Genomic DNA, 67,926 nt, shown 5'->3' on the forward strand with positions numbered 1-67,926 from the left:
CAGAAGGATTCAGTGCCAGAGATGGTATGGTCAGGCAAAATGCCCTCATACAAGCATCTCAGAGTCTTTGGCTGTGAGGCATATACTCACGTTCCAAAGGAATTTAGGAACAAACTTGAGCCAAATAGTAGAAAGTGCATCTTTCTAGGCTATGGTAATTCTGGTGAGATGGGGTACAGACTTTGGGATCCCGAATATAGAAAGGTTGTCCGCAGCAATGATGTTCACTTTAATGAATCCAAATATCATTCTAAACCAGAGAGGGTTGAGGAGATTAGAAGAGTTGTCTTCCAAGAAGATGGACCTGCACCTGCAAGACAAAATGTCAGGGCTCAAGAGGAGCAAGGACAGGATAGAGTGGAACCACAGGTTGTGGCTGTGCCTGAGACACCTATTGTGCGTAGATCTGGACGTGTCACGCGACCTCCGGATAGGTTTGTTCCATCTATGAATTATGTCATGTTGACTGATTGCAATGAGCCTTCATGTTACAAGGAAGCAGTGCAAATTAAGGACTCCGGGAATTGGCAATTGGCCATGCTGCTAGAGATGACAGCTCTGCATAAAAACCAGACATGGAAGCTAGTTAAATTACCACGGGGCAAAAAGGCTCTACCCTGTAAATGGGTTTATAGGTATAAGATCACCGCTCATGATAGTCAGCCAAAGTACAAAGCAAGGTTTGTTGCCAAGGGCTTTAATCAAGAACAAGGCATTGACTTTGATGAAGTCTTCTCTCCGGTGGTCAAGATGACTACATTGAGATGCTTTCTTGCATTGGTTGCCATATTAGATTTGGTGTTGCACCAAATGGATGTCAAGACAGCGTTCTTGCATGGTGATTTAGATGTGGAAATTTACATGCAGCAGCCAGAAGGGTTTGTTGAGAAAGGCAAGGAAGATTGGGTATGCCAGTTGTTAAAGAGTCTTTATGGCTTAAAACAATCACCGAGGGCATGGTACCATAAATTCCACAAGTTTATGCTTTCTCAAGGCTACAAACGTAGTGAGTTCGATCACTGTCTATATACAAAGAAGGCTAAGGATGGCAGTTGGCTGATCCTTATTTTGTATGTGGATGACATGTTGATTGCTGGCAAGCACTTGGAAGAAATTTCAGCTTTGAAGACAAAGATGGCAAAATCGTTTGACATGAAAGACATGGGTGAGGCAAGTCATATACTTGGTATGCTCATTGAGAGAGACAGATCAAAGAAGTTGATTTGGTTATCTCAAACAGAGTATATTAACAAGGTTTGGCAATGTTTCAATATGGAGAAGAGAAAGGCATTGAGTGTTCCATTGCCACCATATGTGAAACTTAGCAAACAAGATTGTCCTGTGTCTGAGGAAGAACAAGCTGAAATGGATAAGATTCCATATGTGTCTGCAGTGGGTAGTTTGATGTATGCAATGATTGCTACTCGCCCAGACATTGCATTTGTAGTGGGAGTAGTAAGTCGATACATGTCAAACCCAGGCAAGAAATATTGGGAGGCAGTGAAAGGAATATTGAGATACCTGAAAGCTACAAAGAGTATGCGTATATGCTATGGGAGTCAAGAGCTAAGTGTAAAGGGTTTTACAGACTCAGATTATGCAGGTGACTTAGACAACCGAAGGTCTACGTCAGGGTATGTCTTTACATTGGCTGGTGGAGCAGTATTATGGCGTTCTAGATTACAAGATTGTGTTACTCAGTCTACTACAGAGGCTGAATATGTTGCAGCATCAGAGGCATGCAAAGAATCAATTTGTCTTAATCGACTAGTAACAGATTTGGGAATCAAAGAAGAGATGCCTGTGTTATATTGTGATAGTCAAAGTGCTATACAATTGGCTCGCAATCCAGTTTATCACTCAAAGACAAAGCATGTGGATGTGAAGTATCATTTCATCAGGGAAATGCTCGAAGATAAGAAACTTTAGCTTGTCAAAGTTCACACCACAGAAAATCCTGCTGATCTACTTACAAAAGGACTTCCCTCAGAGAGCTTTGCGCATTTTCGCAAGCAGTTAGGTGTAGGGTAGTACATCACTTCTCTACATCTCTTGTATATTAGGTTGTATAGTAGCTTCTCTCACACTTAAAGTACCACATTGGACTTTAAGTGGGAGGTTGTTGGGGTATAAAGCCCAATGTGGTCGCCCAGGTAAGTGGGCGGGCCGCCAGGTATGTACACATATTCTTTTGTAAAAACCTAATAAGAACTCACTATGCTCTACACATTACAGTAGAGCGAGTTCACCATATCGTCGTGCTCTTCTTCTCGCACTCTCTCTCGTGTCGCACTTTCGCTCGTACTCCTTCATAAAGCTGTTCCACAAGATGTATGCGCTCAGCTATGTTTGGTAAGGAAGTAATTGCAGGATTTTTCAGTTCTTGAAAGGTTTTCATGATCTGTCCAATGGTTTGTTTGACCATGTTTACTAAAGCACCTGATGTCAGGAGGGCTATGTCAAAAATAGCTGGTGCAAACTCTGCCTGGAGCTGCTCAAACACAGACTTGGTTAGAGTCTCTGTAAGCTGATAAAAATGCTCCGGAGCGACAGGGTTTAAACAACGCCTAATCTCTGCCTCTGACGAGTAATGGAAGTGTCTCACAATCTCTTTGGAGACGAACTTTTGTTGATGTTTCGCTAGCTTCGTGTCTGCCATATCTGTATGACAAAATTATAAATTAAGAATCTTACGAAATGATTGTACACCATAGTAACATAATTATTATATAATGAGTGTTAACCCTATATATATATTAAATGATGATTCAAATTTATTAAACAATACTAAATTATTGCAAATTAAAGAGAAAATCTTATGATTACAAACCACATTGTGCGAATCGACCATGAAAATTAATTTAGAGAGAGAGAGAGAGAGAGAGAGAGAGAGAGAGAGAGAGAGAGAGAGAGAGAGAGAGAGAGAGAGAGAGAGAGAGAAACAGGCCAGGAGTGTGAGATGCTCTCAGCACAAGAACTGGACCCTGCTATGTGCAGAAGTGTGAGATGATGAAAGAAATTACATCTAAAGGGTTGGAAAATCGTATATGTGAACAACTCAGCTAGTGTGAGATATTCTCAGCACAAGTCCTGGATGCTGTTGTAAAATAGATTGATAGTTTTTATCAATCTAATCCGTGATAAAGTGTGTGGAACTCACAACACAACTATCAGCGGATAAATTAACAATTGCAGATGTAAGTTACCTATCGTATGTGTTTACGTCCAAAACAACACCAAGTCATTAAATGATGAAAAATGATGTTCTTTTGGAATATGAAACACACGAGTAACCAGTATGTCACATTAAGATGAAGAGGGCATGAAAATATGCATCTCTTCACTCTTAATATAACGAGTGGTAACGCTTGTGTTTCTATGTAACACATATGACAGAAAAACTTAATCTAAAATTGTAAATTTTATAAGCTATTTCTAATGGAGTGTGTGGCACGCACAACACAACCATTAGCAAACAGCTCAACAATCTCAAATGTAAATCAATTGTTGTATATATCTATGTTTAGAGTAACACCAAGTCATCTGCTGATGAACAATGATGTTACTACAGAAATAGAAGCACAAAAATAACGAAAGTCGTATTAAGATGAAGAGGGCATAAAGTATGCATCTCTACACTCTTAAAATGACGAACGTTAATTTTTGTGCTTCTATGTAGAATAATCAATAATGATTTACTTTAAGATTGTAAATTTTATAGGCCACTCTGAAGTGAGAGGTGTAGCATCATGCCTACTACACTCCACGAGTCAACCTCTAATCCTAACTCATCTCTATGGTGAGAGATATACTACTACACCATACGAGTGAGAATCTAAATTTACCCTAAGCCTTCCCTGGAGTGAGTTATATAACTATACACCACGGGAAAGAAAACTATATTCTATACACCTCTGGAGTGAGCCATATGGGCCTATGGCTACACACCACGAAGTGGTCTACGACCTGCAAGCCAACTTTGTGGTGAGAGCCGAAACTACTGCACCACACAAGTCTGGCACAACACAAAAAAAAAGTTAATATTTATTGAAAATTTAAAAAATGTACCTGAAAACCGCTGTAAATCAGAGTCGCTGTCTCTATCTGGCAAACTCTCAGAAGCTCCAAGCTCTCCAAACCCCAAGAAAGTCCACAATGCTTTTCGATCGAATACGGCGACGATTGTATATATATACTTTTTTTCGATCGATATATTTTTCTATCGAAATACTTTTCGATCGAAAAATATATCGATCGAAAAATGTTTCATACGGCTATTCGGTAATTATTCCGAGATACGGCATATATTGACGTTTTATACGTATAATTTTTGTTATACGGGCGTATAAATGCAACGCAGCTAACTGCCACTAACCCTAAGTGTACAACTATACACTTGTGTGAGCCACTAACACTAAGTACAATGTGTATTGTGCCTTAGTGCATAAGATAAGAGAAGAAAGAAAGGGGGCACATAGTACGTTGGCTCCCCCCCTTCAACCTGTGTGTGGCTATGGTTGTGTGTGTGTGAGTATGTGCGTACGTATTCTTCTTCCGTTGTGCTCCCAGCTCCTCCCCATCACATGGTAGCCATCCAATTTTTTGAATTTTGTGCTTCATCGAAAGATAGGGGTTCCTCTATAACAAAGCATAAGAGGCATGGTGAGAACCTAAAGGAGTACGACTAGACAAAGGTGAATCCAATTTACTGTCACACAAAGTGTGCACCAGCCATTTTGGCATACCTCTAGCCTGCTCATTTTCAGCCCTTTCCCCATCAAGCACACCATGTACATCTGCATCAGTAATAGGCTGATTTATAACATTTTTAAAAACCCTTAAAGGCTATACATTTGCCTCATTTGAGTTTACATTCAAACTTCCACCACCAAAAAGAGGCAATAAACTATCATAAATGTCCTGTGAGCTTACATTACTATCTCTAGTACATGACAACAAAGGCTGAATGGGATCTTCCACAAATACAACATCACATGAGACCTAAATACGCTTTGCTTGTGGATGGTACAACCTGTAACTTTTGCTTTCAGCACTATAACCAACAAAAATACATTGACAGCCATATCATCCATTTTTTTGTGTTGCACTTGTGGCACTAAACCATAGTCCAAACAACCAAAAACATGCATGTGCTCTCAATAGATGGATTTCTATCATGCCATGCTTCATATGGAGTCATAGACTGCAATGCTTTTGTAGGACACTTATTGAGTACATAAGTGGCACACATGATAGCCTCGAGCCAAAATGAATGTGGTAAAGATTGACTCTTGACCATACATCATGCCATTTCCGTAAGAGACATATTTTTCCTCTCTGCAACACCATTTGGCTAAGGCGTATATGGCGCTGTACATTGGTGTTTTATCCCAAGACTAGTCAGAAATGCATTGAATTCATGAGACATATACTTCCCCCTCAATTGGAACAGAGGGTGCCCATAGTAGATTTTGAGACATTTTCAGCCAAAGCAAGAAATTTATTGAAGCACATAAACACTTCGTACTTAGCTTAAAGTTTCAAAGGGTATACCCATGCATGCCTAGAGTAGTCATCAATGAAAGTCATGAAGTACAAGTAATTTCCCAAGGATGGAGTTTGCATAGGCCCACAAACATCACTATGCTCAAGATGCAATCTGCATGTAGCACGACCTGACCCATCCTTTGAAAACTTAGCACTCTACATTTTACCCAAAATACAGCCTTCACAAACATGTTTGACAGGTGCTTTAAGAGGCGGCAAAGAAGCAACCATATCAGATTTCTGCAAATGCAGCAAACTGGAAAAATTCAGATGTCCAAAATGTGCATGCCAAAGTTTTGCATCTAAAATAGTCCTTGAATCTGCAACTGTATTTGCAAAATTTTGTCTACACTTGTCATACAAAGTGATCTTATGTAGCACACGACACAAAAGGCAAGATGTAACAATTCTATCACCAAAACTGAGATCATGAATTGTACATTTGTCATCCACAGATTTGACTATGAGACCAAGTCTAACAAGTGCAGATACAGACAAAAGGTTCTTTTTGATCCTAGGGATATACAATGCATTAACAAGTGTGAAATAACTTCCATTTGCAGCACTAAACACAATCTTTCCAGCTCCTTGAGGGACAAACTCAATAGAGGTAAAAAAATCACGATGTGAGGTAATGTGCTTCATAGACCACTGTCAAAATACCACACATGTGAATCTGTAGCAACTGACATACATGCATCATGGACAATAGGATCATAAGTAAACTTTGCACCAAATGTCCATTCCACATCAACATCAGCATCACAATCTCCTTTGACAGAAGACTCTACAATTGTTGCACTTGTATTGGACCCTGTAGTGGATCCAACCTCTTTCTTCTTAGCCTCTTTTACCTTCAATTTCAGACACTTCTTGATCAAGTGATCATTAGCTTTACAATAATGGCACCGCATCTTCTTTTTGCCCTTATCACTAGAATTACCAGACAAAGTGCTACCAACAGAAGCATTAGGAACAAAAGTTTTGCCACTCGTCACAACAGAACCATAAGAAGCGGTTACATTGCTGCTCCCACCTTTTCTTTGAGCTGCAATAAAAGTCTATTCAACTGCACGTTGCCAAGTCCTATTTTTTTTGAAAAGTGACTCTTGCAACAACAATGTGCATAATGCATCAAACTTGACAGCTTTAGGATTTCCTTGGGTCATAAGTCTCCAGGTACTAGCAAAAGTTTGGTAAGAATCTAGCAAAGCATCAAGAACAGTCTACACAAGTGAACTATCAAAAATGACTTCTCGTGCAAAAATTAGTTGCTGATTAACATCCTTGACACCAGCAAGGAAAGTGTCCATTTCATCTTCCTCATGCATAATCTTCAATTCACAACTCTTTACGCAACAAAGAAATTTTAGCCTCATTGCGGCTTGCATAAAGACATGCTAGAGTATCCCAAGCCCGTTTTACAGATTTTGCTAAACGGATGTGAGGAGTGATAGTGCGCAGACAATGCAATAAATGCATGAGCTTGCGCATCTCTTACATCCCAATGAGCCTACTCAGCCGTATGCAAAATAGCTCTAGCAGTAGCAACCCTGGTAGAAAAACTTGGAGTATCCTCAACATCGCCTGCATCCACAATACTAGGATGTACATTAATGCCCTGCACAATGTTCCAAACTCCCTTTTATACAAGTACATATTGCATCATGTAAGCCCACATAGGGTTATTGTCCCCATTCAATTTGTCCTCAACAACAAACATCTTGAACACATCTGTGTTGTTGTCAGTCATGGAAAATGCTCGCAACTAATGTGAAGACTTTCCAAAATGAGGAGAAACTGAGCGAGACTAGCACATTCTATATATAGCACAACTTGCAGTAGCCTGTATGGGACTTGATATGCAGTAATTGACACTGAGAGAAATTCCACACAAATGACAAAATTGCGTATGCAAACCTAGCTGTAGTGGAAATGGAGGTCAAAATGAGCCTGAAATAAAATTTTTAGCAGACCAAGCTCTACGCGCTTGCCCAAATTTTTTGTCGACCTGCTGACGCTTGCCAAAGCTGATTGAAATCTGAGAAAATGAGCAAGGGTGTTTTGGTGACACTGGCGACTAAGCCCAGGAGGACGTGACTTGCTCTGATACCAATTGTTAGAATTAGGGTTGCAGGGAAACACACATAGCTTGGAGAAGATGAAGGAAGCTCAAGGCACACAACAGAGATTTTATTATTTAATATGGAATGAAAAGATAGAGAACCGGAGAAAAAAAATCCTAAAGAGGGAAAAATTGTCCCGACGGTCCTAGTGTGTTCACGCATATCACTACCACATGTATATGGTAACAAAAAGTTGGTCAAAATAGAAAAAACTATAGAGACTAGTCAAAAACTGGAAAGCAAATACAAAATTTCAATTTTGATTGGCAAAAAGTGATCCAAATTCAAAAAGATTTTGGTAATAGATCAGAAGTGATAGGCCAAATGCCAAGTCCAGAAGTGACCAAACATGGATTGTGATCCATGTACCTCATTTGAGTTTTGGGACAAAAACTATAGTAGCCTATAGCAGAGAGGGCCATTGTGAAAACAAATTCCCAAAGAAGGGTTTCCAAAAAAGTGAAAAAATCCATAAAAAGAGCTAAAAACACTTCAAGGTGAAACACGACTAAAACAAACCTAGGGTTTCACTTTTGGATGACCAAAACTTGTCCAAATCCAAAAAGATTTTAAGGATAGTCTAAAATAACCTTCATCTACAAGTGATTCAAATTTGGGGTCAAAAGCTCTCCAAAACATGGATCGTGATCCATGTACCTTTTGCAAATTTTATAGCCATAACATAGCCACTATGTTGTACATGCTATTTCTAGCCTAATCCCAAAACTTTATCTCATTTGGACATCAAAAGACAAGTCAAAATTCCAAAACTGCCAAGTACCCGGAGCAACTACAAGAATTGACCTAATTTCTAATCTAGAGCTCCAAATCCAAAAAGTCCAAAAAGTTTTCCACTGATCAACAAACCCAATGTAAGATTCATCAAAACAAAAAAATCCATAAGATTTCTAAGGGATTATTATCATAAGGGCTTGATAGATTCCAAACGGGGATAAACATACCTTCTATATGTATGTAGAACCCAATTTTGGAGAGTTGAGAGACCATAAGAACCTCTATGAGTTCACATATGCACATGCCCAATGAGTGCAAGTTTTGATGGTAGATAAGTATGGATGAGAGTATAAGCGTAGTGATCCAATTGACCTAGAAAGGTATACATACATGGATACTCTGATCTCTACTTACTATCTTCCAAGAACGAGACTAGTGCAACACTTTTTGATGGTAGATAAGTATGGATGAGAGTACAAACTTGCTAATTCAATTGAACTAGAAAGGTATACATACTAGGGTACTCTGATCTCTACTTACTTTCAACAAAAATTGAGACTAGAGCATATATCAGAGAGGATTTCATCGAGATTTTCTCCAAGGCAAGAAGAGCAAGTAAGAGATTTCTTTGCAAGAGATTCCAAATTGGTCAGATTAGTAATTGAACCACAACAAATGAGACCATGTCAAGTGGCCAAATGTGTCAAGACAAAGTATAATGGGTCGGAGAATCCATATGCTCATGTCTCACTCTTCAAACAATTTTTGAGAGCTGAACAGATTGCGGATTTTTACACTCAGTATATGGAGGATTTGGGATGACATTGGAAGGAATGGCCTTGCTATGGTTTCAATATCGCCGAACAAATATGATTCTCGACACATAGAACAACTCTTGTACGAATTCATAGAATAGTTTTCCAAAAGGGGGATCAAGCACAACACGTGTCACAAATCTATGCTTTCAAATAGAAAAAGAACAAAAGGTGAAGGAAGCATTGCTTCACTTCAAAAAATACATAGAGAAGTTTCTTGTGAGAGAGTTACCACAAGATGAGAGATTATCAATTCTCTTCATAGAGGGCTTGAGAAATGAGACTCTAAAAAATGACCTACATTTGAAAGCATGCATATCGTTTGAGCAAGTCAATAGAGAAGAGTCTATATCTAGTTGACAATTGTAAGGCCTATGTAGAGGTGACTGATGATGTAGAAAACGTGACTAGTAGTGCCTTTTCCACAATGAGAAAATCCACAACCAAGGATACTGTCCAAGCTACTACTCTGCTATGCATTGATCAAGTGGTTGAAGAAGTGGTGAGGAGATGTGACAAATGTGGAGGGGATCATCCCACCCCATGTTGTAACACTCAACCGAGACCGCAACTTATGCTAGGAAAACAACCACCTCTTCTAAATGATGGTAGAGTAGCAATGAACTACACTCAACCAGCTAAGTATGTGCCACAACCCATGAGAAATCATTACTCCATGGACGAGAACACCTTAGTGTTTATAGTCAATCAAGAGTATGGTTCAAAGGCCATTCTTACCATGCAAGAACAACCATTGGCTGTACCACTAGCTGTGTAGTAGATAGGACCATGTTACGGGTGTGGAGGAAATCATTGGACCATGTTAGGGTGTGGAGGAAATCATTGGGAAAGAAATTATCTTAATCAGACAAAGAACATAGAAAAATGAGGATATTGTCTTGAATGTGCTCTTACGCACTTGATTCTTGATTGTCCAAAACACCCAAATAACAAGGGGAAAGCTATAGTGAATTTTGTAGGAGTGATAACTTCTTCAAGCGGATCTGAGGTAAAACCCATAGTTCACGTAAATACGATGACATGGGCTCAATCTCAAGAAGCTGTCAAAATTACATATGTTGAGGATGAGCACAAATTACCTAGTCAAACAAAAATTGTGAACATATCCGTGAGGACTGGAAGAAAATTGTGGAAAGCTAAATAGACAAAATAAAAGAAAAAATGTTCAAAGAGAAAATCACCTTAGAAATCGACCTACAACAAACCAAAGAGCAGCTGAAACAAGAAAAGGAAAATGAGAAACAAGGGGAGAAAGAAATATCATCCAAATTTCATCAGGTGGTTTAGTCTTGGTGGAAAACATATTGAAGCCATTAGATGCTATGTTATAAGCATATGAGGCAAGATTGAAGAATAATGGGACATTGGAATAGAGAGGGTTGACATATCCGCCTCCTGAATGTGAAACATGAAGGTTGGAAATGTGCAAACGGCTGATAGAGATTGCTCAGGCTCTAATGGAGCCAAAGAACCAAAACATCCCTAAACAAGGAATGTTGATCGACAAACGGGACGAGGGAGTTGAGGAAAAAAATACAAAACAAATGATCAAATGAATCCCAACACAGAAACACCTTTGGAAAAAAGGGTAGTGACCAACACCACTGATGATGCAAGATCACAATTTGTGGCACCTATCCTAGAGGTAGAGGATCCATGGCCACAAATCTTATGGAAAACAATAAGGAATGAAAAGGATGGTAGTGCAACTTTCAATTCTGCACCTATCACTGAAATCAATATGGATCACGAGGTCTAGCCTGGAGATATACAATCTCTGTATGGAGATGCAAGGTCTATAACATCTAAAGAGAGAAAACTACACTCTCTACAAACTTTGCCATCTTTCTTAGGAGAGTACAAAGTGAAATTGGAGGTCAGAATGATACCATCTTAGTGTAAAGCCACACCAAAGATGATGGATATTAACAGCCTCAATGAAGTAATGTCTACTCCTGTACAATGCAAGATTATACCCTCCAAGTTTTTGACAATCAAACCACATCTATGGGGAGAAGTGAGAAAATATCAAGAGAAGATGGGATTGGAAATTTATTATCAAGACATCCCCTTAGACGAGAACATGGGTAGAATGACAAAAGAGAAATCACAGGAAAAACCAATACTTGTAAACAAGGTGTGAGATCATTGTGAAGGAGAAGAAGGGAACACCACCTTGCCACTAGAGCAAAAAAGAGTAAAAACAATTGCTATACTTGATAGTGGCCGGAGTAGCCATAGCTACAAAATAAATCTAGGAGAAGTGCGGAAGCCTCTAGCTCTTAGGAAGACACGATTGAAATTGCAACTAATATACGGATTTGTAAGAGACCTTTGGGTATGCTTGAGCAGATAACTGTATCCTCTTGTGGAATTGAGTATGAGAATAATTTTTCCATAATAGACTTTGGCAAAAGCAACAACTCTGATGTTATTTTGGGGCAACCATTTATGCATCAACTCAAAATGGTGCAAGATTGGGGCTATGACCACTTCTATCTAAGGCATAAGGGTGTAGCAACAAGGGTCCGCACCAAGGACCATAGTTACAAAGATGTTAATCGAACCCAGAGAAAGACTTTGACCTAGCTACGATTCTCGACAAACAATTGCTTGCCTGGTTGAGAAATCAAATATATATTTGGATGTGTGGGGCGTCCGAATGTGGAAGCCAAAGGAAAGAAGCACTACAACAAAAGAAGGTGTTATCGACGCTGCCCGTCGCTATGAGCGTCGCTATACGCGTCGCGTATAGCGACGCATATAGTGACGACCATAGCAGAAATTTTTTTTCTTGGGCAGAGGGCAGGTAGCCTGGCCTGTGCCCAGTTAAAAGATGGACACAGCCACAGTCAGACTTCCTGTCCTCTGCCCAAGAAAGCGAGCAGCACCAAAATATCAACCATGCTCCCGCGCGCAAAAATTTCGGCAGAGTTCCCTTTGTTTTTACATAAACTTTTCAAAAAAAACCATATCATGTATACGCCTCCTACATGCTATCCATGTAGGATCTCACATGAGATTTAAGGCTAATGAAAGACAACCGTACCAACTGAAAAGCATAGCCATAACTTAAAAGCATAACCATAACTTAAAAGCATAACCATAACGAACCATAACCATAACGAACCATAACCATAACTTAAAAGCATAACCATAACTTAAAACCATAACCGGCTATAATCACTTTGATCAAAACCATAATGCAGATAACCATAACCATAACTTAAAACCATAACCGGCTATAATCACTTTGATCAAAACCATAATGCAGATAACCATAACCATAAACAAAATTAACAATAACCATAAGCATAACCAGAAAGAGAAACAATAACTGTCTATACAATAAAAATGAAAATAATCATAACCATAAGGGAAACAATAACTGTCTGAACACTAACTGTTTGTACAAAAAAGAGACACAGAAGCGTGTCTGTGTCTCACAAAGCACATAGATGAAATCTGGTCCACTAATGACTAGGCGTCGCAACCTGCACATAGGACAACTCACAAAATTAGTATTGATATTACTTCACATATACTGACTTAATTAAATCAACTCACACATATTAACATCTCACCTCAAGCGATCAGCGAGACTGTAGGGCCTCCCAGTCTACAGGCTCTCCTGAAGATTCAAGATCATTCAGTACTTCATAGATACCTCTGCGATATCCATCTGACTCCTCGCGTGATGGAGCTCGATGCATCGCAAGATTCTGCGTTTATACAAAAATCAAAGTAATAAGAATACATGATTCATCGCGTTTTAAAAAACGCCATAGTTAAGATTGGATTAGAAACTCACAAACTCATAACGAAAGGTGTCGAAGCCTCCGCTGCCAAGATGAGATGTCCCCCTAGTCATCTGTCGTACCTGCGCGGCCTCACGCTGCTGTCTGAACCGCGTGGCCGCTGTCCGCTCATCCTCCCTGATCTGCAGCCAGGTCTCGTGTGGGATGCCGAAGGCTTCGGCGAGCCGGTCCTGAAAGCCTTCCGAGCTACATCTCGTCGATGTTTGATGGTGTCCCGTGCAACACCCTTGATCCACCGCGCCGAAACAACGGAAGAACCCAGAGCAGGCTGGTACTCTCTCAGGATGGTCTCCACTATGTAAGTGACTTTTTTCTTTTCTTGCTGATCCCAAAACGTCAGAATGCTGGTCAAAAACTGCAGCTCCACGAGCTGGCGAATCCGCTGTCGCATCTCAATCCCGACTCTATCCATGTCAACAGAACCATCTCCCGGTACAGTATAGAGCTTGGAGGCACTAGGATCGTGTGTCCCCCAAGGTGTCCGAGGTGTGCCAAGAGGTGTGTCGAGAGGTGTGCATGGGTAAGACGGGGGTCGTGAGCGAGGAGGTGTCGAAGCATCTGTGGACCCTCCTCCACAACAACCACCACCTCCACCTGACGATCGCCGAGATCGGCGAGTGCGCCTGTGCTGCGGAGATGAGGACGTACTCGCCTCTGCCCCACCCCTAGGTGTTGAAGTGACCGTGATGGGAGAAGAAGGCGTCGTACCCATAGGCGTCCTGAACCCCGTAGGCGTCCCCCCCCTAGGCGTCGGTCCCTCAGGTGTGAAGCTCGGAGGCGTAGTACCCGTGCCTCTGGCTACCCAGTACTGAGAAGCCTCTGCCATCTGAGCAGGCATCATCCGTGTAATGAAGCCCATGAATGCATCTGCACTCATGGAAGCGGGATCTTGTTTGTAGCGCATTGCTCCGCACTTAGGACACGATAGACAATCTACGAATTCATTGCGAAAAAGAATGCAATCATTTGGACATGCATGAATCTTGTTGTAGTCCAAGCCAACTGAGGTCAGAAGTTGCTTTGCGTCTGGCCTGGAGGGGGGCATTTCATTGCCAGCCGGGAGAAGTTGCTCCCGCAATAACCTGTTTAAGCCACATTAAATTAAAAAGCTCTCCGAGCACATCACCGTTGCAATCGGAAAATCTCTTTTGTAAATTACGTACCTAAACAAAGCAGTGACGCTTGCATTTGACCACCCGTACATTGATTGAAGATTCAAAAATGCCAGACAAGTACGAAGCACAGATATTTTGGCGCCTTCATAGATTGGTTGATGTGCCAACTTCCTCAACATGTCTTCAGGAGATAGGCACACGGCTTCTGGTGCTTCTTCGTTCGCGTTCTCCTCGCTTGTCTGGAAGAAGGCATCCAGCATCTCCTCCATGCCGTCGTCTTCTGTCTGTAAGCCCTTTTCTGCTTCCATCCGTGGCTCTATATTGGTCGGACCTTCACGCATAATCTTTTTTTTCTCTCTCTCAGATGTAGGTGCTATGTCACAGAAATCAATGCCCGTTCCGTAGGAATCGTATCGCAGATTCTGTACGGTTTCTCTAGCAAACTCTCCGTACTTGTGCACATGCTCATTACATATCCTACGCTTGCGCAGGATTTGATACTTGCAGAGCGTGCACGAGCATGCAATCTTTTCCTCCATGTTAGTTGATGACGTTGCCATCTACAATGATTATGAATGTTGTTTTAATATATATACATATATATATATATATATATATATATATATATATATATATATATATATATATATATATATATATATATATATATATATATATATATACTCCTCACAATGTAAACTACCTCGCATTCTCTAGTCTTGCCCAATCTCCGTACACTTCGGTCCAGAGGTGTACGGAGATCAGGACCACAGGGTCAAAATCTCGTCTTTATTGGTCAAATCCTATATGGGTAAACACATACGTGCACTCCCAGGTGTACATGGCAATGCATGTAGTAGGCAAAACCCCTTTGCCTCTTTTAGTTCCATAGTTTCTTCTTTGTCTACGAACCCACCTGCCTCCATTCCGAGGTAGCCTGTCAGAGAAAGCTTTCCAATGCCGCACTTGACGAATCATATATTAAAGCATGACCATTTTTGTAATGTTCTGTCTGTTTGCAATTTTTTGCACAGGTTTTTCCAAGGATATTATGCCCATCCTGGTGTTTCTTTCACCACATGCACAAGCCATGGAAGTTCTCAGCCCAATGAAAGTTTTCTACCTGATTGTAAACCGGACGGGGCCTCCATGTCCAAGCCAGAAGATAATGTGGAGATGGATGAGCAACTTGAGAAAGATTCAGAAGCCTTGCATGGTTCTTGCTCAAAAAAGCGATCTCGATCTCTCTTTCTCTCTCGATCTCACTCTCGCTATCTCTCTTTCTCTCTCTCTCTCTCTCTCTCTCTCTCTCTCTCTCGATCTCGCTCTCGCTATCTCTCTTTCTCTCTCTATTTCCTTATTTTCCTATCTCTCTCTCTCTGTCTCGCTCTTCACTTCCCTACCTCTCTCTCTCTCTCTCTCTCTCTCTCTCTCTCTCTCTAGATATATATATCTAGATAGAGAGAGAGAGAGAGATAGAAAATAGAGAGATAGAGAAAAGAGAGTTATATATATATATATATATATATATATATATATATATATATATATAGAGAGAGAGATAGAGAAAAGAGAGTTATATATATATATATATATATATAACTCTCTTTTCTCTATCTCTCTCTCTCTATATATATATATATATATATATATATATATATATAACTCTCTTTTCTCTATCTCTCTATTTTCTATCTCTCTCTCTCTCTCTCTCTCTCTCTCTATCTAGATATATATATCTAGATAGAGAGAGAGAGAGAGAGAGAGAGAGATAGAAAATAGAGAGATAGAGAAAAGAGAGTTATATATATATATATAGATATATATATATAACTCTCTTTCTCTATCTCTCTAGCTATTTCCTATCTCTCTCTCTCTCTACTTACCTCTCTCTCTCTCTCTCTCTCTCTCTCTCTCTCTCTCTCTCTCTCTCTCTCGCCCTCTACTTCTCTATCTCTCTAGTGATCGAACGAGCGACTGAGCTAGGGAGATCTAGATGTCCACGACTGCGGAGGACTACACAACATCGACAGAGGCTGCATCAGAGGATCTAGCTAGGTCACTTTGGCTCGACATGCATAACGCCCGGTCAGACTACTGACCATGGAGGAGATTGATGAGATCCGCTAGCGACAGTTGCTCGATCTCCTATGATCTACCTATCCTAGCTAGCTGGTTTAGCCGTTTAGTCCATACCCAGCAATTTAAGATTCCATAATATTTTATTTTGTCATCTTCTTACTCTGATTTTGTATCAGATCCATCACATTGTAACTTTCTTGTCTCATGTCTCATAGGTCACTTTGGCCTTTCGAAGACGTTAATATAACATTTCATTTCATTTCTCTCTTTAATTATTTTTCTTTAATTTTAATTTCCTAAGCATACATTAATTCTCTATCTCTCTCTCTCTCTCTTTATTTTTCCTACACACACACACACACACACTTCTCTCTCTCTCTCTCTCTCTCTCTCTCTCTCTCCTACACACACACACACCTCTCTCTCTCTCTCTCTCTCTCTCTCTTTCCTACACACACACACACACACCGCTCTCTCTCTCTCTCTCTCTCTCTCTCTCTCTCTCTCTCTCTCTCTCTCTTTCCTACACACACACACGCGATGGAGAGAGAGAGAGAGAGAGAGAGAGAGAGAGAGAGAGAGAGAGAGAGAGAGAGGGGGTGGGGGGCATAATACTTGCGCAGCAGGTGGAGGCCAAGATTTGAGCAGAGCGCAGAAGAAAATGGCCCCTGCTGCTTGCGGGTTTCTCTTTTTTTCTTCAATTTTTTTTGCGTCGCTATACGCGTCGATATACGCATGGGAAATAAAACCTTTCCACGTGTATATCGACACACATTGCGACGCGTATATCGACACGTATATCGACGCCCGCTAATTTCGTCGATATACGCGCGTCGATATCTCCATGTAGTGTTGTAGTGAAGATTGAATCCTAGAGAAGTCAGTAGAGGATAAGACCTACATTTGAGAATGGTGGAAAGAAAAAAATGAGAAAACAACCAACACACTCAGTGAATGCCTCTCTATAGCCGAGTGATTTCATAGCACCCCTATCCCCTAGCAAACACACGCCTCGATACACAATCTGCAAACGACTATTTTCCTTGCACGAACCGAGCCAACCCTGACAACACATACCCAACCGCAAAGCATGTAATCATAGCTTCAATCTTTGATCCTTTATACCAGCGTATACTCACACATAAGCGGTCTCGGCATCCTTGTGTACCCCAAGATCATTGGCAGACATCAAGTTTTCCCTCAAGCTTTCAACCTCAAGGCATATACCTCACCACATGGGGAGTATCCACACATTAGGTGAAATTTGGACTCACAAAGGGCTCCTTTAAGGAGTTTGACTTCACCTCTCTCTACCTTAACGGTTGCATGGATAAATTTTTATAAATAAAATCCAAAGTTGATGGAGGTTTGATAATTATAATGTTCTCTTCAAGCTCTATCTATTGATATATAGCATGCCATAAGATTTCTCATATTTTAGAAGATTCTTTGTTTGATTCACTTAGATTCTGACAGAGTTGTCACATCATAGGTGAATCAAAAAAAAAATCTTCTAAAATATGAAGAATCTTATGGCGTGCTATATATCAATAGATAGAGCTTGAAGAGGAAATTCAAAATGTCAAACCTCCGTCAACGTTGGAGTTTGTTTGCAAAAATTAATCCATGCATCTGTTTTGATAGAGAGAGGTAAAGTTAAACTCCGTAAAGGACCCCTTTGTGAGTCCAAATTTCACCTAATGCATTTGACACATACCAAAAGCACACATTTCAAAACATACAAGTAGACATGAGAGAGAGTTGAAAGAGATGGATAATTATTATTTTCAACATAGACATTCTAAAGATTAGGACTATATCAATTTGACTAAAGATTACCAGATCGTGTACACTGATAGATTCATAAAACATTGTTGCCCTTGCTTTCACGTTCAGCACATAGAAACTCTCCCGTTTTTTGGCACTTACTGCTCTTCAAAGGTGCCAAACACTAGCCCTTATCGTGCTTGAATTCATCCTCAGACTGCCTTTGCAGCCCCTTCCTTGGGAAGCACACCCTTTGTGCACTATCTTACGGCCCTCTTCTTTTCCCGAGGTCGTGCTCTTTTTTTACACCTTCCCTTCTAATCTTCAACCTGTATCACCAAGCGACCCTTCAACTTTGGGCATCACTGCCTTGTTTATAGCCAGGCCCTCGGCGACCTCCTTTCTCTTTCCCTCCTATCTACACTCGGCCAGCCTCTGTAGGTCTCAACCAGCTCCTCACAACTGGCGGCTCTCTCTCTCTCTCTCTCTCTCTCAGCTTTCCTTCTCTCGCCACTTGCGAACCTGCAGGCGCCCCTCCTCTGTTAGCATCAATCCTTGACACTCCTCTCCCTTCTCTGCAACTGGCAGCTCTCCGTTGGTCCCCTCACGTGCAAAAAAGCCCCCCCTTGTATCCATATGCACCACCACCCTTCTCCCTTCTCTATCAGCATCAACCATTGACACCCCTTTTCTTATGCAATTGGCCGCCTTGCAGAGACCCCCAGTGCCCGCCACCTCCAATCCCACACTCCATGTAGCCCTGCACCCTCCTATCCTCCAACTGCTTGTGACATGACATGCTGCTCCTGCTCGTGCAACCTCCCGTGCCCCTCTGCAGTGCTATCCACCTGTCTTCTTACACCTTAGAGCACTCTAGTGGCACCGCCACCCTCTTGTAATAGAGTTTATATATTCTTTTTATAAAAAGACTGCAGTCCTCAGGTTTAACTCCTCTCTTTAAAAAATAATATAGCTTGACATTGTTTTCCACACGTCCCATGCCACTCCGATCATCGACCTACCCTTCATGAACATCTTTGACTACCGATGCTAGAAAAAATCATTTAGCTAGCTTAAGCACCATCAAAACAAATCTCCAAGGCTTCATCATGGCCATAAGTCAACAAATTTTTCTCCGTATTTTTTTTTTCTGGTGACGAGATCTCCACCGGGAGATGTTACAACCGCCTTGACTCTAAAGTTGCAACTGCTCCCCTTAACTTTTAGTTGGAGAAGTGCCATTCCTCGGTATGCGAGCATCCAAAGAGATTTGGACTCTCAAACATGAGCAAGCATTCTGCATGTATTGTTGCATCATTTGAGATCCACCATCCCTTGGCACCTTCAAGCATCATGACTTGACAAAGCTTCTGAACCATATTTGGCCTATTAAATGTCTCATTTGGTACACATACCTTGACCATGCTAGTTGTATCTTGCATCAAAAAACTGCTGAAGCACTTTGCCATCTGCTTGCAAATATCGATGTACCAATGTACCAGCTTTTGAGCTCTACCTGGGCCGACCAAATCTAGATGCACCATCATTGCCCACCCCGTGGTTGAGCATTCATGCTCAACCACAATATTACTTAGGTAAAGTAGGATTGCATGAGAAAAATGATATATAGTGACTATATAAGTGGTATAGAGATAGAGAGAGCATAGTGTGGAGTCCACCTGTATCAAAAGTAAAGCATTGGCCACAGGCATCCATCTGTAAAGCATGCATCTTCAAGCCTTTGTTGTCTCCTTTAGATACAAAAACAAGCCACTTTCGTACCTCTTCATAGAACATGTCTTCGTCATCTTCTATCCAAAAGCCCTTGTACACATTGTATGCATATTTATCACCAATTTAAGCACTTGTACAATAAGCAACTATCTCGCCACCTGATAGAGACTTCTCCGTAGCATATCCCACTTCAAAAAAAACTTTTCATCCAATATAAAGATACCTGTAAAGCAACGTGTAACAACACATCTATCAATAGCATAGCATGAAGCAACAATACTCTGCCGTTTGCCTCCACCTGCTGCATAGCCAATTCTGTTTGTACTCCTTTTTTACAAACATGTATCCAACAAATCCTCTAAAGTTGGACCAACTCTTCATACCCAAGAGGATGACCTCCTAGAGCTCCAACCTGTCCTTCAAACACTATATCCCTTGCAAGATTAGTGGCACCTTACTCTTTGCATGGGAGTCTCGCTCTCATAGGCGGCACCTGTATCACTTTCCATAGAGTTACATGTCGGAGCTATCTCTCCATAGCCACACACAAACTCCAAAAATTCAAAGTGTGTCTTGACATGCCCATCAAGGCAAGGTTTCCCCACCCCTTGCATAGATTAATCACTTTGACATATCTTTGCTCTTGTTTCTGGCTCCTGCAAGTCATCCTCAAAAACCTGCTCTTCAATTAGGTCTGATGCATAATTAAACCACACTTCTTCTTCTAGCCAGGACTCACCATCACAAGACACAAGAGAGGGCTGCTCGACTGGTGGGTTCAAACCAAGCATCTCCGCACTTGCACCATTCTTCTCTTCGACCTTCAACTGGCTGACAAGCAGCTCGTATACATTGTTCATCACTTCATCCACATGAAAAACATCATAAGTTTCATACTTTGAAGATATAGACCCTGTCTCCCAAGTGTTATCTATGTCTTAAACACTACTGGAGCTTTGAGGGCTTTGAGACTCCTCTTCTGAACTTGCCGGTTCTTGCATCTCCGCTACCTTCTTTGTTGCTGGTTCTAGAATCAGCACTTCTTCTGCAAGACCTTTTACCTCGTCCTCTCTAGCAAGCAAACTGGGTGGCACTTTGAATATGCCGCTCTGCACCTTTTGAGGCCTCATTGGCACTTGTTCTACATCCTCTAGCATGTCATCAGCCTCACGTGCTTTGATCAAATGCATATCGATAAAAGGAGTTTTTACCTCGTGATGTTCACGCACCCATCTATTTGGGCCTAGGTCCACTGGTTGTCGTGATTGTAGATTGCAGCAATCCTGCCTCCATCTTCTTCTTCATCTTTTGAATCTTTGCTTTGGCAAGTTTGACAGCTTCATCAAAGGTCCTTGGATCTTCATAATCCACTCTCTCATGAACATAAGGATGTAGACAAGCTAGAAACTTTAAAATATCCCACATTGGTTGCATGGGTAGCAGCTGCAAAATCCCCCAATAAGCTTCAAATCTATCAACAAAGGCATTGAAATTTGCATTTACATCCTACTGCAAGCCTTTGACCTTTGCATCTACTTCCAAAGCCGACACCACCTTTCAATACCTTTGTAGAAATTGCTCATGAAATCCGATCCAATTCTGCTTGTGTGCATCTTCTAAATTATCAAACTTAGCGTTTGCTTTACCTCGCAGCACCAATGGTAGAATCTGGAGCTTTGCTTCATCATCTGGCATTTGTAGTACTATCGGCATAAATAACTCAAAGTCGGCAATCCAATCGTCTGCATCTTTATCTCCTTTGAACACTGGACCAAATTCTTGCTTCATCTTGATTCACGAACACTTGGTTAAGAAGCAATCTGTGAATCCTCAGTGGGGGCACCACAAGATGGAAAGGGGGAAATGAGAAAACAACGAGCACACTCAGTGAATGCCTCTCTATAGCTGAGTGATTTCACAACGCCCCTATCGCCTAGCAAACACACGCCTTGATACACAATCTGCAAACGACTATTTCCTTGTCCAAACCCAGACGACACATACCCCACTACAAGAGGTTGTGTGCTCTTGTGACGCTGTTAGCGACGGAAATACACTGGGTTTTTATAACCCCTGGCGTCACTAAAACCGTCGCTAATAGCGTCGCTATAGGCGTCGCTATATAGAGACGCTCATAGCGACGGTTATAGTGACGTTTACACAGAAGTCTATAGCTACGCTCATAGCGACGCTACAGAGCCATAAATAGCGACGGTTATAGCGACGCTCGAGAGAATTTTTTTTTGGTGACAGGGCATTGAATGCCCTGCCACCCATCAACCATATTGTACTTGATTCACTTTTTAAAAAAAGTGCAAGGGTAGATAATAGACCCAAAATAGTCACCCACAAGACGCATTGTTTGCAAAATTGACAAGCGTAAAATTGACAATTGTACACATCATAGGCAAAACGAATTGATTGGCAAATGTAATAATGACAATTGTACAACATCATAGGCATAAAGAATTGATTGGCAAAATGAACTGCGGTGACAAATGTAATAATATACATGGTTCAAAAAGACGTATAAAATCCGTCTCATGATACATAAGCTATGAGAAACCCTAAACTAATGCTATCTAGCTACGGCTAAACTGACGTCGTCTAGTCAGACGTCTCATCGCGTCCAAGCGGCGTATCTGTCGGATTCTGCAAAAAAAGACAATAAGACAGCTTTCAGTAAGTATAAACATATAACGACATTTATAAAACAATACAAAAAATAGAAAAGAGTAAACCCTAATACTAACCATGCCGCCGTGAGAACTGAGAATGTCCATCAGGGCGTTTAAGCCCTTCCTGCCTACGTACTCGCGCTCGTACGGTGTGGGATCACATCCTGTCATCGACCACTGTCAAAACATACAAAGATTTCATTATGTTAGAATTAAAAAACTCATAAACCCTAAACTATCGAACATAAAGAGCAATGTGAAAACACTTACAAAATCGGCCTCAAATGATGCCCATCCACCGCTCCCCAAGTGGTGCTAGCTCCCTGCCTCTACTCGCGCTCTGGCTGCATCCTTTTGTTGCTTCCACTTGTCGGGATTCTCGCGCGCTGCTTTCTTCGCATTCTTCCAATCTTCTTTGGCCAGCCAATCTGGCCTGTTCTACCCATGCTTGATTGCTTTTTGCACTTCAGAACGCTTGTGTTTGCAATATTCGCGCATTCGAATCTTCATCAGGTCTTCATTGAAGCGCTGATCCCGTGTTGGAACGGGAAACTCATCATGAAGTATGCTGATGACTCTGTTTTTTAAATCACTTGGTACTTCACTCCATTTGTTTAGTATGTAGTGTCTAAACAACTGAGAGCAAAGACCACGCATGCGCGAGATCACCTTCTTGCCGTCATCATCCATGATGATGCCGCCGCTGAAGTCGACGGAGTAAGGCAAGCCCTCTGGCCAGTGACGCGTGAACTTGGGTGTCCCGGCAGGGGTCTCTAGCGGCGTGTCGATGGGGGTACGGACGTCAAGTGTCTCCACCGGCGTCTGGGCCCTGAAGCGAGGAGTGTCGAGTGGGGTGGCTCCTGGCCGAGTAGGTAGAGGTGTGTAGCTGCTAGGAACAGTCAGCCGCGCAAAACCACTAGAGCGTCGGTGTCTAGATGAGTGTGAAGATCGTCTCGTCGACACCGAAGCTTCGGAGCGCGCCGAATGCTCCGAAAGAGAGGGAGATGCGGATGGAGTAGGAACGCGCGATGATGCGCCAGAGCGATGACGCTCCACGTACCACTGTCTCTGCTGCGGTGACAAAGAAGAAAGAAACTCCTCATCATCCATACCTGCATTAAACACACGAATATTTAAACTTAATATTGAATGAATAGAGTAGACAATGACGCAAAGACCATTAAATACAATGACGTAATGACGCATATAAATACAATGACGCAATGAATTGAGTGATAGAAGAGGCAAGTCGAAAACTCAGAATTTTCAATCAAAAGATGTGAGCGCGAGTAGAAAAGAGCGTTATACACCATGGAAGGTACTTAGAGAGCGAGAGCTTTTACAACACGGAGCAAAATTGTTCAAATACAATATTTGTGGCTTTAAGAGATCTCTCTCTCATCCTCGCATAACTCAACATAACTTCCTATATCTATATAGAGCTCTCCGTTTAAACACATATCCTCTGTTTCCTATTGTAGCTCCTCTGCATGCACCCCATATAGAGTAGTAGCATCTTGATGCTCGTCTGGCACCACCGCAGCGGCTTCTGATTGAGCATCTTCTCTGATCTCCTCCATTGATGCCGTTGTGATTGGCACATGGTAGCCTTCATACGTCCTTGCACTACGAGGGGCTACCTCTATGATGTACCACCAGTTTGATGTAGACTTTGTAGGATGAAATATTACCTGCCAGAGCCACATAACTTACATGAGAGCTTTCAAGCACATAACTTGTAAAAGAGGGATGTTAACTATTTACATACTTACTTGTTCACAATGCTCGGGTAGTACGAAAGTGTCTCTTAGGTCATTCCATTTCTTAGTAGAATCCATCTCAAGAAAACCAGACTCTCCTCTACGCACAGTAGCGTTGCGACCCTCCATGATTATCTTGAACCATTGCACGTCGAACAAGTCGACAAAAAATCCTATGTAATCGATCCTCAAAATCTCTTGTAACGTGCCGAAGTAAGTGAGTTCTGCCACCACAGGATCTGCATCAGAGGAACGTCGTCGACTAAACTGTTCAAATTTTTCCATGATTCCACAATCTTGAGTAAAACACTTTTTGTCGATCCGTTCCACCCTAAAATGTCGACCTTTACACCATGCTGCTGTGTATGACTTATACTACAACGAACAAAGATTATGAGTGGCCGTTCAAACGTTTAGAAATAAAGTCACTAGCTAGTCGTACATTGCAAACTTACCTTGGTCGCGCAACCCCGAGAGTACTCCCACTCTTCCTCAGTCACTTCGTCACCGCATTGTTGTGCGCTTTTCAATTGGTTGTGCAACCATCTTAAGCTCATGAATGTTGGTAGGCTCTCCAGACCCGTCGGATAGTGCATCGGTGGTCGTCTTCCCCGTCTCCACTCGATTCGTGCCCTTTGTCGCTCTTGCTTTGCATCCTCATATTGTGAAATCCACTTTTGCATCACTGGATTGTGAAGCATGCAAAATCGGTTGATTTTAGCCTCTAGATCTTCCGTCATCTTCTTCTCAACACCGAGATTGCACGTGACAATCCCAGATATGCGCTCATCATCTAGGGTTCGCCATAGCGTGTCCCGGGCTTTATCAAATCCGTCTAGCCACTCTCCAATGTACACTAGGGACTCTGATACCAACCAACCTTCTGACATGCTACCCTCTGGACGTGCCTTTTGACGCACATATCCCTTAAGCGTTTTCATGAAACGTTCTAAGAAGAACATCCATCAGGAATGAACTGTGCCATCTATTTCCACCTCATCAACTATGTGAACAAGAAGATGCACCTGAATGGTTAGCATGGTAGTAGGAAAATGTTTCTCAAACATGCACACAAGCTCCGCAGCATTTAGTTTGGCGAATGGTATGGAGTCTACGTTGATATCCTTTTGTGAGATCCATTGCACCAGCTTTGCAAGTTTGTAGATTGTGTTACGGATGTCGAGAGACAAACATCCCTCAATGGCAACCGGTAAAATAAACTGTAAAGTATGTGCAACAATGATATTAAAGTCCACATTTTATGCAATGATATTAAAGTCCACTATGAACGTACCTGATACATTATATGCCAATCGTGTGACTTCAAACCGGTAAGCTTTCCTTCTTTAGTAAAACACGTTCGGAGCGAGTGCATTACGCCAGTGGGGGTCCGCAAAGATCGAATGGTCTCTTTTACTTTGCGTTCTTGGGCTCCTGTGAAAATCCATGGTGCTTTAGGGAGTTTTATCGATCCATCAAACGCTGTTTGCGGCCAATATTGCTCCATACGATCCACATTTCTAAGGTCAACTCTGGCTCCCAAAGTATCTTTCTTGCCGATCAGATGGTCCCATAGTAGATTACCCACATTCTTGAATATGTGCATTGGATCGAGCAAGTGATTGATCATGAGTCGGGGCCAGTATGGTAACTCGTACCATAGAGATAGTCTCTTCATGCATGGAGGCAATCCGTCATCGCACATCTCCTTCTGCTCTAACCATGCTTGTGCAGACATCCTTGGTGGCTCTCTTCCCAAAAAGCCGTCGCGTAACACATGATTCTCTGGAAGATACGCTTGATGACCTTCGTAGATTTGCTTCTTCAGTGAGGGCGCCCTACGTGCATTCAGTCTAAGTCCACATGTGACACATGCTCTGTATCCGCTTGTTTGAAGCCCTGCATGTATACACATGATAATAGATCAACTATGGGAAAAAACAAGATTTACAGTGTCTGAGTGAGGAGTGTCAATAGATCACCTTAGCATTCTGTTAGCCCGGGATAGTCATGCATGGTCCACATTAGAATGCCTCTGATCAAAGCATTCCGTCGTCCTGTGTGTCGGCTCATATCCACCACCTCTATGCCAATCCACAATTATTGTAGCTCTTCCAATAGTGGACGAAGATACACATCCATATTCTCCACTTTATATCGCCCTGGCACTATCAAGCTTAGCCATAGGTGCCCCTTCTTCGTAGTCAACCACGGGGGAATGTTGTAGTTGACGATGACAACGGGCCATACACTGTAAGATTTTGATCTTTGACCAAATGGATTTACGCCATCCATAGCCAGGCCTAAGCGCAAATTTCGAGCTTCCCTGGCAAAATCCGACCATGTTCCATCTATATGTTTCCAGGCTGCGCAATCTGCAGGAATTCTAGCACACCATCCGAAGATTTATTCTCCTCATGCCATGATGCTAGGGCGGCCATGGACTTACATTCGAAGAAATGCTTGATGCGAGGAAGCATAGGAAAATGTCGCAAAACCTTTTGTGGAATTTTTGTCCCATGGAGATTTACTCGATATCTTTCGGAATCACATTTCGGACACTTCTCCATGTCTATGTATTCCCCTCTGAAAAGAATGCAGTCATTAGGACAAGCGTGGATAGAATTGTAATCCATCCCCAAGTTTCACAAAATCTTTCTTGCTTCATCTCGGGAATCTGGCATCACATTGTCAGCTAGTAGTATGTGCTCTTTAAGCAATCTACACAACATAAAAATACGATACAGTCGTGTAAAAATCTATCAGATCATTATACATTTAGAGTTTTATTAAAGTAAACTAATTGTAATAGATCACCTGAAAAGCGCTGTGACGCTAGTGTCACTCCATCCAAACTTTGCCTGCATGTTAAGAAGAACCAGGAGTGCTTTCAATCTAGACATACGTGCTCCATTATACAATGGCATATCGGCTTCACTTTTCATATCATCATAGATAAGCCTTTCTGAATCCATGATCGTCTCGATCATTTCATCAATCTCGGGCTCAAACATTGCCTCGTTGTGAATGTGCTCTGCATGATCATCCCCCGAGCTGTCAGAGGCTACAGCTTGTGGCCTCACATATGCTGCTTGACCAAAGGGCCTGCGAACACATCTATTGGGTTGCAAGATTGCTGCTTGTTGGCCAGCGTCAGAGTCCGACGAGTTATAATTGGCAACAACTCGATCTATAATAGATGGATCGAACTCGCCAAATTCGCGAACGTGCTGCAAAGAAACACGTCTTGTCTGTCGCACAGCATGCTTGCATTGATTACAAGGACATAAGACCCTCGTTGAGAGATAGGTGTTTCGGTTGGACGGTCCCACATCCTCGTCACTACTCATAATGAGGATAAAAATCTTATAAATTGGACAACAAATTTAATATTCTATTGGCATTCTTCATCTTATCTCTCTCTCTCTCTCTCTCTCTCTCTCTCTCTACCTCACATTCTCTAGTCATGTCCAATCCCCGCACACCTCGGTCTAGAGGTGCACGGAGATCAGAACCACCGGGTTATAATCTCGTCTTTATTGGTCAATACCTATATTTGTGGGTACAAGAAATCTACAGACCCACGTCTACATGATACTGCATGTAGTGGACAAAACCCCTTTGCCTCTTCGCTAGCTGTAGCACTTCACAGCATCTTAACATCTTTTCACAGTAGATCTTTTCACTGTTCGTCTAACTCTAAACCCTAAACCGTAAGTAATTCTTGCGTGAACTCGATCTAACGTAAATAAGCGTAAATCTAAATAAACGTAAATCTAACTAAAAATAAACCTAAATCTAATTTAACGTAAGTCTACATCTAACCTAATCTTTAACGTCTTTTGGGATAGTTTCCTACGACGTTAAAACTCTCTTCTTCTTGTGTGTGTGTGTGTGTGGGTAATCTTAAATAAACCTAAGTCTAATCTAATATAACATAAATCTAAATCTAACGTAAATTATGTTATATTAAAAACAAAGAACTAAACTAACAGGGATTATAAGAACCTTAAAACTGATTTAACACATAATTTTTCACATAACTCGGCAAGAGTTGGCATTCTTATCACTAAAGATGTGAGAGTTGACTTCCGACGGTGATGCTGCCTCATCTCCATCCACATCTGACGACAGCAATTGGCCCTTTGGACCGTTCTTGCTCTTGTTACTAACTTTGAAGTTGCTGTTGAATGACTAGAGGTTGTCTAGATGGTCATTGTTGGGGATGTAGTGACTCTTGCCGCCCTGAAGATCCACCTTCTTCCCTATCTTCTGAAGACATTTCACTAGTACTTTTGGATCGACGGAGCCCACCATGAGTGAAGGCAGCAATACCCTATATTCCATTGAGGGCTTTCTTCACCCGCTTCATGCAGGCATCGCAGTCTATGGAGACCTAAATCTAATCTAATATAACGTAAATCTAAATTTAGCGTAAATAAACGTAAATCTAACTAAAAATAAACCTAAATCTAATTTAATTTAACTTAAATAAACCTAAATCTAATTTAACGTAAGTCTACATCTAAGCTAATCTTTAACGTCTTTTAGGATAGTTTTCTACGACGTTATAACTCTCTTCTTCTTGTGTGTGTGTGTGCGTGTGTGGATGTGTGTGCCAATAAAAAGAGATAAATGGTATAACCTTTCTATCACCCATGCCAAGTATGATAGATTGGTTATGCCATTTCCCTCTTGAATAATAGGTCTTGTCGAGTTCAACTCCTCGTCAGCTAGATCTTTAGTTCTTTTAATTTTAATTAGTTTCCTACGACGTTAAATTAGTTTCTCTCTCTTTCTCTCAAAATGTGTGTGCGTTTTTTTGTTTATGCATATTTTCTCTCTCTTTTCCTCTCTCAATGTGTGCGTTTTTTGTTTACGCATGTTCTCTCTCTCTTTTCCTCTCTCAATGTGTGCGTTTTTTGTTTATGCATGCTCTCTCTCTCTTTTCCTCTCTCAATGTGTGTGTGCATTCTTTGTTTATGTATGTGTGTGTGCGTTTTTGTTTATGTTTGTACTCTTTCTCTCTCTCTCTCTCTCTCTCTCTCTCTCTCTCTCTCTCTCAAAAACACTATGTGTGTGTGTGTGTGTGAGAGAGAGAGAGAGAGAGAGAGAGAGAGAGAGAGAGAGAGAAAGAGGGAAAGGGAACATGAGAGTGAGGAGAGGGAAGGAGCATACCTGGCTCTCCTTCCTCTCCTCGTGTGTGTGTGTGTATGTGTGTGTGTGGAGAAGAAAGAGAGAGAGAGAGAGAGGGAGAGCGTTACCTGCTCCTTGCTTGAGGGCGCCGAAAAACTCAGATCTGAGATCTGAGTTTTTGGGCGCTCTCTGTTATTTTTTTTAGCCCAGCCGACGTCGCTATGAGCGTCGCAAATTTACTTGTAAATTTGCGACGCTCATAGCGACGCCGGGATTTTTTTTTTTGAGCATCGCTGTGTGAGCGTCGCTAATATAAATAGCCTCTTGTAGTGCCCAACCGCAAAGCATGTAATCAAGCTTCAATCTTTGATCCTTTATAGGAGCGTATACTCACACATAAGCGGTCTCGGCATCCTCGTGCACCCCATTGAGATCATTGGTAGACATCAAGTTTTCCCTCAAGCTTTCATCCTCAAGGCATATACCTCAACCACATAGGGAGTCTCCACAGATTTGACACATACCAAAAGCACACACATTTCAAAACATACGAGTAGACATGAGAGCGAGTTGAAGGAGATGGAAAATTATTTAAGCCAACATAGACGTTCTAAAGATTAGGACTACATCAATTTGACTAAAGATTGCCGGATGGTGTACAATGATAGATTCATAAAACATTGTTGCCCTTGCTTTCGTGTTCAGCACACAGCAACTCTCTTGTTTTTTGGCACTTACTGCTCTTCAAAGGTGCCAAAGGCTGCCCTTATTGTGCTTGAATTCATCCTCCGACTGCCTTTTCAGCCCCTTCCTTGGGAAGAACACCCTTTGTGATCTATCTTATGGACCTATTCTTTTCCCGAGGTCGTGGTCTTTTTTACACAGCATCCCTGCCTTGTTTGTAGCTAGGCCCTTGGTGGCCTCCTTTCTCTACATATAGCGCAACAAAAAACTCAATGGACTGCAGCCCTCCTATCTGCACTCGGCCAGCCTCTGTAGGTCTCAACCAGCTCCTCATGACTGGCGGCTCTCTCTCGTAGCTTTCCTTCTCCTGCCACTTGCCAACTTGCAGGCGTCCCTCCTCTGTTAGCACCAATCCTTGACACTCCTCTCCCTTCTCTGCAACTGGCGGCCCTCCACTGGCCCCCTCGCATGCAAAAATGGCCCCCCTTGTATCTAGATGGCGCCACCACCCTTCTCCCTTCTCTGTCAGCGCCAACCCTTGACACCCCTTTCTTATGCAATTGGCGGCCCTACGAAGACCCCCAGTGCACACCACCTCCAGTCCCACACTCCATGTAGCCCTGCACCCTCCTATCCTCTAGCTTCTTGTGACATGACATGCTGCTCCTGCTCATGCAACCTCTCGTGCCCCTCTGTAGTGCTATCCACCTGTCTTCTTACGCCTTAGAGCACTCCAGTGGTGCCGCCACCCTCCTGTAATAGAGATTATCTATTCTTTTTATAAAACGATTGCAGTCGTCAAGTTTAACTCCTCTCTTAACTAGTCTTGCTTGGTGGGCCTTTGTTGTACATAATCTAATAAATTTTAGAGCACAGCTGGTTAGTTGGTTGTGATTGTTGTTGCTTCAAGTTTTATTGTGGAACACGAGCATATGGGTAGAACCAATTGATAGGCACCAGTAATAGCTCAGCTTGGGACTTGATGAGCTTTGGGAAGAAGCAAGTTCTGTCCCATAGCGCTCCGTATACAACCAAGGGCTACTAAAAAGGGTATTTGAATCGAGCAAAAGGGTTACAACTTAACCTACAACCTACTTTGGTAGTTGTTTGCAGATTATCATTCTGCCTAATAATATCGAACATTTAGTCTTTGAACCGTTGACCCATCTTATTTTCAATTAAGCATAGTCAATTTTTCTTTATTTTTCATAGAACATGAGAGAGAGAGAGAGAGAGAGAGAGAGAGAGAGAGAGTTATGTGTTCTAACATGTGGCTAAACTAAACTTAAGGAAGGTTTCACAAACTCAAAAAATACAAAAGCATCAACACACTATTAAAATTGAACTGCAAGACCGACCTAATAATCGTGGTACGGGTGTCGTCCAATTGTGCTAGCCGGAGGACCATGTTTGAAAGCTACATAAAAGCAATGTGAATAGTTAAACATTTCGTCTTGCAGTCAGGCACAAAGTGAAAATGCTAATTATACAGTGCACGTCATACAGAAGTGCCATACAAAAGTATGGTGGAGAGTTGGCACTGTGGTCTCTCCAAAAATTATAAGAAACGGAAGCCGTGCCCTGCCCCGTAGCGTTTATGTGTTGCGCTAAGCAAACACATAGACTTGGAAAATTGGATGCACGTAATGGACCTTGCAGTGTTGTTGAGCTGGAGTTGTGGTTGTACAATGAACACGTCCACTGATGTGAATATATGTCCTCTCTGTCACACACAAAACACACGTTGATAGAAATACAAAAGATCCAAGGGATAGATTAAACTTAAAGAGAGGTACGGATAACTTTATGTTCTACATTATAGACAGTGTAGGGTTGTACTGGTGTAAGTCGTGGTTGAACTGCTGTATTGTGACCCCTCTCTTAGTCCTCATCGTCCATGCAGATAGAGCTGGCGTACAAGCTGGGCACAATACCCATATAGCTTGAGGTGTTACCGTAGACAACACTGCAGTCTTGCTTTTAGGAGGAAGAAGTTAAGAACAATGTGTAGCTTCGTTGTTGCCACAACCATGGCTGGCATATCCTTCAATCAATGTGCTGCAGCAGCAGAAGATGACATTTCAGATGCTTGTCAAAAACCTTTTGTGCTTATATAAGTGCACCAAAGCTCCATATCGGCCAAAGCACTGCCAAGCAAGGCATGCTCTTTCAACAGTCCTTGACCATCAATCCCAACATGAACTCCTCATGCATGTGAAGGTCTTCCACAAGGCCACAATATGCCTTCACAAGCATAGGTGATTGCATTTAGAGAAAGGCCTTCCCTAATGAATTCCCTCACTTCGGCTTTCCTCAGAACCACCCTAGCTTGTGTTGCAGTTCACCCCTTGCAAACAACTGCTCGCTTTTTCCTTCCAAATCTCGCCAGCGCTCATCAACCTGTGGTTTCATGACTCACTCTCCTACGGTTTCATGACCCACTCTCGGTTCCCTTTCTATATTATGCGGCCTTGATTTTAAATGCTGCTTGCGCTATCTCTGTCCAAACCTACTTTCTCTGCCACGCTACGTTATTTGCCTTGCTTGTCATTTTGTTCCTCCATTAACATTCGTCTTAAATAGTCCGCGCTTCCACAATTGCAAAACCCCGTCAATGCTGCTCCCTCCCTCAAAATCCGCTTGCACGATCCTATCAATCATCTTTGCTCAGAATCTCAATAGCCGCCAACTTCCTCAAGTTATTTTGTAACAACGCTCCTCGTTGTTTGTTTTCCTCCCTATGCAGCTCGCTGTCCTCTTGCCGGTGCTTGTTTTCTCTCTGTAAGAACTGCCAGATATTTTCCTTCAATTGCTGTGCACTGAAATGCAGATGACGACTTTTTCTTCAATTTGCTCACCTCTTGTGGTTGCCGCTCGTTGGTCCTCTGCCAGATTCACCAGCGCCGTCTCTTTTCTGTAGCTGAGCGCCTTCCTTATTGATGCACTGCTTGCTCACTTCCTCTTCTTTGGAGACGGCTCTCCCATTCCATCTCACAGAAAAACCTGCTACTTCTGAAACAGACAATATTAGATTTTAATTTGATGATCAGTTGGCGTTACCTGCGTTACCTGCGAGCTGTAAACTTGCTGCTTTTGGGGAACTTGCTTCTGGAACTTGCGAGCTGCCTGCGCTACATGCGCTGTCTACGAGCTACACGTTTCTACTGAGGCTTATAATTAGGTTGCGAACGGTATTCGCTGGGTGTTTTAGCTTTTTGCTAGCATGAAAAGCTACGAATGAAAATGTGCCACGTGGTGGCTTGTGCGATTAGATAGAGCAAAAAGGTCCTTTGGCTCACCAAGTAAAAAAAAACTATAGCTTGACACTGTTTCCCACACGTCCCATGGCTTTGATCATCAACCTACCCTTCATGAACATCTTTGACTACCGATGCTAGGAAAATTCAATTAGCTAGCTTCTAGGAAAATTCAATTAGCTAGCTTGAGCACCATCAAAAAAAATCTCCAAGGCTTCATCATGGTCATAAGTTAAGAAAGTTTGCTCCGCAAAAAGAGTTTTTAGGTGACGAGATCTCCGCTGGGAGATGTTACAACCGCCTTGACTCTAAAGTTGCAACTGGTGGCCATAACTTTTAGTTGGAGAAGTGCCATTCCCCGGTATGCGAGCATTCAAAGAGATTTGGACTTGTCAAACACGAGCAAGCATTCTGCATGTATTTCCCGGGGGATTCACCATGAAAAACTTATCACACCACGTAAGTGCAGGGGAGGGGTTGTTTTTACAAGTTACATAAGAGTATAAGTTAGGGGCATGCCTCCAATAATTTATCTCTTAAGCTTAAAGATAAGGGAAAGGGGTATCATATTTGGGGGTGGGGGGGGGGGGACCTGACCCAGGTTGATTACTTGTAATAATGATTGGTCAGCGATGTGCACTAAAACTCGGATGAATTTAGGGGAAGTTTTCTATCAAGTCACATATCAAACTTTGCATCAAGCCGGTCATAGATAAGGGCTGATTTGGAGCAGGTCAAGGGTTGATTTACACCATCTTTGGATGGGTCATAATCGGACGAGTCTCCAGAGTGTAGGCTGATTAGACACATAGTTCGAAAGTCAAACTAAGACGCATTGAGAATACATCTAGTTATCAACAAAACATGTGGCTTAGTACATTGCTACTTGGTATGCTACACACTCTTTGACTAGTTTTACTCAGTTAGATCATGTGAGACCTAAATTTTATATGTAAGATAGGGGTATGATAGTTTGCTTATTGATTTCCGTATAAGCGTAGAAAGGGGGGTCATATTCCCCAATATGAGTCGTATATAGGGGTTTTATCAAAGTTGTCTGCTTAGGCGACGTCTCGTTTTGTATATAGAGATCCACCATCCCTTGGCACCTTCAAGCATCATGACCTCGCAAAGTTTTTGAACCATATTTGACCTATTAAATGTCTCATTTGGCACACATATCTCGACCATGCTAGTTGTACCTTGCATCAAATAGCCGCTAAAGCACTTTGCCATCTGCTTCAAATATCCATGTACCAGATTTTGAGCTCTACTTGGGCCGACCAAATCTAGCTGCACCAATGGTTTTCGAAAGAGTTTTTTGAATCTTTTGGATGGGATCAAATACCATCTAGCCACATTAGATGTGTGCATAAATGAAATAACTCCTACAAAGTTTTGTGATGAAATGGTTATGCCATAGCTCCTTATTTTATGATAAAGGTGTTGAAGAAAGCTAATTAAACTTGTGAGTATAAAAGAAGAAAAGGTGAGATAGATAGGGCAGCCGCAAGAATATATCACCATCCATATACCTAAATAATTGACAATAGTTGTTTCAAAGAAGCCGACTTCAAGAAATACTCAATTGAAAGAAGATGAAGAATTAGTGCTGCCAAGCTCCACAAGAAGTGTTCAACAAACTCAAGATCAAGAGAAGAACACGAATACTGCAAAGTTTCCATTTTCTCCTACAATGATCAGATTCTGTGTATGTGGAGAAACGTGACGCAAAATCACATGCTCAGCTACAATAGATCCTTATGCGACAAGGAATATAATGTTTTATGGTACGTGGATAATGATGGGAAAGCCACCACTCAAAGAGCTAAAAAAAATAGTGTACGCTAGTTCTAAACTGCCAATTTCTAGCTTTGATGTGGCTGAAGTTGTACTCAAGTTGAGTATCGGGGAGTTCAAACACACTCTTTATATGATCGACTCCCATCATATCAAGGAGAGTCTAGTCATGAAAAAAAGCTAGATGAACATTTTATTTTGACAACAACAAAAAGCTTCAACAATAACAATAAAAGTCCCAGATGCACCTCAAGTCCATGCTGCAAAAAAAGAAGGAGCTATCAATTATCGCAAAAAGGTAAAGCTATAGTAAACATTGAAGTAGATCAACCTTGCAAGGTGACTTTACCTTCAACAAATCTCCATCAAACATCCAACACAATCTCTTATCAAAAGCCAAACCATGAACAATGCATGGAAACCTAAGAAAACTGTTTATCAACCAAAGTTTTCAACACAATAGAGCCTCCAAAAGAAGCCAAAACAAGTCAATCAAGTGCTAGTATCCAAAGAGCATATTAAAGTCAAAGATCCAATTTGGATACAAAAATCACAAGTTCAACCTCAACAACCAAAGGTTATAGGGTGGGTAGTATCAAATGAGTCAATCACTACTCAAAGCTGTTTTCAAGGAAACACTAATGTTTGGCCCAAAAAGCCTAAAATAATAGCATGGACCTACTCACACCAAAGAGTTCTACAAAGAGAAAGATGAGCCATCAATGGAAGAATAGCTCAACTAGAAGAAAGAACAGCCATAAGAGGCAAAAGTGAAGACCTTCAAAGAAACAAGTAATGTGACAAGTATGGGTACCAAACTCAGCTTTCAATCAAGCTACCCAAAAAATCCATGTGAAGCAACAGATGATTCCATTCAAGCTACTCTAAGCACAAGGATTTTATGAAAGTAACACTCAAATATGGTTACCCAAAGTAGTAGCTCAACCTAGAATAGCAGGGATTAGTCAAGAAACACAAAGCTCCACCAAAAGACAAGCACTCACAGCAATGAAGAGCCAACAAATGCCACTTACAATGAAGGGTGCTACAACCTCCTGATGGATACCTTGTCTTCTACTACAAAATACAGGCTTTACAATGGAAATAATCAGAGATGGATACCAAAGCATAGTATCCATCAAATCATAGAGCAAAAGAGACAAATAAATACAATAGTCACACCAAGATCAAAGAGAAAGTGGGCTCCAAAATTGCCATTGGAAACTCAAACACAGAGCACCTATGAACATCTACAACCGCTTCTCATGGGAGATAAAGCAAAAAAAGCATAGGATCCATAAACTCCTACTACAACCATAGAATCTATTTCAAAAAGCAATTTCAGCATATGATAGAAAAATCAAGAGGCACTACAAGAGGTCACTTGAATTCCGGTGCCACATTACTGGCGTCACTGGCGGGCGTGAGTATATGTATGGGTACCGGCGTCACTGGCGGGCGTCAGTATATGTGTTGGTATGTATGGAGGGAGCTAAGGTTTTTTAAAACATTTGATTTTCAAATTTCCAACGTTTATTCCGGCGTCTATTCCAAAGACAATGCGAATTGACATTCCGACGCCTATTTTGAATGCTATTCCGACGCCTAAACCGACATCTGTACCGATGACACTTGCAAAAATCAAAATCGTGGGCTTTCTCTCTGCATTCCTCTTGTTCTTGCACGTTTTCTGAAGCTCTCTTCTTCCCCATCTCTCACATAACTTGTGCAAAACAAGCCGTCGAAAGTGCTAATCCTGCTTGTGGGTTAGCGCATAACACTAAGGTGAGATTTTTTTCATGTTTACTTGTAGATTTAGGGTTTAGGGTTTAACTTTGTGTTTGTGTGTACGTTTTTGCAGGTTCCAGGACTTTTACAACAACTTTCATTACTCAAATAGGACAATGTGAGTGCTCAAACCTTTAAATGCATATTAGATTTTATTTAAATTAGTTTATATATTAAGAAAAGAAAATTTCATGCTTTAAACTTTGAATGATTTTTAAAAGAAATTATGGTTTGTGATGTACAATTTCATTTTAGATTATGAAAAGAATTTGTTTTGGTTTATGAAAAAATCTTGTTTTGAAGAAATTTTGTATTGAATTATGTCGTTTTTGAAATTATGCAGTTGATGGGGTTTATGTTTTAGGTTAAGTTTAGGTTATAAGTTAAGTTAAATTAAGTTAGGTTAGGTTATCTTATACAGTAGGTTACGTTAAGTTAAGCTACGTTGTTAGGTTAGGTTATCTTATACGTTAGGTTAAGTTAAGCTACGTTAGGTTAAGTTATATTAGGTTAGGTTAGGTTAAACTACGTTAAGTTAGGTTAGGTTATCTTATATGTTAGGTTAGGTTAAGTTAACCTGTGTTAGGTTTAGCACGTTAGGTTAGGTTAGGTTAAGCTACATTAGGTTAGGTTAGGTTACGTTCGACAATACGGCAAGCCATAGAGCTTATCCACAACGCATATTAAAAACAACACAATGGCGATCCGTTCGTCAATACGGCAAGCCATAAAGCTTACCCACAAGGCATATACATTGAGGGCAAGCTCTATGGCTTTCCGTATTGCCAAAAGGCTTGCCATTGTGTTGATTTTAGGACCGCAAGAGGTTTCAAGCCCTAAAATAGCTAAGCAGCCCTAAAAACAACACAATGGAGATCCGTTTGGCAAAACGGAAAGCCATAGAGCTTGCCCACAATGCATATGCATTGTGGGCAAGCTCAATGGATTATCGTATTGCCAACGGTTAGCCATTGTGTTGTCTATATGGTTGTGAGCGATCTTCAAGTGCTAAAATTACCTCATGCCCCTAAAAACAACACAATGGCGATCTGTTTGGCAATACAACAATCCATAAACCTTGCCCACAAGTCATATGCATTGTGGGAAAGCTCTATGGCTTGCCATATTGCCAACGGCTCACCATTGTGTTGTTTATATGTCTACGAGCGGTTTCCAGGCCATAAAATCGCTTCGCAACTCTAAAACAACACAATGGTGAGCCGTTTGCCAAATTGGCAAGCCATAGAGCTTGCCCACATAGCATATGCATTGTGGGAAACCTGTATGGCTTGTCGTTTTGCTAAACACCTCACCATTGGGTTTTTTTTATGTTAGGTTAGGTTAGATTAGGATTAGGTTATAGGTTAGGTGAGATTATAGGTTAGGTTAGAGCTATCGATGGCATAATAATAGAAAAAATACAAACAGACTTCGGTTAGGTTAGGTTATAGGTTAGATTTAGGGTTAGGTTAGGTTTAGAGTAGGTTCTAAAAATGCAAACGAGCTTCGGTTAGGCTAGGTTATAGGTTAGATTTAGGTTATAAGTTAGGTTACATTAAGTTAGGTTAGGTTTATGTTATAGGTTAGGTTAGCGATAGCGTCAAACTAATAGTAGAAAAAATGCAATCGGACTTCAAAAGTGCGCACAAACTTCAAGAACCTTAATATATAGTCATTGACCAATAAAGACGAGATTATTATTCTGTGGTCCTAATCTCCGTGCACCTCTAGACCGAGGTGTTCAGGGATCGGGCATGGCTACAGAATGTGAGGTTGTTAGAGCTAGCAAAAAATAGTTGAAAAAACGCAATCGGACTTCAAAAGTGCACACAAAATTCAAGAACTTTAATATATAGTCATTGACCAATAAAGACGAGATTATTACCCTGTGGTCCTAATCTCCATGCACCTCCTCTAGACCGAGGTGTGTGGGGATCGGGCCTGGCTAGAGAATGTGATGTTGTTAAAGCTTGTCATGTACTTAGTAGTGTGTAGATATAACAACTATAGTGTTTGAATTATTTGTTGCATCATTGGTAGATAAAGTATGGATGATAGGATGGCGTATCCTTGTGTGCATTGCAAGCATTAGATCTTTCAAAAAGGAAAAATGTGCGACCAACACATACACAATCACAGTCTCTTTCCGATAGAGCAAGTACAAGACCTGCGTTATCGATCTCATGGTCTAGAGATTGAAGGTCAAAGTCTCAAGTTTGCTTTAATAACTTTTAGTCTGTTTCAATTGTGTGGCTGCAGTATCACAAATATGGAGCTTTGTGGTCGCATGGAAGCACTTCAGAGTGCAACGGATCGATGAACAAAGGGTCACTTTTGACAGCGGTGTTAGGGCAAGATTCATCCAAGAAAGTAGGAGTAGTGCCAGGGATGAGAATACAGAGACTAGCCAGCTTGAATACTTTGGCTACATCCAAGACATCTTGAAGATTAGCTTTAGAAAGTTTGATATGTTTATCTTTGATGTCAAGTGGTTCAAAGTTGTTACTAGCGGCCCTAATGCAACTGTGCATAAAGACAAGAGTGGATTGATTCAAGTGAACTCTAGGCGGGTGTGGACAGATGTGTGGGATACATTCGTACTTCCGCAACATTGGGAACTAGTTGTGTTCATACACGATCCACTATGGATAGAAAATGATGAGAATGATCTGTATAAACCCTGCTGGCTCTATGTCATTCAAGTTGCTCCACGTAGCAAGCAAGTATGTGAAGGATTGGATGTTGAGCTTGAAGAGGTGATTCATGAACAAAGCGCAAGACCGACTCCAACTTTAAGTTTAGATTTTGAGGTGGATGTCAGCATTGAGCAATTGTCTGAACTTAGAGATGAGGTGTCAAATACTGAAGCTGATGCAGAGAGCGACGAAGGAGTAGAGTTTGATGACGAAGATGCAAAAGTACAGATTGAGATAGACATCTTTGGTGCATCAGATCTCATAGAGGATGAGAGATTAATTAATGACTTTTGCTAGGAAACCTTTTGTAAAGCTCTTTTTATTAGTCTACAATACACTTTAGATGTTGTCATTTGTGTAGCAGTTTTGTTGATTTGTTATTTGTATCGATTAAGCATTTATTACGTAAACTATCGTATTTTGTGGGTGTTGTTTGTGTATGATTAGCCATGGCCAATGACGATGAGCCATACTCTCCTAGTTTTAGTTTTCCTGTCACTCCGGACGGCATGTCACCCGAGCAAATGGGCTCGTTTTTGTCTCAGTTCACACCAGAGCAGATCATGATGGCACAATAACTTTGGGGTGCAGGTCCCTCTAGACCTACTACGGTCAAACCTACACCCCGGACTAGTGTGGTCCCTACACCGAGCAGCCCCACACCTCAGTCTAGTGTGCCTCCTATGCCTAGGACTCATGTGCCCCCTACACCGACGGGTGGTTCATCCTCGAGACGAGGTAGGAGTCGTTCTGGAGGTAGTGGTTGCTATGGTAGCAGTTCTAATGATGCATCCACACAACCGGGAGAGCGTCCGCCATTGTATTTAGTAGATAGTTCATCGATGGGCACACCACGTACACCTTGGGGATCACACAAGCATGATCCTAGCAAGGTGTACAAGATCAGGGATGGGGCTGTTGTGGCAGATAGGGTTGGAAAGGCCATGCGACATAGGATTTGACAGCTCTGTACGATTCAGTTTGGTCACTCTATGATGGAGATTTGGGATAACCTTGATCCTGAGAGAAAGAATTACATCATCGAGGCCATTCAGAGAGAGTACATGCCGGTAGAGGGGTACGATCAAGTCTCAAACAACTAGATTTTTAGCGTGGCAAAGTGCACAATGTCACACTATCGGTCAGAGGCGAGAGACAGGTACTATGACGGAAGTCCCAAGCCGGCATGGTTGGACGCAGAGGAGTGGACGGGGATTGCACAAGAGACAGAATACAATCTTTATAGATTTCAGTAGCAAAGAGATGCAGCCAGAGCATGTTTGGATTTTGCTGGAGCATCACATCTTGGGAGTGGACGCTACGATACGCTTCAACATGAGTTTGTAAGTATTATACGTATGCTTTAAATTATTGATAATATACATGTTATTTGAAGATTTATCTAATGATTAAACCATAATTTTGCAAGAAGTTTTCGTGAAGCGTCTTCCGACACGCCGCGAGGAGAAGTATGGATACAATCATGGACTTGTGGCCCTTTTGACCCAGCTGCAGGAGGAGGGAGAGGATGTCAATTGGGAGGCATTACCATGAGGGTATTATCCCTTAGTGATTGTTTGCATATGTATAGTTCTGTAGTGCTTATGTTTATGGTTTATGGTTATGTTTATGGTATGGCACAGATGTTATGGTCAAGGTTTGACAGTCAACTTAAGATTACGGTTTTGCTATGATGGTATGCCAATCATCTGATGGTTATGGTTGTGCAATGATGGTATGCCAATCATCTGATGGTTATGGTTGTGCAATGATGGTAATGGTTGTGCGATGATGATATGGCAATTAGGTGATGGTTATGGTTTTGATATGATGGTATAGCAATCACATGATGGTTATGGTTATGGTTGTGCAATGATGGTATGGCTGTTATGGTTATGGTATGGTAAACATGTTATGTTTATGGTTTTATAATTTTCGACTCATGTTTTAATTATGTTAAGAGGTTATGCTATTCTTACAATTTTGCTAATTTCCATACACTCGCTCTTTAGTGTCAGCTTGTAGGTGGAGTGTGGTTGCTTGTGCACTCTTCCTTTGGACAGGGAGGACTGTTTTCTTTTGCTACAGTACATGCAACATTAGTTCCCAGCCCTCTCTGCCCAAAAAAATTTGCAGGTTTGGTCGTCGATACAGGCAATGGTATGAGCATCGGTAGAAGCAACGGTATGAGGGTCATAATATACTATAAAAATATCGGTGTTTATTACGTTGTGTATTTCGATGCGTATTTGAAGGTTTATTTCAACGTAAGCTATATGATGGTCATACCAACGCTATGATACCGGCGTCTCTTCCAAGGCCTATTTCAATGCTTTTTAGTTTAAAAAGTAGCTTTATTTTTTTAGTACTTGCACTAATTTCTACGCGACGTCTTGTAGTGAGGGTTAGATGGTGCCCTCTTGAAATCTAGGCCTCTTTCATTGGATGCCACTATGCCAACTTACTGGACAAAATGGTGGCATCCAATGAAAGAGGCCTAGATTTGAAGAACCTATGGAATTGGGTTTCTCGCCTTGAGAAGGTACGTCCAAGTTGCCATTAGTACTACATGGCATAAAAGTTAGTGTTGAGCAGCTAAGCCACTAAATGAGCGAGGCGTTAGTCCCAAAGATTCAAGTAATATTCTTTGTGGTTTAAGAGTCGTAGCTATTCTAGGTACTACTCAACCCGGAAGAGTTGAGCATATTTATGTTGTGTCACTCATGTTGGTATAAGTGAGCATAAGAGTCAGAGTCTATGTATAATTTAAGTTTGGTTAAGTGAAGGAGGAAGTCCAAAAGACACTCATGCACTAAGCACAATGAAGTATGAGTGGAGAAGGTTGTACATCAAAAACCCTTCTGGGAAATGAGAAATCTATTGCATCATCACATGTGCTACATTTTTCCTTGAAGCACCCATCAACTCCATCTTTCACACTACATGATTTTGTTTGTCAAATTTATCTTATGCATATAGAGTGTCCCATAATTGACACTTGCATTAGAAACTCTTCCTTTGTTAGGCTCCCAAGAGCTCACCTTGCATGAAGAGGTACTTAAAATACAACTGCTCAAATCCAATAAGAGTGTATACCTAAGGTACTTTTTTCCCACTGGGGTTTTTTCCCTTTGGTCATCTAGCTTTTAGACCCTAATCTAGAAACACTCATCATTCTATATATATTCCTTCGTGTATATAATCCTTCTATATCAGCAAAACAATTAGGAAATTGCTACCCAAATCAATCGTCAAAGAGATCCACAGCTGCATGTCTCCACTAGTTTTCAAGAGAAACTCTTGTCTTAAGGGCAACAAAAAAGCTCCAGTAAACAATGGATCAAAGACAACGGACAAGCAATGACAAATTTGGCAAGAAAGTAATGACGGGAGCAGAGCGTGACATGAACCCCGATGGCCTCTAAAATGCCGGGAGCCGATGCACGCCGCAAGCTGGTCACGGTAAAGCGAATAGGGGGGGCACCACCTAGCTTTGAGCGGCTAGGACGCAGACAAAGGTGATTTGAAATATCATGAATTCTACAGAGAGAGCGAGAGAGCGAGAGAGAGAGAGAGAGAGAGAGAGAGAGAGAGAGAGAGAGAGAGAGAGGGATTAGAGAGAATAGACAAATGATGAAAACCCTTGGGGATGTGAGGGAGAATTATTGTCTTGCCATATTTACATCAACCTTATTTTTGGCCCGGTGGCACATCATGGTGATAGAGAGATAGAGGGAGAGATAGTGAACCTACTTGGTGCATTCTCTAGAGATGACCCTTTGACATGAAAACTTGCTAGCATGAGTGTGTGTGCATCAACCATTGGAGTCAAGATGTAGACATAGCTTCCTTTACATAGTACAATTCCCAAAAAAAATCACTACGCTAAGTCCCCTCTCTTGTGATGCCAATATTGCCAATCCTCCCACCAAAATACCAAGTGCTAACCTCTCATGAACTTGCGCCCCCCCCCCCCCCCCCCCCCCGATAGTGACCTCTCAGTGCTTTTTTATAAGTGTTGGCTGCTTCAGATTAGGATAATCTGGTGTCACTAGGGTAATCTAATCAGGGGATACAAAGCAAGGTGGTGGGCCCTGTATGGTTGACCCTTGCTTGGTCTTGGGAAATATTATAAGGGAAAACCTCTAGGTGGGACTTTGTGACCATCACCTAGAGAGATGAGAATTTACAAATTGGAATTTTTACAAGGTTTAGTTGAAACTAGATAACCTATGATTTTACTGAAGAGGGCGTAGTGGAAGCGATGCCGATGAATGGCAACCTTGCTGGTGCGTCGATGTAGCGCATTCGTCACTTCGGGTTCGGCCGGGGCATGCCTTCGGCACCTTTGCTCGTTTTGGTGTTGGTGTCGCGAGATTTAGATCTTCCTTCTTCTTGTCGATGGCGTCGAGTCCTTCGTTTTTTGTATACTTTTCTGGTGTGTGCATATATGCATGTGTGTGTGTATGTATGTACGAGTGGGTAAGCCTGTGTGTGTGTGTGTGTGTGTGTGTGTGTGTGTATATATGTGTGTTCGCGAGCGTGCGCGGGAACGGGAAGGGGAAACATATTATGTATATACATATAACTATATATATATATATATATATATATATATATATATATATATATATATATATATATATATATATATATATATATATATATAATTTTTTAATTTGTTCGGTGGTTTTACTGTTGGCGACAAAACGGAAACGCATATATATATATATATATATATAATTTTTTAATTTGTTCGGTGGTTTTACTGTTGGCGACAAAACGGAAACGCGAAGATGGGGAGAGAGATGGAATGAGAGAGAGAGTGTGTGCTATATGGTGTGTGTGTGTGTGTGTGAGCATGGCTCGGGTGCAGATGTATGGCACATGCACAGGATGAAGAGAGAGAGAGAGAGCGTGAGAGAGGCGGGCTGCCTATGGATGCATGCAAACAGCACGAGAGAGAGAGAGAGAGAGAGAGAGAGAGAGAGAGAGAGAGAGAGAGAGAGAGAGAGAGAGAGAGAGAGAGAGAGAGAGATTGGGTGAGGTGGTGAGGGAGGGTGAGAAAGGGGAGAGGGTGTGGGTGGTGTGGCGGTTCCAGTGGTGCCTGCATGGGCTGGGTCCGCGGCGAGAGAGAGAGCATGGCGTAGGCAAGCGCATCCGACAGATGGTGCAAACATGGGGGGAGGAGGTATAGTCAACGAGGGGGGGGGGGGGTTGTGTTAGAGAGTTAGAGAGAGAGAGAGAGAGAGAGAGAGAGAGAGAGAGAGAGAGAGAGAGAGAGAGAGAGAGAGAGAGAGAGAGAGAGAGAGAGAGAGAGAGAGAGAGAGAGAGTGTGTCCCTAAAAGCGGGTTCCCACCATGGAAGAGAGTGAGTGAGAGTGTGTGAGTGAGGAGGGGGGATAGGATAGGGAAAGAGTGGCTATGTGGAGGGGAGTGAATTGAGAGAGAGAGAGAGGGAGAGATTCTCCTATTTTTGCCTATGGGGCCACTCTCTCAAAGGGAGAGAGTGAGATCTAATGGGGTGGAAGATGGGGGGGGGGGGGGGGGGTATAGGGAGGAGAGTGAGTCCAAAGGGGTGTGGGCGAGAGGGGAGATGGGGGTATAATATGGTGGCCCGCTAGAGAATATTTGAAAGAGAGAGAGAGGGAATATACAAAATGCGTGGCAGCCCGCCAGAGGGTCTCATGTGCCCAGTGGGCCAGGTGATGCAGCACGGCAGAGTAAGTGAGAGAGAGAGAGAATTGGCGGAGCCGAGCAGTAGGAGAGAGAGAGGCTCTGTCTTCTGGCGATAATGGAGAGGTGTGGTCAAACTCGTGGCGCCCCGCTAGTGGTTAAGCCTAGAGGGGTGGTAAATGGTAAAGAACTTTTCCCTTTTTTTTGTTATGTTTTTTCTTTGGTAATATGCTCTCCCCTTCTAAGGGTATGGTTCTCGCGGTCGCGGTTTCGAAAACCGGCCGTCATTAGCCCTCCCATCTGGCTAGAGGCATTCATGATTCTAGCCCTACCTCTGAATCTTTAGTCGTGGAGTTGGAGGGTTCTCCCTCTTCTGGAATATCTAGCATGAACTCTCGATCAAACCTAAGAAACTACCTTTCTATCCTCCATCCATTGACTCTAGTCTTGTGAATTCTCCATCTGCCTCCATTAGCTTATAATAACTGCCATTGTCATAGCACCTGTTGACAATGAATGGTCCTTCCCATCGGGGTTGAAATTTCTTGTCCTTCTTGGTGTCAAATCTATTGTCGTATCTCAATACTAGAATGCCTTTCTCCAGGCCCTTTTTCTTAAGCCCTTGATTGAAGGTGAGCCGGTGTCGCACTGCCTGCGCTGCATAGTGGTTGATTGCTTCTTCCCTATCTAGTTGAAGCCTTTCCAGATCTAGGATGTGGTTGCGGAGATTTACAATTGGGCGCTGTAATTGGCTATCCATGACTCGTAAGCTGGCTATCTGTACCTCAATGGGAAAAATTGCCTCCTTTCCATAGACTAGATGGAAAGGGGTGAAACCTAATGATGTTCGGAACGTCGTTCGGTAGGCCCATAGAGCAGCCATGAGATGTTTATTCCAATTTCTTGTGTGGTTACTCACCTGCTTTGTGATGAATTTGCAGATCATTCCATTTACCTTCTCTACTAGGCCATTACACTGTGGATAGTATGGTGTGGAATGTCGACGTGTAATGCCTAACTTCTTCATCAATTCTCCCACCAGATCGCCTCTGAAACCTGGTCCCCTATCTGATATTATTTCAAGAGGAGTGCCAAAACGGCAACAAATGTGCTCAAATATGAACTTTGTTATCTCTTGGGCTATAATGCGGGTGGTGGCTGCTGCTTCCACCCATCGGGTCATGTAGTCTACACCAACTAGAATGTATAGTTTACCTGATTGGTCCCTTGGTAGAGGACCGATTGCATCTATCCCCCACTTCTCAAATGGACCATATGAGATGATAGGAGTCTGTGGCGCATAGGTTACTGTGCGATCACTGGCCACTTGACAGGCCTGCATGTTTTACACCAATGATGTACATCCCTGTTTAGACTAGGCAAAGGGTATCCTACCTGTAAAAATCTTCCTACTGGTGATATCTAAAGCAAAATGACCGCTGTAGACACCATCATGGAAACTTGAAATTACCTCTGTGATCTCACTGGAGGTTGGCACTCGCCTGAGAATCTGATCCTTGCCCTTACAATACAAGTGGTCGTTTACAAGGCGGTATCTAGTAGCCTTCCTTACCAGCAACTGTTTCTAGTCTTTAGTGTACCCTTACGGACATTCTCTTGTATCTAGAAAGCTGATGATATCAGGCATAGCATCACTACCTTGAAAGAGGGGTAGGTTCAGTTTGATTGCTCCTTCCTTGGCTAGAGAATCTCCCTCCTGATTTTCTGTCTTGGGGACATGAAATAATTGCACTCCTTCAAAATTCCTTAAAAGATCCTGAACTTGGCATAGTTGACTAAGTAAAACCTGATTTTTACAAACCCAAGTGCCGTTTATCTGCTTTATCGAAAGCAAAGCATCGCCAAACACATTTAGGCATTGGGTTCCTTATGAAATACACTGTTCTAACTCAGGAGCTAAAGCTACATACTCTACTTTGTTGTTGGAGTGGGAGTGTAATAGCTGGCCGATGGAGAATACCCTTTCCTGTTGCTCATTGAAAATGACTATGCCAGTTGCAGACTAGTCCACTGTTCTTTTGTATGCTCCGTCAAAGAAAAGAGAGTGAGCTCCTTCTAGCTTAGGATTCTTTACCATTGGTGTCTCTTCTTTTGCTTCCATGTTGACCTTCAGCTTCTTCTCATAGTGGCGATGGGTAAGAATACCCGCTAGACTAGCCCTGGTGGATTTTTCTACTTGCATGGTGTAGTCAAAATCTTGTAATCTAACGATCCATTTAGAGATCCTAGATGAGACATCCATGTGTCGCATTACATATGGAAAAACCTCCTCCATTGTTAGAATTACAAAGGGTCTAGGCAATAGATAGGATTGGAACTTTGTGGTAGCAAACATTAGTGTGAGAACCATGTGTTCTACTGCAGTGAATCCCTTTTTTGATGGGGTCATGACACGACTAGAGAAGTAAATAGGACGCATGAAAGATGTTTGGGGTCCTTTTGCATTAGTACGGCTCTGAGTGTATCACTTCCTACATTGGGGTTCACATAGAATGGTCGTCCCATTTGAGGGGTGAAATGGTGGGAAGCATAGCTAGGATTTTATTCACGTTGGTAAATTGCTGCTCATTTTCTTCACTCCATGAGAAGGCATCCCTCTGGGTGACTTGTTGTAGAGGGAGAACCACTTGAGATAGCAAGTGAATGAACCTGGTTAGGTATCTTACCTTCTGAAGGAAAGAAACCAAATGCTTAGGTGTGGTGGGTGATGACAAAGATACCAGAGCTTGGATCTTGCTAGGGTCAGACTCAATCCCTTTTTTTGAAATTCCATGGCTAAGGAGAGTGACTTTGCTTTCACCAATGTGACACTTATCTACGTTGAGCTGGCCACCCAAGGTTGCAGCCTGGTCAGTCCATCATAGACTTTACTCAAATGGAGGGAGCGTGAACTATAGATGCAAAAATCATCTATGAAAACCCGTATTGACGTTCCAAAGTATGGTTGGAAAACAAAGGTCACATAGCGCTGGAATGTGGCCGGAGCGTTGGTGAGGCCAAAAGGCATCACTCTGTAAGCAAAGCATCCCCAAGGTGTTATGAAAGTTGTTTTTTTCTGGTCTTCTTCTGCAATGCTAATCTGAAAGTATCCTGAGTAGCCATTACATAGTGTGTATCACTCGTGACCCGCCACTTCATTGAGAATTTTACCTTGGAATGGGAGGGAAAGTGATCTCTTTTTGTGGCTACATTGAGAGGTTTATAGTCCACACAGACTCTCCACTTGCCATTTTTCTTTGGTGTGACTACTACTTGGGAGACCCATTCCGAGTCTTCGACGGGGTAGATGAAGCCTGCCTGCAGCAAATTCCTCACTTCTTTGAGTAGTGCCTCTTGTTGGATTACCCCAAGTCTTCTGAGCTTTTGCACTACGGGTTTACTTCCTTCCTTGAGTTTTATGTGGTGTTGTACTACTGTGATTCCTGTGATCTTATCAACCATCAATGAACAATGTAGTGAAGTTACCTAGCATGGAGACATATTCCTTCCTCTCTTCATCGGTTCTCTCATTTGAGAAAATCCGATGTAACTTACTTACAGCCTCTAAGGATTGCGTACCTGATGGTTCCTCTCAGTTTGTCGGGGGTCCTTCAGATTGTGTCAATCTTTTTTGGTCTTTAAGGATGATCCACATCACTTTGATGCTACTGTCACTTTCTTCCATTGTTGTTGTCGCTTCTCCTAAGGTGGACGAATAATCACTAGTGAACTCATCTTTTGAAGCCTCCAAAATCATGTTGCGTTGCTTCCCAGTCTTCATGTCGTAGAATATGGACTTCCCTTTAGCGTCCTTCATCTGAATCATTCCGGTGATCCAGTCTTGCTTAGCTTCCATAGCCATGAGCCAGGGTCTCCCAAGAATGATAGGGTAGCCCTCCCCTTTGTGTGGCATGACAAAGATGTCTACCTCCACTTCTGCATTGAATGCCTTTACCTTGACCGCATTCACAATGCCTACACATTTCACTCTTACGTTATTTACCATTTTGGCTCGGCAGGGTACCGGCCTACTCACCTCTAGACCTAGATGGTGCATCATTTTTTCACCATCTATTTAGACGTTTGAGATTCATTGCCCCTTGATGTGGGCATCCATAGTCAGTAGGATGTCGTCGAGATACCTCCAAGAGATAGCCCTAGCTATCCTTGGTCTTGATTTCCTTGTACTTACCATCTTTGTCCATTGCCTTTTCATTCTTGGTGCAAGGTGGAGTAATTGGGGCCATGTTATCTTCGGACCCTGCATCAACACATCCTGAACTATGTCATATGGTTTAGATACTCACCTAGTGAAAACTCCACGATGTCTATCTTCCATCGCGGTTTAGCTGCTTGCTTGCTAGACTCGCCTTTCCCTTTCATTTTCTCTTCTCTTTGAGAGGTTTCTTCGTGCCTGGCACGCTTCACTCCCATGGCATCCACTTCTTCTACTTTTGCTTTCCCTTTGTGCTTCTCTCGAACTGGTTCTTCTACCTTTGCCTTCCCTTTAGCTTCCAATCTAATAACACTCACCACTTGGTTTACAACAGGTGGTGGGGGTAGTGGTGGAATAAGAGGTTGCGGTGGTGGTTGTTGTTGTACAGGTGGTCAAAGGATTTAGACCGGTGGAATCGGACCTGGTTGCCTGGGTGGTGGTGGTATTGCCCTTAGCAGAGAGATCTGATTCTGTCTCCATCCTCTACTGAAATTATGCCTTCTTGGATGTGGGCAGTAATACATACCATGGCCGTCTTCCCCGCAATTATAGCAGTGGTACTCTTGGTTTTGCCTGAATTGTCCTCTTCCTTGTCCTGGATTTCTGACAAGTGCATACCCTTGCTGCACCAGATGCACGGATAAACTCTCGAGTTGGGTAGTGATGCGACTCAGCAGGTCTTGCTGCTCTTTTGGTGCCTCTTGTGGTTGGGCTCTATGAACGGCTCTTGCAGTCACTGGGGTTAGTCGTGAAGGGGATCGGGGAGCACCACAGACGGAGAGTGAGAGAGAGAGAAGGAGACACACGACACACAGATATGGGTGGGGAGACCCAAAGAGTGAGCAACCCCCTATACACTTATGCTATGTATAAGGTATACAAGTCAGTGGGCGCCTAGACTCTGGGCGGCCGGGCAAGGCACAGACGCCTATACCCCAACAACCTCCCACTTAAAGGCGACTGTGCCTTTAAGCAAGGGAACCTATTCTAAAGACTACAAAAGGTGAGAGAAAACCGCTCTGAACCGATGCCCAATGGCTGGCTGTGATCGTGTGCATCCGGCTGTCCTGCTCCCGTGTAAGTCCATACACCACCAGACGTACCGGACACGTACTGCAAGTATGTACGCAATACTTGCATATCTCCCTCGTGCACTATGCCATCATCAGTCAAAAAACGAATGACAACCCCAACTGCAAATGCTCCCACTGCAGCTGCGATATCCGGTCTCAAGATCAACATCTCATACATGAGACCACCAAATGCCGATGCAATGCTAGCGGGCCCTGCTAGCTCTACGGAGCATGCATCAACATATATATCCCTGGCAATAGGCATCTCTGACTGACAAGGCGTGTCAGCCACATGCATCTCCTGACTGTCCACAAAAGACGCATCAACCTGTCGTGCAACCTCAGAGCAAACCAGCTGCTCTAGGTGTCTGCTGGAAGACATATCCTGCACAGCTATATCCCCATGCCCACTATCAAGCATAGAAAGGAATGACTGCATAATCGCTGACATCTCAGCCTCCTCTGCAATCATCCACTGCAAACATGACCACTCAATCTGCTGTGACTCACTAGAGATCTCATGCTCTAACTCCGTATGCATAGACTCTTGCACAACGTCCTCCTGTCGTGACTCACTAGAGCAAGACCGCTCTACCTGTCTATCCTGCATAGAAGTATCTCGCACAACTGACTCTCTGCTTTTCTCAGTCACTAGCAAAGCATGCATGTCTGACTCTGTCACCTCTCTGTGTGACTGCTCAAGTCGTGCCTCAATTGTGTGCACAACGAGCTCACTACTCTGCACTCCATGCAAAGCATCCTGCAACCCATGAGCAAAAGAGACTCGCCTGCTCGCTCGCTCTCTACTTGGCTGCATGATCACAGAGACAACACCGTCTCTCCCGTGATCCACATGCAATGGGTAACCTATACCACTCCTGGCACCTCTCGCAATCACTAGCGAACCCAAACGCATCACAAAATCTCGCTCTCATAGCAAAATCTGACATTCACAATCTCTAAGCTGACCAATCGAGATCAAACTCACTGTCAAATCTGGTACATAGCGCACATGTCATAACAAGTAAGATGCACCACTCTGTAATGACAGTCTCATATCTCCTGCACCTGCTATCGCATGCACCGATCCATCGGTCAAATGTACACTGCCAAGCATCCCGCTAGAATAGCTACAAAACCATGCACGATGCGGCGTGACATGAAATATAGCATCTGCGTCTAGCAACCACTGCGAAGGAAGTGCACTATCCACATGTATAGCATCTCGTGCATAGCTCGAGGTAAAAGTGACATCCCCGTCACTAGTATACTCCGACACTACATGTGCCTCAACTGTCAAAGCAACTGAGTCCATGGCATCACTACATACATCTCTGAGACTGCCATGTCTCCTACGATGTCACATACGACGAAAACAACGCCGTTTAACGTGTCCAAAATAACCACAATACCAACATATCACTTGTCGGCGTACTCGTGAATGTACATGTCTCACACGAGTCCGTGATGACTCAGATCTATCATACATATCATGTAATCTACGCCAAAGTGGTCTCGAAGTAGTCTCATACATAACAAGAGCATATACAGATTCCGCAAGGTGCAAAGAGAGTGTAGATAGTGCCATCTCCTCTATCTCTTGCCACTGATCGTCAGACATGTTTGAAGGTCTACGTGCATCACCACTCAATGGTCGATGCAACCCTCGCTGTGTCAATGCATCAAGCATACACTCTCTCCATGCTGCAAAGTCTGACCCATCAAACATGCACATTTCGGAGAGATCATAACCTGAGCAATCACCTGTCTCTGCCATGAGCACAATGTAGCAAACTAGAAAGCAAAACCACCTCACCAACAACACCTGGAAACTGTCTACCAATATGGCCAGAAACACAATGTAAAACCTGTGAGACACACTCCAAAATAGAGCTCCCGCAATGTCAATACAAGCCTCGCTTGCTCTAGTATCACACTGCAATCAAACGCACTACTTACAAGACGCATTCGTGACGACCATAACCTTGTGCATAATCTTCACCGAATCAGCCCTGGAATTCAGCCCAAAATTATAAAATTCTCAGCCCTCTTGCATGGCGAAAAACAGTCCGTAATTCAGCCCCACACTACCAACCGTAGCGCATAAAGAATCAGCCCAAAACTGGCTCGAATCGCATCAACAAAAGTCTGCAAATATGGCTGTAAAATCTGATGAAAAGTTGCACCAATAACCGTGCAAAGCCTTGCACAAAATCACAAGTCAATATGACTCAATCGCGCATAAATATCTGACAAAATTTTGGCAGAGTCTCCTTTGTAATTGGAGCAAAATCTCAACAGTAAACCTCAAAGAGACAATAATATATGCCACAATGGCCAATCCGGGAATAAAATCGACCGGAATCACCTCACAAAGTCATACATATGAGCATACCCGCTCTTGCCGGAGTACCACTCAACAGCACCTCAAATGACATACATGTGAGTGATGATTGCTGCCAAAATACCTTTCAATCGATGACCAAATGTCTGCCAGATAACTATAGCAACATTTCGCAAAACCTTGCAAGATCTGTCGCTATGCGCAATGCGAAATACGGCACACAAGGGCATACACAAGTGACTCCAAAATCCAACCAAATGATGACTGAAAATCACCTGTCAAAGTGGGAGTAAGCTCAACCACTAAACTGTCAAAGAGCAACCTACGGATACGTAGAAGCTATGGCGAGAACCTGGATAAAATCCAACAGAGTTTCTTCTATAAATTGAGCCAAATCTCAAATAATCTCAGCCATAAACAAATACACAAATCCATATATAGCATACATAAACCGCCAAGACCATGGCAACATAGCTCACTCTCGCATGAGTGGCTCTCTGGACAAATGCATATCCAAAAACCCGTGTACATCTATGAATTTGCTGGTTGCTGCAGAAAATACTCCGTGTGTGTGAGATATACCAAAAACAGTGTTTTTGGGACCCGAAAGTGCACAAATAAACCTGCTGCTGTACCTGCTGTAATTCAAAGCATACTTTCAGCAAATAGACATCACCATCGCGTCCGGAGCGTGCCAAAACCCTGACCTAGACTCCTGGATCATGTAGATCTGACTCTGTATGACGGAGCTACGCAAAAAACTGCGTTTTAGAGCCCGAAAATGGCAAAAACGAGTTGCACACAGTCTTGAACCTGCTTCTGCTCCACTTTGCGTGATGCAATGTCCTCTCAATGCAAGCTCCAATGCAAGAGCTCTGCCACAAAAACATCCAAGCACTCGAATGTCAAGCTCTCCTCCGCCGAGCACTTCTCTAACGAGCTTCACTGAGCTCAAAAGCTCCTCTCACCAAGGAAGCCGCAACCGCCTCCTCGACCAAGCTTTCTTAATCTCTCTACCGTCGAGAGAGAGCGAGCTATCGCCTCGAAGCTCTCAAAGGCGTCGTGCTCTCTGCGGTCACCATAGCTCTGATACCAATTGAAGGGGATCGGGGAGCTCTCAAATTTGAAGCCGTGAGGTGTCGTCATCCTTGTTGGAAACCACACAAGCAATGTCGAAATCATCCAGAAAGTCGGTGGTGAGATCTTCTCCCTTCTTTTCGTTGTGAACGTGGGGAAAGAAACACTTGCCATGGTAGTGACTCGGGAAATTACAAACCTATATATATATATATATATTAACAACAACAACAGCTCATAGTGGCTTTTTACAGAGTTGGGTGGATAGATTAAAACAAGATAAAGATGGAACGTAATCCAGTATGGGGAGAATGATAGGGTTTGGGGAATTAAGGATTTTTCCTAGCACCGTAGCGTCGAAAAAATACACAATCTTTTGTTGGTAATAGATCTTCCTATCTACATAAATATTCAAATGCATATGCTGCAAAAATCTAAATTGGAACGCTGTTGGCCCATTTTCCATCATGGACAAAGGGTAGAGCACTTACTTATACTCTTACCTGTTGAGATGTCGAGCTCTACATCTTGAGCTGGCATCCACTATGGGTCTTGGCCGTTTACGACATTTACTCACTGGCGCGTTAGGTGACTGACATGGAGGATCTCTGCCAGTGATTCTACAGCAGCTGGACTATACTTATAGTGCCAGCCTAGTACGCTTCTAGTGAGTTCACACTTAGTGACCGCATGTACATATGTGCTACTTTTCAGTTTTAGCACTTAGTCATTTTGTACTCTCTTTTCTGTGTGAAGAAGAAGAAGAAGCTTTCCATCTCTGTGTGCTTTGTGCTTGTCTTGTGTAGCTCTCTTGCATCCTCTTTCTTTACATGGTATCAGAGCCTGGTGCAGGCAAGAGAGGCTAAGAGAGCAAGAGCATCACAATCCCTTCGTTCACAATCCACGACCAGATGCCGAACAAGTCTCCAAGTTTCTCGTACAAGTTTCTGAACAGGTCTCCAAAGTGCAGTACACAGAGATTTACTGTACAAGTACAGTGGTTGTATGTACGTTTGATTGTGGACACTCGTTGAGTGTAGAAAGCGTTATAGGTACCACGATATAGCAGGTTCAACAGATTTGCAGGTTTTTGTAGATTGCAGCTATTTTGTCTTAGTGCTTCAAGATGTCTGACGGTTTCAGTCAGATTGTCACTGAGAAGCTTGAGAAAAATAACTACCCTTCATGGAAGTTCAGAATAACTAGTTTCCTAAAAGGAAAAGGTTATTGGGACTATGTAGAAGGAGACAATGAAAAGGAACCAGAGATTCCTGAGGCAAATTCTACAGCAGAACAAAGGAAAGCTTTGAGGAACTGGCAACAAGGCCAGAGCAAAGTGATGTATTGGCTTTCTATGAGCATCATAGATGGCATGATGGGCTATCTATAGGATGCTGAAACCCCCGCCATTGCATGGAAAAACTTAGGGAGAGTGTTCGAGGTGAACACCAAGGCCAGGAAGCTTCAACTAAAGTCGGAGCTAAATCAGGTTAAGAGGAACAACCTCTCCATCAATGATTATGCTTTGAAGATCAAGAGTATCATCGAGGCTCTTGGATCTATTAAAGTCTCAGTGGAAGACGATGACATTGTCCGTGCATGCTTGGATGGTCTACGAGATGAGTATGTACATTTCAGGTCTTCCATGAATACAAGAGACGACATCCCCGTGTTCCAAGATTTGATTTCTATGCTTATTCTTGAGGAGAAGAACCTTGACACATCTTCTTCTCATGGCAGAAATAATTCTGAACAGGCCTTCTATTCTAACTCCAACAGAGGTAGAGGTAGAGGTCGTGGTCGAGGCCCAAGGGGTTGCAAGGGCCAATTTCAAGAAGGTCAATCAAATCAAAACAATACAAATGGTAGGGGAAACCAGTCTCAAGGTAGGGGGAGTCAAAAAGGTCGTGGTGCAGGATTAAGCAGGCAACAACATACTGCAGATAGCAGAGAATGTTGGACTTGTGGTGAAAGAGGTCACATGTCACGTGACCATCCAAAGGGAAAAGAAAGTGGAAAGAGAGAACATGGCAACTATGCATCTACTAGCAGAGATGCAGATGACAGCAAAAGCGAGCGCATGTTTGTTATGTAGCATGTAATGAATACAATGACTGCAGAGAATTCCACCCAAGATGATGTTTGGTATGTGGATTCAGGTGCCTCTAATCACATGACCTCTCGTGGAGAGTGGTTTAGAGATGTGCGCAAACTAGATGTGTCAGGCTATGTGCAGAAAGGAGATGACACAGCTCACCCCATTGCTCATGTAGGGGACATACCTCTAAATATGAAGAGTGGGAAATCAAAGTACTTAGCAGATGTACTTCATGTCCCAAAAATTACAAAGAATCTTGTTTCTGTTGAACAAATGGTTGAGCAGGGTTTGCTGGTTCGCTTCAATCCAAATGGCTGTTATGTAGAAGATTTCAAGAATGGCTGTAAGCTAATCACAGAGGGCAAATGTGTGGGCAGAATGTTTACGCTGAATGTAGACATGCCTGAGGTAAAAGCTGCATTATTTTCACAGGGTACAGGTGTTGTGGCTGATATCGACATTTGGCACAAACGCATTGGTCATGTCAATGAGCAGAGATTGCGTAGCATGCAATCAAAACAGATTGTAAAAGGTTTGGCCAAATTCAAGGTGGATGGTATGCATAAAGTGTGTGCAGCATGCCAGTTTGGAAAACAGTCAAAGGGCTCATTTCCACATGAGCGCAATGTATGTAAAAAGCCACTTGAGGTGGTGCACACAGATGTTTGGGGTCCAACCGATACTGCAAGTATACATGGTTGTAGGTATTATGTCTCTTTCATTGATGACCATACAAGGAAAGTATGGGTCTACTTCATGCATGACAAAAGTGAAGTGTTTGGTCACTTTCAGGACTTCAAAGTCATGATTGATAAGGAGACAGATATGCAAATCAAGACATTGAGGTCAGATTGAGGGGGAGAGTACTTCTCCAACGATTTTTCAAATTTTCTACGAATGCATGGTATACGCAGGCAGTTTACATGCAGATATACTCCACAGCAGAATGGGGTCGCAGAAAGGAAAAACAGGCACATTGCAGAGGTTGCACGTGCATTGATGAATGAGAAGAACATGCCTCATCATTTCTGGGCTGAAGCTGTAAATATAGCTGTGTACATTATGAACAGGACACCTACAGCTGCGGTGCATGATGTAACACCTGAGGAAAAGTTTACAGGTACAAAGCCTGATTTGGCACACTTGAAAGTGTTTGGCTGCATAGCTTACGTGCATGTACCAGATGAGTTGCGTAGGAAATTGGATCCTAAAGCAAAGAAATGTATTCTTGTGGGATATTCCCTTGAACAAAAGGGGTACAGGTGCTACAATCCTACTACACGAGAATTACGAGTGAGAAGAGATGTAGTCTTTGATGAGATGAGCAACTGGTATAGTAATGCACATGGCACTATTGGGGCTGATGTAAAAGATGACGTGGTTGTACAAAATGTGAGGCCACAGTCACAGGTTTTGAGTGGACCACAAGAGTCCTCTTCTCGTGGCTCTGTTGAGAAGCCATGGAATGGTAGACTACGTACACAGGTTACTCCACCAGCAGGTACAGGGAATGTATCACGAAAAGGAAAGGAAAAGGTAGATGAACCTCCCTTTATGGCTGATGCATCATCAGGGTTTTCACATGTAGACATGGATTCAGATGGTTCTGAAAAAAGTCTTGATGAGGAATTTGGAATTCCGGCTGTCAGGACACCTGGTGTAAGGAAAGTACAAGAAGATGCTAGAGGGCAAAGGAGTGACCCAGGACCGCGCAGATCTAACATAGTCAAAAATCCAGTTCAGAAATTGACTTATGATGGGTATCTAGCGCATCACCAAGCCTACATGGCTAAGGTGATACAAGATGTGGAGCCCACATGTTTTGAGGATGTAGTTGGAAATGTGCATTGGGATGATGCAATGAATGAAGAGATGGCTGCATTGGAAGCAGACGACACATGGGAGTTGGTGCCATTGCCAAGTGGCAAGAAAGCTATTGGCTGTAAATAGGTGTATAAAACAAAGCATAAGGCTGATGGTAACATTGAGCGTCACAAGGCAAAGCTGGTCGCAAAGGGTTATGCATAGACGTATGGCATAGACTATGAGGAGACCTTTCCTCCAGTGGCAAAGATGACGACTGTGAGAGCTGTCATAGCAGTGGCTGCATCTAGAGGATGGATTATGCATCAAATGGATGTAAAGAATGCCTTCTTGAATGGTGAGTTGCAAGAGGAAGTGTATATGGATCAGCCACCTGGCTATGTTGATCCAGGTTACCCAAATTATGTATGTAGGCTTCTCAAAGCTTTGTATGGTTTGAAGCAGGGCTCTAGAGCATGGTATGACAGGATTGCCAAGTATCTTGTCAGTATTGGGTTTAGGAGAGCTCATGCTGATCATTCACTCTATGTACGTGAGAGTGATGTGGGGATTGTGGTCATTACCATATATGTAGATGACCTTATTATTGTGGGTGACAATGCTATGGAGATTGACCATGTGAAGGGTCTTCTCAAAGAGGAGTTTGAAATGAAATATTTGGGCGAGTTGCGCTACTTTCTTGGCATTGAGGTGATTAGGACTCCAGAGGGTGTATGGATGTCACAGAGACAGTATGCTTTGGACATGTTGTCAAAGTATGGTATGGATGATTGTAAGCCAATTTCTATTCCTTTAGATGTGAATGCAAAGCTGAGTGCAGAGAAGGGTGATGTTGTTGAGGATGTCAAGATGTACAGGAAGATTGTGGGTAGTCTAATCTACTTGACTATCACGAGGCCAGACTTGAGCTACACAGTAGGCTTGGAGAGTCAGTTCATGCAGCTTCCGAGGAAGCCACATTTGGATGGAGTAAGATGCACACTTCGGTATGTGCAAGGGACTCTTGACTACACATTGTTCTATGCAGCAGATGCGCCATTAGCATTGTATGGGTATACAGATGCAGATTGGGCAGGTAGCATTGTTGACAGGAGATCTACAAGTGGCTTCATGTTCTCTTTTGGGAGTGATGCTATTACTTGGAGCAGCAAAAAGCAGCCTACGGTTGGTTTATTGAGCACAGAGGCTGAGTACAGAGGTGCAACAGTTGTGGCGTGCGATGTAGCTTGGCTACGCACATTACTTGAGGACTTGGGAGTGCAGGAGGACCAATAGATTGTCATCCATTGTGACAACCTCAGCAACATGCAGTTGGCTAGGAACCCAGTGTTCCATGCCAGGACCAAGCACATAGAGGTCCATTACCACTACGTTCGAGAGCGAGTGTTGGCGGGCAACATCGACTTGGTGTACGTCACCACAGAGGAGCAGATAGCGGATATCTTTACCAAGGCCCTCGGAGCTGAGAAGCTTCGACGTTTCCGGACTATGCTTGGACTCTGTGACATGCAGAGCTCGAGGGGGAGTGTTGAGATGTCGAGCTCTACATCTTGAGCTGGCATCCACTACGGGTCTTGGCCGCTTACGACATTTACTCAGTGGCGCGTTAGGTTACCGACACGGAGAATCTCTGCCAGTGATTCTACAGCAGCTGGACTACACTTATAGTGCCAGCCTAGTACGCTTCTAGTGAGTTCACACTTAGTGACCGCATGTACATATGTGCTACTTTTCAGTTTTAGCACTTAGTCATTTTGTACTCTCTTTTCTGTGTGAAGAAGAAGAAGAAGCTTTCCATCTCTGTGTGCTTTGTGCTTGTCTTGTGTAGCTCTCTTGCATCCTCTTTCTTTACATTACCGTGCCGGTGTTGATGAGTCGGCACATCCACAGGAGGTCGTCACCTTTCATGGGCTCTACCTTTCTTTCGTCACTCAACACATACAGGTTGATGGCAATGCGACTAACTACTCCCAGCCTTTTGGCTAGCAGCAACTGCGATAATTACCATAGTCGACGCGCTGCATGAACTCTACTCCATTCAACTGCAACTCATCTCCAGCCCACTGGGTTTCACCTGTGGTGGAGAGCTTCTTCAGAATAATTTGTATGGGGAGAGAAGGGAGCCCCTCTACCCGTCCTCCAAAACAGCGAGAACAATAGACAAACCACTCCTCCCTAGGGCATGGAAATATTCTCACCACTTCTGCTTCAAGATTGTCGAAGCGGACTGGCAGTACTCTCATGCACCGTGCGAATTGATAGCCTCGGATGACTTTCTCTTTGGCAAACTGGGTACGACCCGGCTTTTTGAACTTGAAGCACTTGCTTGGCCAGACGCTTCTTCCTTTGGGGTCATGTGTTTTTAGACTGGCTTAGCCTTTCCTTACCTTTGGCTCGAGCAGCCCCTTTAGGCCATTTTGGAGTAGAGGTTATACCTTTGATTGCAGTTTCCTTAGGAAAGAGAGGCCTTACCGTTTTCCTTCCCCCTTTGATATGGACGACTTCCTCGCAGTGAATGTCGATGTAGATAATTTCAACCCCTTCATTGCCTTCGTTGCTGGCACTCATTGACAATGTGTTTTGGTTGACATCAGTGATAGCACTTCATAGACCTCCCACATGATGCTCTCAATTTGTGGTTAGAACGAGCAACACGAGATAGGGAGCTTACCTCTTGAATACTGACGACACTTCAGCCTGGTAGTACTTTAATGAAGGCGGCTAGTGCCTCCTTAGTCTCCTCCTCTTCCGTCCTCCAATTAGAGAACTCCTTCAGCCATTCATCCATGATTGATGATGTGCATTGCTTTCAACATTGTAAACTGAAGGTTTCTTAGAAGCCCTCGTCAGTGGGGGCACCAAATGATGGGAGCAAAGCGCGACACGAACCCCGACGGCCTCTAAAACACCGGGAGCCGATGCACGCCATGAGCCGGTCACGGTAAAGCGAACATGGGGGGCACCACCTAGATTTGAGCAGCTTAGGACGCAGACAACGGTCATTTGAAATATCACGAATTCTACACACACACACACACAAAGAGAGAGAGAGAGAGAGAGAGAGAGAGAGAGAGAGAGAGAGAGAGTGAGAGAGGGAGGGATTAGAGAGAATAGATAGGTGATGAGAACCCTCGGGGGTGTGAGGGAGAATTATTCTCTTGCCATATTTACAACAACCTTATTTCCGACGAGGTGGAACATCATGGTGACAGAGAGATAGAGGGAGAGATAGTGAACCTACTTGGTGCGTTCTCTAGAGATGACCCTTTGACATGAAAACTTGCTAGCATGAGTATGTGTGCATTGACCGTTGGAGTCGAGATGTGGACATAGCTTCCTTTACATAGCACAATTCCCAAAACAAATCACTATGTTAAGTCCCCTCTCCTGTGATGCAAATATTGCCAATCCTCCCACCAAAATACTACCAAGTGTTGACCTCTCATGAACTTCCCCCCCCGATAGTGACCTCTCAGTGCTTTTTTATAGGTGTTGGCTACTTTAGATTAGGATAATCTGGTGTGATTAGGGTAATCTAATCAGGGGAGACAAAGCAAGGCGGTGGGCCATGTGTGGTTGACCCTTGCTTTGTTCTGGAAAATATTATAAGGGAAAACCTCTAGGTGGGCGTTTGTGACCATCACCTAGAGAGATGAGACTTTACAAATTGGGATTTTTACAAGGTTTGGTTGAAACTGGAAAAAATGATCATAACCTATGGTTTTACTGAAGAGGGCATCATGGACACGATGCCGGTGAATGGCAACCTTGCTAGTGCGTCGGTGTAGCGCATTCATCACTTCGGGGTCGCGGCCGGGGCATGCCTTCGGCACCTTTGCTTGTTTTGGTGTCGGTGTCGCGAGATTTAGTTCGTCCTCCTTCTTGTCGATGGTGTCGATGTCGTCGAGTCCTTCGTTTTTTTATACTTTACTAGTGTGTGCATATATGTGTGTGTATGTATGTATGTACGAGTGGATAAGCGCGTGTGTGTGTATATATATGTGTGTGCGCGAGCATGCATAGAACGGGAAGGGAAAACATATTATGTATATACATATAACTATATATATATATGTTTTTTTTAATTTGTTCGGTGGTTTTACTGCTGGCGATGAAATGGCAACGCAGAGATGGGGAGAGAGATGGAATGAGAGAAAGAGTGTGTGCTATATGGTGCACGCGTATGTGTGTGTGTGTGAGCATGGCTTGGGTGCGGATGTATGGCGCCCACACATGCTGAAGAGAGAGAGAGCGCGAGAGAGCGAGAGAGGCGGGCTGCCTGCAGATGCTGTCTGTGGACGCGTGCAAACAGCGAGAGAGAGAGAGAGAGAGAGAGAGAGAGAGAGAGAGAGAGAGAGAGAGAGAGAGAGAGAGAGAGAGAGAGAGAGAGAGAGAGAGTGGGTGAGGTAGTGAGGGAGGGTGAGAAGGGGGATAGGGTGTGGGTGGTGTGGCATTTTTAGTGGCGCCCGCATGGGCTGGGTCCGGAGCGAGAGAGAGAGAGCATGGCATAGGCGAGCGCATCACTACAACAAAAAAGGGGGCCTTGGATGCAGGTTTCAATGCTCTCCGTCGAAAAAACCGTCGAAATACCCGTCCCTATGAAAACGTCGCAATATGTATCGAAAGGCACTGTTATCGACGCCTATTTCGACGTGCCTAGCAACACTGATTGCGGCGACCACAACATAATTTTTTTTTCTTGGACAGAGGACAGGCAGTTTGGCCTGTGCCCAGTGAAAAGATAGACACAGCCACAGCTAGACTGCCTGTCCTCTGCGCAAGAAAGCGAGCAGCACCAAAATCAACTGTGCTTCCGTAGAAATTTCGACAAAGTTCCCTTCATTTTAACATAAACTTTTAAAAAAAAACCATATGTATACGCCTCCTACATGATATCCATGTAGGATCTCAGATGAGATTTAAGGCAAATGAAAGAAATGAAATGAACTTTGTGCAAAACCATAACCAACTTAAAACCATAACCATAAGGAACTTTGTGCAAAACCATAACCAAATTAAAACCATAACCGGCCATAACCGGCCATAACCATATTGATCAAAACCATAATGATAACCATAACCATGTCTATACAAGAATAATAACCATAACCATGTCTATACAAGGACAATAACCATAACCATAACCATGTCTGAACAATAACCATAACCATGTCTATACAAAAAAGAGACACAAAAGCGTGTCTGTGTCTCACAAAACATATATATGAAATCCACTGATGACTACGCGTCACAACCTGCACATAGGACAAGTCATAGAATTAGTATTGATATTACTTCACATATACTTATTTAACTAAATCAACTCACACATATTAATGTCTCAGCTCAATCGATCAGCGAGACTCTAAGGACTCCCAGTCTACAGGCTCTCTTGAGGCAACAAGATCATGCAATAATTCATAAATACCTCTGCGATATCCATATGTCTCCTCCTGGCGTGTCAGGCCTCGATGCATTGCAAGATTCTGCATTTATACAAAAATCAAAGTAATCAAGAATACATGATTCATCACGTTTAAAAAAACGCCATAGGTAGGATTGGATTGGAAACTCACAAACTCATAGCGAAAGGTGTCGAAGCCTCCGCTGCCAAGATGAGATGTCCCCTGGTCATCTGTAGTATCTCCGCGGCTTGATGCTGCTGTCTAAACCGCATGTCCGCTGTCCACTCATCCTCCCTGATCTGTTTCCACGTCTCGTGTGGGATGCGCGAAGGCTTCGGCGTGCCGGTCCTGAAAGCCTGCCGAGCTGCATCTTGACGATGTTTCACGGTGTCTCGTGCAACACCCTTGATCCACCTCCTCGGAAGATCCTTTGAACCCGGAGTAGGATGATACTCTCTAATGATGGTCTCCACTATATAATTGATTTTGTCGCGATTGCTCAAGACAAAGCGTCAGAATGCTGGTCGAAAACTGCAGCTCCGCGAGCTGGCAAATCCGCCGTCTCGTCTCAATCTCGACTCTATCTATGTCGACAGAACCATCTGCCTGTACAGTATAGAGCTTGGAGGCACTAGGATCGTGTGCCCCCCAAGGTGTGCGAGGTTTGCTAAGAGGTGTGTCGAGAGGTGTGCCTGGGTAGGACGGGGGTCGTGAGTGAGGAGGGGTCGAAGCGCATGTGGACCCTCCTCCACAGCAACCACCACCTCGACCTGAGGGTCGCCGAGATCGGCAAGTGCGTCTGTGCTACGGAGATGAGGACGTACCCACCTCTGTCGTACCCCTAGGTGTTGAAGCGGCCATGATGGGAGACCTCGTAGGCATCATCCCCCGCCATAGGTGTCCCTCCCATAGGTGTCCCCCCTATGGGTGTCGGACCCTCAGGTGTGAAGCCCGGAGGCGTAGTACCCGTGCCTCTAGCTACCCAGTACTGAGACGCCTCTTTCATCTAACTGGGTGTCATCCGTGTGACGAAGCCCATAAATGCATTTGCACTCATAGAAGAGAGATCTCGAAACTGGTCTACGATACTAAAGTCCTGCACAAAGAAATTAAAAGAAAGCGTCAGAACACCTTTGTTTAAACTAACTTCAACCAACGTCTTCACACAAACACTTACAGGCCTAGGCCTCGATGAGTGAGGCATCATCGATAAGATCGTGCACCATATCATTGTCTATCTCTAATTGTAGACATAACTCTGCCCCAACTTGTTCTGGCAGATTGTCTTCATCCATTGTATCTTCATCTACAAGTGTCATATCTGCCTTGTCTGCGTCATCCCTCGTATATCTGTCACCTTCCTCTGCCATACCGTGTGCTAGTGCTCTCATTCGTATCTCTGGCACTGGCCTTGCTCTTTTGCATGAAACTAACCATTACCCCACTGTCAAACGTGATTCTTCTGCTGTCAATTTTTTGTGTTCTGAAATGCTTTCCATGCGACCATAGTGCCATGTATGTATGATACCTCCAGTCACATCCAATAGCCAGCTCTTCCTCTTCTAGAGATATGGGTTCTCTGATCTGTCGAGCTGCTCTCACTGTCTTGTCCAACCATGCCATTGTAGGAAATTTAGGTAGAGGAGCGAGATAGTCTGGCCAGGGTAAGCCTCTAGTCGTTTTGCTTCGCCTGAAATCCTGTCGCTCCCTATTGCATCTCTCTTTCTCTTCTTCATACCTTTCAAACCATTTTTGCATCGGCTCTGAATTTAGTATACAAAACTTCATGATCTTTTCTCACATGGCGTCGTTTATTTTCTTCGGCACCCCTTGCCCCTGCGGCTCCTCACCCACCAATCTTGCATCCTCCTCATCGCTCCACATTCGAGGCATTTTTGGGTCAGAAACGGATAGAAATTTGATCGTCAAGACAAGAGACTCTTGCACCAGCCATTCTTCTGCCATGCTCCCCTCTTGACGCGCTTTTTGGCAAACAAAACCCTTAAGTGTTTTCATGAACCTCTCTAGAAAGAACATCCAACAACTGTGGACTGTATCTGCCAGTGCAATTTCATCTACTACATGGACGAGCAAGTGCATTTGGATAGTTAGGCAGCTCGTGGGTAGATACTTCTCAATCATGCAAACTGCCTCAATGGAGTTAGCCCTTGCGACTGCAATAGATTCCTTTCGTATCTCCTTGGAAGAGATCCACCGCACTAGCTCTGAAATCTTGTATATGCAGGTCCGCACTTCCTCTGTTAAACACCCCTTGATCGCAATTGGAAGAATAAATTGCAAGAACTTATGCCAGTCGTGCGATTTCAGTCTTGACAGGTGATCGTCACGAGGGAATGCTGTCTTGTAGGTCCGAAAAGTTTGGATGACTTCTATGAAAGTTATGCCATTTTTTTTCAATCAGCCAGGTTTTGTTACCGTTATGGTAATCTAAAATTACCTTTTTCTAGATCTACATGAAGGCAATGTCCGATACATGCATGGTATATATCAATAGATAGCATTTGAATAGTAGATTCTAAATATCCAACCTCCGATAATTTTGGATCTTATTTGCAAAAAATTTACCGATCCCCACTTTTTGAAAGCTATGCCACATCAACAATTCTTACAAGGCCCATTTTTGAGTCCAAACTTTTCCTAATGGCTATGTTGATCCCATGCCATAACTCCTGGAGCTCGTCAACTAGTGGAGCTAGATAAACATCCATGTTTTTTGCCTTGAACTTACCAGGTACAATCAAGCCTAATATCAAATGACCCTTGTTGATGGCAAGCCACGGTGGGAGGTTGTAATTGATAAGGCACACAAGCCAAGTGCTCCATGACGATCTTCTCAAGCCAAATGGATTGACTCCATCCATTGCCATGTCCAAACGAAAATTGCATGGTTCACTCTTAAAATGTGGCCAGGTATCTTCAATGTGCCTCCAAGCCTTTGAATCAGCGGGCACCCTAAATGTTGCGTCAGTGGATCTATTCGTAGAATGCCACCGCATCAACTTTGCTATGGAACCACAACGAAACATGATTTTTATCCTACGAATAATAGAGAAATGCCGCAACACTTTAGCTGGCACTATCTCGCCAACCGCATCTTGTTTGTAGCGCAGTGCTTCGCACTTAGGAGACGACAAAAAATCTACGAATTCATTACGAAAAAGAATGCAATCATTTGGACATGCATGAATCTTGTTTTGTAGTCCAAGCCAACTGAGGTCAATAGTTGCTTTACGTCTGGCCTGGAGGGGAGCATTTCATTGCCAGCCGGGAGAAGTTGCTCCTGCAACAACCTGTTTAAGCCACATTAAATTAAAAATCTCCCCAAGCACGTCACCGTCGCAGTTAGAAAATCTCTTTTGTAAGTTACGTATCTAAACAAAGCAGTGACGCTTGCATCTGACCACCCGTACACTGACTGAAGATTCAAAAATGTCAGACAAGTACAAAGCGGATATATTTTGGCGCCTTCATCGATTGGTTGACGTGCCAACTTCCTCAACATGTCTTCGGGAGATAGGCGCACGACTTCTGGTGCTGCTTCGTTAGCGTTCTCCTCGCTTGTCTGGAAGAAGGCATCCAACATCTCCTTCATGCCGTCGTCTTCTCTCTGTAAGGCCTTTTCTGCTTCCATCCTTGGCTCTATATTGGTCGGACCTTCACACATAATCCTTTTTCTCTCTCTCGCAGATGTAGGTGTTATGTCGCGAAAATCAATGCCCGTTCCGTAGGAGTTGTATCGTAGATTTTGTACGGTTTCTCTAGCAAACTCTCCGTACTTGTGCACATGCTCATTACATATCCTACGCATGCGCAGGATTTGATACTAGCAGAGCGTGCACGAGCATGCAATATTTTCCTCCATGTTAGTTGATGACATTGCCATCTACAATGATTATGAATGTTGTTTTAATATATATACTCCTCACAATGTAAACTACCTCGCATTCTCTAGTCTTGCCTGATCTCCGTACACCTCGGTCCACAGGTGTACGGAGATCAGGACCACCGGGTCAAAATCACGTCTTTATCGGTCAAATCCTATATGGGTAGACACATACGTGCACTCCCAAGTGTACATGACAATGCATGGAGCGGGCAAAACCCCTTTGCCTCTTTTAGTTCCATAGTTTCTTCTAGAGGGAGAGAGAGAGCGAGATAGAGAGAGTTTCTGTCCTTTTCACACAATTGGTCAGTGAATCTAACTCTTTCACGCCGACTTTCTCTATCTACTATCTATCTCTCTCTCTCTCTCTACCTCCATAGCTATCTCTAGTTAATTCTCTCTCTCTCTCTCTCTCTCTCTCTATATATATATATATATATCACTCTCTATCTCTCTATTTCTCTCTCTCTCTCTACGTACCCTATCTCTTGTTCTTTCTCTCTCGATCTCGCTCTCTCTATCTCTCTCTCTCTCTCTCTCTCTCTCTCTCTCTCTCTCTCTCTCTCTCGATCTCACTCTCGCTATCTCTCTTTCTCTTTTTCTCTCACTCTCTATTTTCCTCTCTCTCTCTCTCTCTCTCTCTCTCTCTCTCTCTCTCTCTCTCTCTCTCTCTCTCTCTCTCTCTCTCTCTCTCTCTCTCTCTCTCTCTCTCTACGTACCCTATCTCTCGATCTCGCTCTCGCTATCTCTC

The 67,926-nt window shown here is 43.0% G+C and overlaps 1 protein-coding gene across 1 annotated transcript; it reads right to left on the reverse strand.

Annotated features, from left to right (window-relative positions):
• Window positions 1-29,993: 29,993 nt before the first annotated feature.
• LOC147441621 (uncharacterized) lies at window positions 29,994-60,109 on the reverse strand. Its single transcript, XM_086483462.1, has 8 exons — window positions 59,872-60,109; window positions 33,088-33,144; window positions 32,877-33,030; window positions 32,733-32,806; window positions 31,671-31,687; window positions 31,377-31,435; window positions 30,739-30,771; window positions 29,994-30,638 (listed from the first exon to the last, which is right to left on the reverse strand). The coding sequence occupies exons 1-8, from the start codon at window positions 60,107-60,109 to the stop codon at window positions 30,212-30,214; spliced, it is 1,059 nt and encodes a 352-aa protein (XP_086339588.1). The 3' UTR covers window positions 29,994-30,211.
• Window positions 60,110-67,926: the final 7,817 nt, after the last annotated feature.

Source organism: Adiantum capillus-veneris, chromosome 15, assembly GCF_014529385.1.
Source record: "Adiantum capillus-veneris isolate H3 chromosome 15, ASM1452938v2, whole genome shotgun sequence".
In the NCBI taxonomy this organism is placed as follows: Eukaryota; Viridiplantae; Streptophyta; class Polypodiopsida; order Polypodiales; family Pteridaceae; genus Adiantum; species Adiantum capillus-veneris.

Excerpts from the sequence above, each read along its gene's own strand:
- LOC147441621 (XM_086483462.1), bottom strand. The coding sequence starts at position 60,109 with ATGAGAGTACTGCCAGTCCGCTTCGACAATCTTGAAGCAGAAGTGGTG. Across the intron at positions 33,031-33,087 it reads AGCAAGTTTACAGCTCGCAG|AAGTAGCAGGTTTTTCTGTG; the intron begins GTAACGCAGGTA and ends TGTCTGTTTCAG. Across the intron at positions 30,772-31,376 it reads ACCCGTACCACGATTATTAG|GAGGGTGGCGGCACCACTGG; the intron begins GTCGGTCTTGCA and ends TCTCTATTACAG.